The sequence below is a fragment of the Leopardus geoffroyi genome, chromosome B2 (assembly GCF_018350155.1).
Source record: "Leopardus geoffroyi isolate Oge1 chromosome B2, O.geoffroyi_Oge1_pat1.0, whole genome shotgun sequence".
NCBI classification, from domain to species: Eukaryota; Metazoa; Chordata; class Mammalia; order Carnivora; family Felidae; genus Leopardus; species Leopardus geoffroyi.
The window spans coordinates 46,561,081-46,633,169 of NC_059332.1; the positions used below are offsets into that span (position 1 = coordinate 46,561,081).

At 36.0% G+C, this 72,089-nt stretch overlaps 1 non-coding gene across 1 annotated transcript; it reads left to right on the forward strand.

Moving 5' to 3' along the window:
* The first annotated feature begins 31,570 nt into the window (after nt 1-31,570).
* On the forward strand, nt 31,571-31,677 carry LOC123610015. The gene has a single exon (XR_006718053.1). It is a non-coding gene; the product is annotated as a U6 spliceosomal RNA (small nuclear RNA).
* Nucleotides 31,678-72,089: the final 40,412 nt, after the last annotated feature.

Genomic DNA, 72,089 nt, shown 5'->3' on the forward strand with positions numbered 1-72,089 from the left:
ATAACTTCTGATTCTTTCAAAACATAACTACTAATAGACTAGTGTTGATCAGAAGCCTTACTGGTAACATAGTCAACACATATTTTGTATGTTATATGTATTTTATACTATATTCTTTTTTTAAATGTTTGTTTATTTTTGAGAGAAAGAGAGAGAGAGTGTGTGAACAGAGGAGGGGCAGAGAGAGAGGGAGACACAGAATCCGAAGCAGGCTCTGAGCTGTCAGCACAGAGCCTGACACAGGACTCGAACTCATGAACTGTGAGATCGTGACCTGAGCTGAAGTTGGACACCTAACCGACTGAGCCACCCAGGCACCTCTATGCTATATTCTTAAAAAAAAAAAAAATTTTTTCTTAAAGAGTATCTAATGGAAAAAAGACAGTCTCTAACAAATGGTGCTGGGAGAACTGGACAGCAACATGCAGAAGAATGAAACTAGACCACTTTCTTATACCATTCACAAAAATAAACTCAAATGGATGAACGACCTAAATGTGAGACAGGAAACCATCAAAACCCTAGAGGAAAAAGCAGGCAACAACCTCTGTGACCTCAGCCACAGCAATTTCTTACTCAACACATCTCCAAAGGCAAGGGAATTTTAATGTTTATTTATTTTTGAGAGAGAGAAAGACAGAGGATGAACAGGGGAGAGGCATAGAGAGAGGGAGACACAGAATCCGAAGAAGGCTCCAGGCTCTGAGCTGTCATGAGAGAGCCAGACGCGGGGCTCAAACTCATGAATTGGGAGATCATGACCTGAGCCAAAGTCTAATGCTCAAATGACTGAGCCACCCAGGCGCCCCTATACTATATTCTTACAATAAAACAAGTGAACGATAAAGAGAAAACATCAAAAAAATCATAAGAGGACACACATTTACATCACTATACTGTATTTATTTTAAAAAATCTGTGGGACACCTGAGTGTTCAGTCATTTGAGCATCAGACTTCGGCTCAGGTCATGATCTCACAGTTCGTGAGTTCGAGCCCCACATCAGGCTGACAGTGCTGAGCCTACTTCAGATTCTTTGTCTCCCTCTCTTTCTCTGCCCCTCCCCTGCTGTGTACACTCTCTTGCTCTCTCAAAACCAAACAGCAATTTTTTTTTAATTAAAGAATAAAAACATCTGCACATAAGTGGACTGCACCATTCAAACCTGTGTTGTTCAAGGGTCAACTGCGTGCAATTTTGTTTTATTGAACATATTTTTTTCCACTATATATTCTTGCACAAAATTATAATAATTTACAACTCATATTACTAATTGCAGCATTTCTGAGGTTGGAAATTGTACATACATACGCAGAAAGTTACATTAACTACTAGTTAGTGAAGTGTATAGAATCCTATTAGATGTAAGGTAGTCACATGCAGCAGCAGGAGAGGTCACATACCTCAGTGTGCAAGTGAGGACTTGCCTTTGTCCCCAGAGTTGCTAGAAGGACAGCCAACTACTAGTGACTAAACATGCCAGGTAGTGTCTTTTTGGCTCAACAATTCAGTCTTTGACATCCACATTCGTAGTCTGAAATTACATCACCATTATAGCAGAGCCAACATAAAAGTTCATTTGTGTCTCTTTAAGGAAATATTTATAACCAGTTGAATACCATCTAGCTCTTTTGTCTGTGGTCAATAAAGGCCATTTTGAAGGGACTTGATTTCCAACTCTGGTATAATTTTTCAACTCTAATATAAAAATATGCCTTGAAAAAAAACCCTATATTTAATAATGGCATCCAACTTGAATGCTATTTGCAGTGAAACCAAATTTGCTTAATTTCTACCTCCCTACCAAGAAATTCAACCCCTAGCCTGTTTTTGTTTGGACTGTGAACTGTTTTTTTTTTTTTTTTTAATTTTTAAAGGATTGTTAAAAAACAATAAAGAGAAAAAGAAAACAAAAAAGAATATTATGACAAAGATAGGATGAGACCTGCAAAGCCTAAAATATTTGCTACACGGTATTTTACTGAAAAGGTTTCCAGCTCTTCCTCTAGTTCATCATTTAGGGGTACATAATTATTGCATTTATATTTACAGTCTCCTAGTTATGTGTGCATGAAAACGCAAATACATACGAATGTTAGATTCCCTTTTATAGTCACACGTAGGCAAATCTATGGAATCTCAATTGTAGTCAGAACTTATCACGGAGAGTCACACAAGCATGCACAGGGTACAGACCCTCCAATACCAAGTGCAAGGTAGGCTGCTGGCAGATATTTCAGGGAAACGGAGATGAAGTTCCCAGCAATGCTAAAGGCTCACCATTCACTTTCCAGCCATATTTTAACGCTTAATAAACACACAATCGTGTGTTTACTTAATGTTTTTCCTCCCCCAACCCTCATACCACCTCAAATTACCCATAACACCTCCCTCAATGAAAGAAGCATTAGCTTCTGGGTCTTAAGGATGAGACCTCTGCATTTTCTTTGCTTGTTTAGGGCAAGAAATGAAGTGCTGCCTCTTTAATTGGCAGAAGCATGCAGGAGGAGCGTACCTTTAATTTAGTGCTGGGATACCTCACTTGCACCCTGGCTGTTGTCTTATTGGAGACGGCAGCCTGCCTGAGATCCTCTAGCACTGAAATAATATCATCCAGCACGCATTTCTTATCCTGATTTTTCAACACACACAGATGGGAAAAAGTATAATTATAGCCCTTGTGGTTCACCTTCATTTCCAGCACGGCTCGGTGGGTCTGCAGGATCCCCTCAGCCTGGAGCAAAATATTGTTCCCGGGTGGGGAGAGGAGGATCACCCTGCCATACCTCCCAGGGGTGTGTAAGTCCGAATAGAGCTGGCTTTTGGACTGGTCCAGGGGGAAAAGGCTGCTGGCCAGGCTGCGCTCGACCTTGGCCAGGCACTCCAGGTCGCCCTCGGGCTGGAAGCGGTTGAGCGCCCTGAGGCCGAAGGTGACGGTCAGGGCTGTGGGCACGGGTGAGGAAAAAGACGGGGTGCCGGTTGACGCACAAGCCCAGCCTGTGGCGGAACGACTGGAGCCCTCTGCGAAGCACCTGCCACAGTATCATCTACCAAGTCTGGCACAGTAACAGGTGCAGCATCAGACCCCCCGCACTTCTCACGGTCACCTGCCCAACTGATAGCCAACCTCGCAGCGCTATAGTGGTCACCCTAGAGGTCGCCCCCTTTCCCCCAACCCCTCCCCTTTCGCAGGCCCTTCATCGCACACACAGTCTCTTAGGCAAGTGCTTCCCAGGCGCACTCCCCGTGCCCTTTCCACTTTTCAAACACTGCTGCAGGTGTTACAAGACAGCAAATACTGAAAGCAGGTAACTTCTGTCTGCCTACCACCCTTCCCCTTTTCTTTCACTCCTCCTGTGGTCCTCTTCTCTAAGCCTTCCTGGCAGTGTGGCAGCACCCACACCCACTCCACCTGCCCACCCCCAGCCACCTCAGTGGAGGTGACCCCAGAGGAGCCCTTCCACCTATGTGTATTTTCTCTGTGCCCTGAAGAATTATGGTTCCTAACTTGAAGGTCTGTAAAAATGAGATACGTGCCTTTGTGTCCCACTAGATGAGTCAGAGTGAAGGGGTGGTAAAACAAGGAGGAATATTTTCCTTGAGACACATTTTGTTGTTGCTGTCCCCATCCCTTCCTTAAGCAAGAGTAGGGAGGAGGTAGTCAAGGGGAGACAGTGATAGCTCCCTAAACTGGGGTCTATTTAGAGCCAGAAAAGCTGGGAATATGGATTTGAGAAGGCAACTGTACACTGTCCAATATCCTTCCACTCACTAATTTTGGTTTGGGTTGATGAAACAAAGCAGAGAAGGCTATGTTGCCTTTCTACTGCATCAGTGGCCTTGGGCTCTTTGCAACACACCTCTCAAAACCTGCTGCTAAGGCTGCAGAGAAGCAAAGTCTCTGCAGGGCCCCTGGGTTCTTCACGGAGGAGAGAGGGGCCTGCCTTGGCTGGCCGTGCTGGCTATCCACCCTCTGCCGACGCGCAAAAACAAAACAAAAACAAAAAAGTTGCTCAAGCTGAACAGTACCCTACCACGCCACATCAGAGTTTTACCCCTACCCCCACTCCCAACGTGTTTGACTCCCTGGAGGTGGCCAGACAAATGTGTCTGAGATGTTGTGCTACTTTCCTTCTCTGAGCTGAAGTCCAGCGGCAAACTGATGACATTCTGGTTATCTACACTGTGTTTTTTTTTTTTTTCCTCGAGACAGGAGGAAAGACGGTAGTGTAAAGGAGGCTGTTACATTTGACTGACGTGGGAAACAGGAGATGCATTTATTTTATGAGAAAAGAAAACTAAAACTTCCAGAAAGTTCAGTCACTTCAACCTTGGCAGAACTCCTTCTAAAGTACTGGAAGGGGGTGCTCTGGACATTGGTGGATTTAAGTTTTAACTCTTCTGAGGTATCCAGTGGTGTGCTATTCTGTTTAAATATTTGAAATTTCTTACCATAAAAGTTAAAGAAGGGATATATGTGTTTCTACACATATAGAAAAATCTACATATATATATATATGTAGATTCAAAAGTATATAGATGTAAGCAAATATATAACATATATATATACATGCATGTATAAAATATACATATACACACATTTACATACACACACATACACACATAAATTAATTATAATGCAGTCCTTGGAAACTTTCACAAGCTCATGCCACAAGAGGAAGATAAATTGAGAGCCAAATCTAAGATGAGAAATTACTCTGTAATTAGCTCTTTTTAAAGTTTCATACTAACCTCTTTACTTATTTACAAGGTATGACCTGTTATCTGATATAATTTAAATATTGTATCAAGTATCCAAAAAACATTTACATACAAAAGTTCTCAAATGTGACTTTAGATTCTGTCTCCCTGATTTGTTACTTCAATCTGCATGCCCCCAAATCTAATCCAAACATGATTCTTACTCTAAAAGTTTCGCAATATCCATGGTCAGTATTTGAAAAAGAGAAAAATAAAAGAGTCTATGTGTACATTTCGTTGAACCTTTGCAGTGCATTTTGCTAGTCTTGATATTTTCAAAGAAGAAAAGAAAAATCTAGATATCCTCTCTCTTGTCTCAAGAAACAACCAATATATATAATTTTTTTTCTGCACATGCCATATATCAATATGGTATTATAGCATTTATCATACTTCAGTAAGAACAGATTTTTAAAGATTAAACATATTTTTTTTCAAGTATTTGAAACCATTTCCCACTAGTTCTCACCATCTATAAACCTCCTTCCCTGAACTCCCAGGTTGAGCATCATGGACCTTCCCAACTTTCCCATGACACGTGGAGCATAACTTATCTTCTTATACTGATACTTGGTCACATCTGTTTTCTGAACTGGAATGATTCCTGGGTAGTGTCTATAGTGTCTAAATTTGCATTGGGGCTCTTCATACAACACTTAGCAAAATAACTGTAAAGTAAAATAAACTAAATTCTAGGCCTGATCCATTCTGCCACAGAAAAAATACAACTATTAAGGATAACTCAGCCATTGGCTTAGATACCAAGGTTGCACTCTGTGGCTGGTGCAATCTGTCTCTTTTCCTGTTTGCCTTGTGCCCATTCTTTCTTAGTTTCCAAGTACCTCTGGGAGTCTGACTCTTGTCCAGTCCTCTTTGTCAGGTCTCTTCTCCTTACCTTTTCTGCTACTTAAAGACAATCTGCCACTCCTCATTCTGTCCTGCACTTCTGCAATGGATGGAATTTTTATGGTTTTTCTCTTCTTAATTCTTTTTAAGAACAGGTGCCATATAGGTTGCAAGGTCATGCATGAAAACAAAGAAGTAGTTGTAAAAATAAGTGGCTGTGGAAAGTATGCTTCTTTAAGATATTTAACAATTGGTTTATTGTTCACAAGCTTTGTGAAGAAGGCCTTGGAATGGGGAGAAGTAGTCCATATAATCAGTGAGTTTACAATAACGTTAAATTTGGGGGCTGCATCTAATGGTCCACATGGAGAAAGTGAAGGAGTCTAAGTATTAGTGACAGGGTAAGATTTACACAGGGGAAGGGAAGGAAAAATAAGATAAAAACAGAGAAGGAGGCAGACCATAAGACTCTTAATTACAGAGAACAAACTGAGGGTTGCTGGTGGGGTGTGGGGTAGGGGGATGGGCTAAATGGGTGATGGGCACTTGTGAAGATGAGCACCGGGTGTTCTATGTAAGTGATGAAGCACTAAACTCTACTGAACTATTATTACACTATATATTAAACTAACTTGGATTTAAATAAAATTTTAAAAATATTTACATTTTAGAAAGAAAAGGTGTGCTGCAATAAAAGAATTATCTGGAAGATGTCAAACAGGAGATGAGAATGCCAGTGTGGAGGCTCATAGTTAGTTTTAGAAAAAGTTGATGATTCAGGGAATTAGAGGGGAAAAAGAACTGCAAGGACATGTGGGTTATATAAGAGCAACGTGGCCAGGACTTGGAGATGACTACGTGTGAATGCGCTAAAAGTGAACCACAGTCATTCTTTTTTTTTATTCTTTTTTTTATGTTTATTTATTTATTTTTGAGAGAGAGAGATGTGGAGAGAGAGGGAGACAGAGTATCCCTAGCGTGCTCTGCGCTCACAGCGCAGGGCTCGAACCCACAAACCATGAGATCATGACCTGAGACGAAATCAAGAGTCAGAATCTTAACCGACTGAGCCACCCAGGCGCCCCAAACCATGGTACTTCTTGGGTGCTCAACTTGTATACATAAGAATAAAAACATCATTATTAATATTCTAGCTTCAATATCCGTCATAGCAGTAAAACAGGTATTTAAGAGTAGACAACTTTGCAAGCAAACACACATGGTTTAAATACAGATGTTTGTGCTCTGTGTAGCAGTGGCTAAATCATGCGGCTATTCTAATTTTCAGTTTCCTCAGCCTTAAGGACACAATAACAATGTTTACTTCTTATAGCAATGCCAAGGAACAAAATGAGGTACTGTACTTAAAGAATTTAGGACAGTACATGGCAGATGATAAATACTCAAACATGTTATTGTTTTGCTATTGCCTTCTAGATAGATACTTAATAGCTACAATGGGAAAAGGTGCATGTGTAGGCATGTATATACACGTGTGTATGTACATGAAGATGTATATCAATGTATCAAATGTTTTGTAATAATTTGATCAAATTTTTGATAAATAATTCATGAAAGAAAAGATTAAAACAAAGCCTGTCTATATATTCAATAGTTGTATATGGATAGATACAAACAGGTTTGTTAATTACTTTTAAGAATTTTTATGGATTTTGGAGAGGTTTTCAATTCTGAGTAGAGTTTTGAGGACATAAACTAGTGACTAAATTCAAATTTGTGAAATGTTTAGCATTTATCAGATTTTGTGTTCCTGCTTCATACACACTACCCCCATTTAATTCTGACTAAAACACCTATTGCATGGACTTTATCATCTAAATTGTATAGATTTTTAAATGCTTATTTATTTTTGAGAGACAGAGCATGAGTGGGAGAGGGACTGAGTGGGGGGGGCAGAGGATCTGAATCGGGCTCTGCTCTGACAGCAAAGAGCTCAGTGTGGGGCTCGAATTCACAAACCGTGAGATCATGACCTGAGCAGAAGTCAAACACTTAACCAACTGAGCCAAACAGGTGCCCCAGATTTTACAGATTTTTCTACATTTCTTAGAAATTCACTTGCCTATGGTTCCTTAGCCAGGAAAGATTCATAACTTAGTTTGTCTAATGCCCAAGCCAGTCTTTTTACTATATCAGAATGTGTGAATCAGAATAAAGTGATGGGAGTTCTTGTATGCTAGCATATTATTTGTATCCATTAGTATTAAAAATAATTTTTCTCAGGGTGCCTGGGTAGCTCAGTAGGTTAAGCATCCGACTCTTGGTTTCAGCTCAGGTCATGATGCCACGGTTTGTGGGGTGGGTTCGAGCCCCACGTCAGGCTCCACACTGACATCACTGAGGCTGCTTTGGATTCTCTCTTTCCCCACCCTTCTGTCACTCCCCCACTCATGCTCACTTTCTCTCAAAATAAATAAACTTAATTTAAAAAAATACTCAAAAAAGTTTTTCTCTCATATATTCTTGCATTTATTATCCACCTATCTAAGTGTTTCCTGGGTTCTGTCAGTTTAGTCCTTTTGTACAATTGCCAATAAAGTTGCCAACCTGTAATGGGGGCTTTTCTTTAATTGGTAGCATTTATAACTCAACTCTTCAGAAAGTAAACAAGGCAGGAGATGCTACATCAATATGTCTTTGCAATGAAAAACATAGAAAAAATAGCTAAAATAATAGCAATACCATATATATATTTCTTGGAATTGTCAACCGTTTTTTAGCACTTTACATTTATTAATAAATATAAGTCCTGTCACATTCCATTCCACTTAAACTACATCAGAATGTGCGCCCTCTAGTGTTTGTTCAAAGGAAACGATTCAATTAACTATTAATGAGCGCCTGCAACTTTGTAATTATATTACTCAAATTTACAGCAAAATGTGGTTTCCGGGAAAAAAAAGAATGCCCTCCAAATCATTTTTAATTAAAATTTTAATGGCTTTTTAAATTTTTTATCAAAATCAAATCAAATAAGTGCATGAGGGGGTGTCATGAAAAATAATTGCCCTGCTCCACCCATTCCCATCACCATCCTCTCTCCCAAGAATAAACATTCTAAAATGCTTAGACGTTTATTTGTTTAGTTACTACAATGTTGCTAAGAGTTATATTTCTGTATCTATACTCACTAATTTAGACCAAGTCTTTTCAATTATTTTTTTTTTTTTAAGTAGGCTCACAACTCTGGGCTTGAACTCATGACCCTGACATAATGATTATCACTGCTTGGCACTTTGTATGTTCAAAGTTTGAAATGAGCCCTTCGTAGACATTTTTTTACTTTAGTGCACACATGAAGCCTGTGAAGCTCAAAACAAAAGGAAATCCAGGCTCTGGGATATTAAACTACTCATTTAAATGCTAGTTTAAGTGATGGAATCAATATTGGAAAACATTTCATTTTGACTCCAAGTTCTATGTGCTCAATTTCTGAACTCTACAGGAGCTGCACAAAAGCAAAAGGGGGAAAATAAACAGGAATTATTATTGACCCAACCAGAGGAAATGTTTTAACACTTTGTATACCCTCCCATGATTTTTGTCTATGCATAAATGAGGGTAGTCATGGTATAGCCTGTTTTTCATACACAAAATATGTACTGAACAATTTTTCATGTTGGTATTTTCTTTTGCATCTTCATAGGCAATAGCCACATGTTACCTTTCATTATATGGGTGTGTCCTAATGTATCTAACTGTTATCTCCTTTGGGAATATTCTGTTTTCTATTTTCTGTGGTAGTAAAGAATGCTGAGTGAGTTTAATTCTAGCTAGATCCCCAGATATCTATAAATAATTCTCTCATAGAAATTACTGGAAGTGTCACTGCTGCATCACCACATAGGCATGTTATATGTTGCCAGACTGAACTATTATACCACCGTTCCCCTGTACTACCAGGATATTCTAATAATTATTTTTTCACATAACCTAAGACCTGGATGAGAGCCACTAAGCATTCTCATTACTCTTTTATTAAACACACTTCATTGTAGCACTACTGGAGAAAAGTGTGGTTTGGCAGAGAGAGAGAGAGAGAGAGAGAGAGAGAGAGAGAAGGAGGGAGAGAGTGAGCTCACTATGTATCTACTTTCAAGTTTTTGTGGCTATCCTGTGTAACAAAAGACTAAGAATTTTGCATCTAATTTCAACAGTGTGCAGTAGGGTCAAGGGTATGAAAGGAGTATTTGGAATTGCTTTCCCTCTTAGTTTTTATTCTTTTGTAACAAACTGTATTTATAGGAGACTCACTCTCTCTGTCACACAGACTTTCTCTCTCTCTCTCTTTTTAATAAAGTTTACTTATTTATTTTGAGAGAGAGAAAGCGCAAGTTGGGGAGGGGAGGAGAGAGAGAGAATCCCAAGTAGGCTCCACACTGCCAGCAAAGCCTGACATGGGGCTCGAATCCACAAAACTGTGAGATCATGACCTGAGCCAAAACCAAGAGTCAGATGCTTAAACGAGTGAGCCACCCAGGCCCCCCCCCCCCTTTCTTAACCAGAAGTCACGCAGTCCTAGTGCATGAATACCTTTAAATAAGAATTGTTTTTGTTTCATTTCTGTTGTTTGCTGATCTCCCTGCCTTGCTTCCCTCTTTGGGCCTCTCTGATACCATGAGGAGTTGTATCCTTCTATTTGTCCTTCCCTTCTCTTTCTGGCTTTATCTGTTTCAGAACTTCTCTGTGTTAGTCAAGGTCATCAAAAGGACACGACTGCTAGTTGACCTTCAAATTGGACCTGGGCACTCAGAGGCCCCTCACTGCCTCCCCTGTCCTTGGAATATGGGTTCCAATCGACTTTCCTGCTCCCAGAGGCAGGTCCAAGGACATAGCCTTGAGATAGTGAAATGGTGTTGAGAAAGCCTGAATGGTGTATGTGACTGAACCCAGTTAAGACCTCTACATAAACTTTTCCTATTTGGTGGGTGGAGGGATCCACTCCTATTGCTGCCACCAAAGACCAGCTTGGCAAGTAAGTTCCCTTTGCTTATTCAAATTTCTATAGATCAACTTGGCATAGCCTGTGTCTTTCTTGTCTCTCCCTGCCCTATGAATACAGGAGCTGGTTTAAGATTTCAACTGAGAAACTCCCAAGGGTGTTGTTAATCAACACCCTGTGCTCTCACAAGGATAACATAGTTAATCCCATAATGTGCATGGTGCTGTTAAAACAGTAACTACCTTTAAGCAATGGCGATAGGATATGTGAAAGGCCAATTAGTATATGAAAAGGTGCTCAACATAATGTTATTAGGACAAGGCAAATTAAAATGATTTACTACTACATATCTACTAGAATGGCTCAAATCCAACACACTAAGAGCAGCAAATGCAGATGAGGATGTGAAAGAATAGGAATCCTCATTCATGAAAAATGGTACAGCCACACTGGAAGACAGTGCATAATTTCTTACACAGCTAAAGGCAGTCTTATCATATGATCTATCAATCTTATACTCTTGTGTTCCTAGGTATTTACCCAAATTAGTTGAAAACTTGTGTCTACACAAATACCTGAACGCAAATATGTATAGCAAGTTTATTCATAATCGCAAAATTCTGAAGCAACCTAGGTTACTTTAACAAGTGATGGACAAACTGTGACACACTCGTGCAATGGAATATTATTCAATGACAAAAAGAAATACACTATCTAGCCATGAAAAGACATGTAGGAACCTAAACTGCATATTGCTAAGTAAGAAAAGTCAATCTGAAAAGGCTTTATTCTGTATGGTTACAGAATAGGACATTCTGGAAAAAGCATAACTACAGAGACTATAAAAGGATCCGTGGTTGTCAGGGGCTATGGGCCCCTGTCAGGGGCTAGAAGAAAGTGATGAATATGTGAACAGAGGGCATTTTAGGACGGTGAAACAAGTCTATACAATTTTGAATACATTATGTTATGCATTTGTCAAAACCTGTAGAAATGCACAACACAGAGTGAGCCCTAATGTAAACTGTGGACTTTAGTTAATAATAATGTATCAACAGTAGTTCATCATTTACAAAAAAATATATCATACCAAAGAAAGATATTAATAACAGGAGAAACCATGAGGCAGAGAGGGAGTATATAGGAATTCTCTTTAGTTTCTGCTCAATTTTGTATAAACCTAACTGCTCAGAGAAATAAAACCTAATACTTAAAAAATTTGAGGAATTTTATGATGTTGGTAATGATGGTGTTATCTCACATTTAACAAGTTTCTGTATTATGGGGTATGAAATTTAAATGTATATATTATTATTTTTATTTTTATTTTTATTTTTATTTTTATTTTTATTATCATTCCATTAGCCATTATTATACTGAAATTCATATAGGATTTAAAACTTATATATAGCCATAAACTAGTAGTTGGAAAAGGCTGGTCTTATATCTATTGTTATCCAAGCTCCATATACATTTAATCCTACAAAACCCACCTCACTTGTTGGTAGTTTTTTGGTTTTGTTTGTTTTTTTTGTGTTTGTTTACTTGAGCTAAAGTTAACACCCCTATCTTTAATGCCTTACTCTTTAATTCTTTAATAATGAAAAGATATGCTAGACTATAAAGCACCTAAGAGGAATCTAAATTTTAACTCTTGTACTCTACATCTGGGCATCCATCAAAATAAAACCCTCAGGCTAAAAGCTAACTTTAATATGAGCTTATCTCTACAATTCTTGCTTTCTTTTTGCCTTTGTCCTTTATAGATTTCTTACTATTATAGCTATTCATACAGACACATATACACACACACACAGCTATAATACTGTCCTACACAGCGTGGGCTGCTACAAAAAAAAAAAAAAAAAAAACATTATAGTCTGGGTAGATTAAACAATATACATTTATTTCTCACAGTTCTTGAAGCTGGGAAGTCCAAGACTTATTAGTGAGAGCCATCTTCTTAGCTTGCAGATGACTGCCTTCTTTCTGTGCCCTCATATGGCAGAGAGGGATGAGAGAGTGAGCAAGCTAGCTCTGATCTCTCTTTTTCTCCTTATAAGGACACTAATTCCATCACCAGGCCCCACCCTAAGGACCCCATTTAAATGTAATTACCTCCTAAAGTCCCCGCGTCCAAATATTATCACATTCATGTTTAGTGCTTCAACATGAGGATTTGGGGAAGCGGGGCACAAACATTTAGTCCATAACGAATCGTATTTTATATCTAATGCTTGCACTGGAAGTATCTTTCATGGTATCTCCTATAACACTGTGAAAGGTGAAATGAAATGGGGTCACTTATGTACAAATGTTTTAAAACTGAGCCGGGAAGCTGTTAAGGAAATGGGCCTAATGCACCTTCCTACTAGACGGAACCATGAACTTTTGAACTGTGCCACACCGCAAATATTTTAAGGACTCATCCTGAACACTGACAATTTGTTACATTAAGATACTTTGCTATTGACCGCCTTAGTAACCAGCAATATTCAGCCATGATTAATTTTCTGCCGCTAACAACAATCAAATTCTTTGTAAACAACAAAAGTAGGCATTCCCTCTTGTGTTCAAAAACCTTTGGCTTTTGCTCCCTGAGGAGGTGGGGGGCACTATTTGGGTTGCTTCCCAAACCTGTGTCCCTTGAATTGTAATTCTGAGACCCTAAATAAATGTTTTTGTTTTTATTTTAGCTCATCTTCTTTTCTCAATTGACAACATCTTGCTGGAAACACAAGTGCACTGTCAATTTTATATTAAATTCTCCAAATTAAATATGTAGTGGATTTTTAATTTCTTACTTTAAAATGGATGGAATGTTGTTTCTAGTCTATAGCTTCCATTGAGCAAGCTTATTTCTTCAAAATGCATAAAATATGAAGATACTTTTTATGAGTAGCTGACCCACAAATGTTACTTTAATACTTGCAATAATACTTCCATTCTTCTTGTTCCATAGGATTTAGCATGTTTTTCTGTATTTTAAATGAGTTCAGACACTAAAAAAATATAGACCAAATTGTATTAAAACTGACCATATACCCTTTATCCAGATTCCCACATATCAACATTCTGCTACACTTGTTTTGTCATTCTGTATGTGTGTGATCATATTCAGATGTATACATGTAGATATACAGAGATAAAGATGTAAATGTAGGTAAAGATATATTTGAGGTGTTTCAGTAAGAGGCAGACAAAATGCTCCTTACTTCCAAATATTTCACTGTGTATTTTCTTTTTTTTTTTTTATTTATTTTTTATTTTTTTTATTATTTTTTTTTTAAATTTTTTTTTCAACCTTTATTTATTTTTGGGACAGAGAGAGACAGAGCATAAACGGGGGAGGGGCAGAGAGAGAGGGAGACACAGAATCGGAAACAGGCTCCAGGCTCTGAGCCGTCAGCCCAGAGCCTGACGCGGGGCTCGAACTCACGGACTGCGAGATCGTGACCTGGCTGAAGTCGGGCGCTTAACCGACTGCGCCACCCAGGTGCCCCAATTCACTGTGTATTTTCTAAAAATGAGGGTATTCTCTGTAAACACATGACACTTAACAAAATCAGGAAATTTATATTGATGTAATACTATTATCTACTCTACACACTGTTGAAATTTCATTGATTTTCCCAGTAAGGCCCTTTCATTGGTTTGGGATTAAATTCTGGATATCATGTCTTATTTAGTAGTCATGTTTCATTATTCTCCTTTAATCTGGAACTGTCCCCTAAATCTTTATCTTTTTTTAATTTAAATAGTTTTGAAGATTACTGAGCTGTATTTTATAGACCATTCCTCAATTTGGACTTCCTCACCATAAAACATTGGGGGAAAATTACATCATTATTTCAAATCTCAAAACTGTATACTGAGTAGGCATTATAAATCATAAAACTTTGAAGAAACTTTTTTATTACCATTATCCCTAGAGAGTGTCCCATGTTAATTCCCAGTCAAGCCAATCCCTAAGCACGGGAGGCAACAGCTTCTGATCTTTTCCCACAACAGATGATTTTTCCTATAATAGAATTTCTCTTTTAAGTAAAGTTTTTATCCTATCTGTACATTCTTCCATGAGAACTAGAAAAATGTTTAAATGTTCATGTGCATGTGTTATCAATTTCTGGTTTTTAATATAAGGGTTGAATATACTTTCCATCTACTCTAATCCCCCTCTTGGTTCACAATATTTTCTTTTTCTTAGGGTCAGCCCTGAACACAGGTAAAGCTCAGCATGACACTGACTACAGCTATCCCCAGGCAAAGCACTTTTATGACATGCTTCATTACATAAAAAATAGTTTCTGAAACTAGTATAAAAGTTTTCAACCTTACGGGGCGCCTGGGTGGCACAGTCGGTTAAGCGTCCGGCTTCAGCCAGGTCACGATCTCGCAGTCCGTGAGTTTGAGCCCCGCGTCGGGCTCTGGGCTGATGGCTCAGAGCCTGGAGCCTGTTTCCGATTCTGTGTCTCCCTCTCTCTCTGCCCCTCCCCCGTTCATGCTCTGTCTCTCTCTGTCCCAAAAATAAATAAACGTTGAAAAAAAAAATTTAAAAAAAAAAGTTTTCAACCTTGAATCTTAAATTATCTTACAAACATTAATTCTTTCAGAACTGATGCAAGACACATACTATTGAATCACAGATTTATGGGGTCTTGGAGATGAATGGGACTTCAGAAGATATCTAGCCCAATTTCCAGATTTTAAAGATAACTAACACTGAGAGCAAGTCAGGTGAAATAACCTGCCCAAATCAACCCTTACCATCTTGGCTCAAAGACAGTAAAGCAAAAATACCAATCCATAGAAAATACTTCTGATTTAACTATAAATTAATTTTGTGTGCCACTTTCCAGTTTTAATGGTGAATCCACATGCATTATGTGGAAGTGGGACTGAGGAATGGGGCGGATGTCATAGGGGAAAACTGGTTTGTGATGTGATGCGTCAGGTATAGGCATCCTTTAGGGCAGTTCAAATTTAAGAGTTGCTGTATCTGAAGAAATTAACAGTTAAGTCCATGTTCTTCCTTATAAAGCTTGGTGATAAGGAATTTCCTCAGACATGTCTGTTTATCAAATCTGACTCTCTCCTGTCATTTTCAAATTACTATCTGAACATCCTCCTTTCTTTCTTCTTCTTCCTTCCCTTACCCACACATGTAAGTCGCCCAACATTTATAACATTTATGAAAGAAGAAATAAAGGAAAAATGATGAAGAATATGGAAAGGAACTATTAAAAAAACAGTTTTGACAGGAGCACCTGGGTGGCTCAGTGGATTAAGCTTCTGACTTTGGCTCAGGTCATGGTTTCATGGTTCGTGGGTTTGAGACCCTCGTGCGGCTCTGTGCTCACAGCCTGGAGTCTGCTTTGGGTTTTGTGTCGCTATCGCTCCCTACCCCTCCCCCGCTTGGACTCTGTCTCTCTCTCAAAAACAAACAAACAAACAGACAGACAGACATTTAAAAAAAAAAACAGTTGTGACAGTGGTTAAGACACGATAGAAACTTTTGTATCTCTTGAGAGTAACAAGCATAAATATTCCTGAAAAGATAATCTTTATTGAACTTTTATTTCAAGTTAGTGATGTGTAGGTACTGTGGTCAAGGCACTTGCAAGTTTTAAGGAAAAACAATCTTAGTAATGAGCAGAGAGTGCTGAGTGCCTGAATCATGGTGGTAGTGGGTGGTGGTGGGAAACTGATTAATGTTGAAGATATTTGGAACAGTACCCAAAGCAAGTGTTTATCCAAAGACCACAATGGATTTCTCTAAAATCAAGTAATAGTAGGCTAAATAGAATACCACAAGAGTCATTGCAAAAATATTAAAATTGTAGAGAATAATACAATGGTTTCTCTTTTCTGGAATTCTGGTAGTGTCTTTCTATACCTCTATGTGTGTCTTTATTCCAAAAGATCTAATTAACATGGGAAAGGCTACAAAAATGAAGAACAGTGATTAATAAGGTAGGGATACGAAGGGTTACAATAATATAATAAATTACATGTATGAAGAACCAAGGGTAATAGTTTAAGTAACTCATAAATAGAATACCTTCTTCTGGAAATCCTATCACATAAGAGATAGCATTGTTTTAGAGTGATAAATCCAGGCACTGGTGATACAGGTGAGAAAATTTAGCTCAACAGAGGTTGAGTGACTTGCTCAAGATCACAAGGGAAAATATTCCATCTCAAATTTCTCATTTCTTCACAAAAACCCTGAAGTATTATAGGACCCTCATATCCAGCTATTCTAATAGACTTATCCACCTGCAAGGCAATAATCTCCAAAAACATGCCCACATCTAACTCATTATGTTCCCAGCCTTTAACCTGCTTCTTCTGCAATCTCAATGAAGATTAAAGAAGACCATTTTCCCCTGTCTAAGAGAAAACACTACCAGTTATGTTGGGCCCTGATTTCTCATGTACGCTATTAATTATGGTAGCCTAGAATTTGAAGTCAGAAAAAAAAAATGACAGAATTTAAGTTTCCATGTTCTCTGCAAGGATAAGCACTGGATACATATCTATTTCAGATGCTTAAGATGGAATGCTCAAATCAAATGCATATCCACAAAACTATATTTTATGGATGGTATAAAGTTTTTCACTTATTTTATACTATGTAACTAGAGCACTTAGTATACAAAATGGTGTAGAATTTCCTCAGGATCATAATTAATTGGCATTTTATAACTGGCAGAGTTTGTTTAAACAATTCTCCAAAATATATCGTAAATTCATTCTTTAAAAACAGGCAGAGAGGCGACTGCGTGGCTCAGTTGGTTAAGTGTCTGACTTCAGCTCAGGTCATGATCTCATGGCTCGTTGGTTTGAGCCCCATATCGGGCTTTGTACTGACAGCTCAGAGCCAGAAGCCTGCTTCACATTCTGTGTTTCCCTCTCTCTCTGCTCCTCCCCCACTCACACTCAGTCTGTCCCTCTAAAAAATGAATATTAAAAAATTTTTTAAAAAAACAGGCAGAAAATTTTTCTTGAATAATATTAAAAAACAACTAATTCCATAGTTTTAATAAAGTGAAATAAAAAATTTAAAAACTTTCTTTTCTTGAACACATATATGTAAAGGACTGAATATCTACCTTTTTATAAGTTAGAAGAATTAACATTTGAATTATTAATATGTGGCAAGTTGCCAAAAGAGGAGATAGATATTCACATTTAAAAGATGATAAAAGGGGCGCCTGGGTGGCGCAGTCGGTTGGGCGTCCGACTTCAGCCAGGTCACGATCTCGCGGTCAGTGAGTTCGAGCCCCGCGTCAGGCTCTGGGCTGATGGTTCAGAGCCTGGAGCCTGTTTCCAATTCTGTGTCTCCCTCTCTCTCTGCCCCCTCCCCCGTTCATGCTCTGTCTCTCTCTGTCCCAAAAATAAATAAACGTAAAAAAAAAAAAAAAAAAAAGAAAGAAAATAAAAGATGATAAAAATGAAGTTCAGAGGGGGGTGCCTCAATAGCTCAGTAGGCAGCCTTACTGAGTAGTTATGCGTTCCACTCTGGCTCAGGTCATGATCTCCAGGTCCATTGGTTCAAGTCCCGAGTCAGTTTCTGTGCTGGCAGCTTGGAACCCGGAGCCTGAGGCGGATTCCATGCTGCCCTCTCTCTCTCTGCCCCTTCCCTGCTCATTCTCTCTCTCTCTCTCTCTCTCTCTCTCTCTCCCCAAAATAAATAAACTAAAACAAAATTTAAAACAAATGAAAGTCACAGAATTCAAGTTATATGGAAACACTTGAGGTCGGGAATAAATCAAATCTATATGATTATAAAACTCATGCTCTTTCTGCTATACTTAATAATTCACCAGTTAAAAAGCCATTAATGAGGTAAAATTAATCTGATGCTCTTCAGAACATGTGGATCTTTGAATCATTCGGTTTAGCAAGCATTTATTGACTCCCTCCAATGGACCAGGTGCTGTTTAAGATAAAAAATGTAATCAGTTCAGTTTGTGCCCTCTAGGAGCTCACACTGCGGCAAGAAAAATGGACTCATGATAGGAATCGACTATAACAGTGAACAGAGGTTGAAAGTATAGTGTCAAAGGAAGGAAAAGAAGACCAAAAGTTAATTGAGAATTAATTAATTAAGATTGAAATCTTCCCTGATGCGATATTTAACAGCCCAAATTTCTGTAAATCCTTAAATAGGAGTAGTCATTCTGAATAAACCCTGAGGCAGGAAGAAGGCAAAGGCGCCTTTAGTGCACATTCCTGAGCACAGAGAAATGAAGAGAAAGCCCATCACACTGAGTGCCTGACAAGAAGCTGAGGTTCTGAACGGCATCCATCGGAAGAGAGAAGCCAGGTACACAGGACTTCCCTGACTGGAATGGCCTGAATCCATTTGGGGGGGTGAACCATTTATAATTTTCCCTCTAGTCAATATTTCACAACATTATGGGCAAGTACAGAGAGAATATCCAAAAAACAGAAATTAAAATAAGTGATGTTTTAGATCAAAGAAACCACTAAAATAGGAACAAGCTAAATTGATAGAGGGAGGTAAATGGAAATCTCTCAACTGTGAAATTGCCATCCTTTATCCAAAATATAGTAGCCTTTAGAACTGTAAATTGCCACCTAGTACTGACTGAAGGAATAATTGTCTTAACAAAAAAACAGTCACTCTGTTCTTCACTAACCTTGGTTCTATCCAAATAACGCCTGAATAGCTATGAGGCCAGAGGAGGCTTTTAAATTCTACAAATAAAACATATCATATAAGCTATATGCTATATGTGATAAGCAATATGTTATATATTATGTAATATATATATGTGATATATATATTATTATATAATATTATAATATTATGCAATATAAGCTATATGTGAACATTGGGAGTTAAACTAAAGACTCTGTGGCAAAAATGGTCAGTAAGGTTGCTTTAGAATGGTAGAATATGTTTATAGTCCCATTGCAGTTGGTAGATATATATTTTTTTCATAAAAAGATACTTTAATGTAATTTTTTCCTCCCCGATTAAAAAACATTTTCAGCTCTTTTTAGTCCTCAATTAACTTGGAGGACAAAGACTCCTTCTCCTTCACTTGAGAGGATGCTTCCTTCCTGGCAATAATGAGATGAACATAGCTAGAGTATAGGGAATTCTTACTATGCACGCTTATGAGGACTTTGCATGCCCTGCGTTCCCAGGAATATTGTACCAATTCACACAAGCCTAGTCCAAAGAGGAAGAGCTTTCAGGTCCAATGGGTGTTTCGTGGGCATTCGGTCAGAAATCTCTCAGTGAACATGTTCTGTGCGTGCATAACACATTACTACAGTGGCTGAAACTCCTAACAACATTGCCAATCAACCACGGCTTTTCTCAAAGATGTCTCAAATCAGCTCTTTTTCTTCCTTTCCAAACCATGGTAGCAGGGTACCAATTTCTGGTACCTTTTACACATGATGACAGAAAAATGCCATTTATAGGAGAGACCTGTTAGAGGAGTAGGGAGAGAATAGGACTGAAGATGGGAAGAACTAAATTAGTCCCATCTCCACCATGTGCTCCGATCTTTGGTGCAAAGAACCCCCCTTCACTGTGACAGATGCATTTTGCTATTGGATACAGAGGTTAGGGAACCAAGTACAATAAAAGAAGCATCAATTTCAAGTCATCAATTTCAAGACGTGCCGTCATGGGACTGCTACAGGTGTTATCACAAATGAGGTTTGTTACTGTGTGCAAATCCCTTTGCTTCTGTAGAATTCACCCTCTGTGTCACCATAAAGTGAAGACAAAGAGAATTCCAAGGTACTGTTTACTTACAAAACGACATTTATCTATTCTTGAGGATATATAAGGATCAGAGAGTCGATGCCTCTAAATTCTATAGATTTGTAATGAAAAATTCTTAACAGATTGAATTTAAGAGGGAAAAAACCCACATATGTTTGAGTTACACTAATATTGCACTATTATGGTTATAGTTAAAGTATTTTTCAAAAGTATAATTACGAATTGTATAAATATTGATAATATACAAGTATATTTCCTAGAGATTACTTCAATAATGGTTTTTCTAAATGTTAAAGAAACACCAAAATGGAAGCTAAGGCTAGAATATACCCTTAGGATCATACATACACCCATAGCCACATAACCAAAACTTGAAACTATCCTGACTTCCCTGAAATGCTAACTCTGAGAATAATCCCAGATGATATTTTTGGAGATTCACAGGGATTTTCTATGTACCAGTCATGTCAACCGAAACTTCTACTTCTTCCTCTTTTTGTTCCTTCCCAGTCTTTGTGCTTTTTATTTTTCTTGCTTTAATCCACTGGCTAAGAACTCCAGTAAAATATTAAATACAAGTAATTGGAGTGTACATCACTGAATATTTCCAAACATAGGGGGAAACCATTATTCTTTCACCATTATATATTACCTGTAGATTTTTCATAGATATTGCTGAATAAGCAATTCCCCATCACACATAATTAGCTGATTTTTTTTTTTTTATCATGAATTGGTGCCAATTCTTCTAAATCACCCACTCAAAATGTACCTTTATTTCCTTTTTATTAAGAAGCTGAATAACAGAAATTGATATTCAAATATTAAATCAACATCCAATTACATTGCTAGGATAAAACCCAGTTGGCCAATATATATTACATTTAGATAATGCTATTTTGAATTATTAATATTTAATTAATAATATTTCTGTGCATGAGGAATATTTGTCTTAACTTTTCTTTTCTTAAAATGTCATATTTTAGTATCAGAGTTGGGCTGGATGCAAAAGATGAAGTGATGAATTTTCTCTTTTCAATTTTTTCAAAAATAATGTGTGGAAGTTTTGTGTTTTTTCTTATTTAAATGTTGACATCCTTCTAAGAAACTGATTCTTTAATCGTTATGAAATGCCTCTCATAATCTTTGATAATGCACCTTAAATTTTATTTTGTTAGATATTAAAAAGACTATATTAGTTTCATTGTATTTATACCTCAAGGTATATCTTTTGCTGTCTACTTTCAATCTCCCTGAGCACTTAAAAGTGCATCTCTTGTAGATAACAAAGTTGGATTTTTCTCTTTTTCAATGTGAGAATGTCTACCTTTAATTAGCTTGTTTAAGCCACTTATATTTAATGTAATCATTGATATGGTTGAGTTTAAATTCACCATTGTACTAATATTTTTCTATTATTGTAGCTGTTTGCTGTGTCATTTCCTCCCTAATTTCCAATATTTGGGGCTTGAATTTTTTTTTTTAATTTTTTTTTCAACGTTTATTTATTTTTTTGGGGGGACAGAGAGAGACAGAGCATGAACGGGGGAGGGGCAGAGAGAGAGGGAGACACAGAATCGGAAACAGGCTCCAGGCTCTGAGCCATCAGCCCAGAGCCCGATGCGGGGCTCGAACTCCCGGACCGCAAGATCGTGACCTGGCTGAAGTCGGACGCTTAACCGACTGCGCCACCCAGGCGCCCCAGCTTGAATTTTTTTTTAATATTTCATTTAAATTATTGGATTTTTAGCTCTTCCTCTTTATATTATTTTTAAGTGGTTTCTCTAGGAATTGCAATACACATCTTTAGCATCTCCTACTCTATATAGAATTAATATCATACCAATGAAGTTTTGGGGTGATGGTGGGGAGGTCTGGAGCCGACAACCAAGAAAGAATTCTTGAAGATGTCTTTGGTGCAAAAAGGTGATTTTATTAAAGCATGGGGACAGGACCCATGGGCAGGAAGAACTGCAGTGGGATTGTGACAGGTAACTCATTACATACCCTCAGGTTGGGAGGGTGTTAAGAGTAAATCTTTAAGGTATTTTGGAAGCAAGGTTTCCAGGACCTTGAGGGCTAGCTGTTGCTAGGGAAATGCCACTTATTACCGTTTAATAAAACCTCAGCCATGAGATCCTTCAGGTGTATATCAGGAGGCCATAAGCTTGGAGTATGATTGCCAGCCTATATCTTGGGGCAGTTGAGATAAAGGAAGTAGACTTACAGTATCCTTGAGGTTGAGATAATGTTAAGTCAGGGTTCTCTTTTGCCCCTAGCAAAGTGTCATCATCAAAGTAACTGAGCTCCTAGAGGGAGGTCACTCTGACGGTTTCAAGGACTTGTCAATGGACTGTAGGCAGTAAGGAAATTTAATTTTTCATTTGCCTTAATTTCCCACATTACCATAGCAAGCACTTAAACCCCTTTCCTTTGTTCTTGGGTAGTCAGGAATGTCTGAGGAATATCACACATATTCCACCTGGGATGGGGCAGGTGGGTGCCAGACTGTATTTTGCCCTCAGCTTGCTCCAAGCTGTCTCATCAATGCCACTTCATTTAAAATGCATTAAGTTTACAATAGCATAATGACATTTACCCTTTCATCCTTTGTAAAGATGTTATCATAGATTTCCTTTTATATGCATTATAAACTACCCAATAATCTTTGCTTGTTTGCACTATACAGTTATTTTATAAAGAAACAAAATAAAGAAAAATAGTCATGTGCTTATAAAATACTTAATATTTCTTTTTTTAATGTTTAGTGTATCTGATGCTCTTTATTTCATTTTATAGATTTGAGTTTTCAAATAGAATTATTTTCTTCAGCTTCAGAAATTTCTTGTAATATTTCATTTAGAGAAAATCTGCTATCAACACATTCTTACAGCTTTTATTTTGTTTAAACAAAATATTTCACCCACCTTTTGAAGGATAGTTTCAGCAGATATATAACTCTAGGTTGATTTTTTTTTCATCTTCTGAAATATTTTCTTCCATTTTTATCTGGTTCTTCTTTTTTCCAGATAAGAAATTAACTATCATGTATGTCTTTTTTTTTCCTCTAGTTCATAATATGTCTTTACTTCTCTTGTTGCTTTCAACATTTCCTCTTTATTTGTGGTTTTCATCAGCTTGACTGTGATGTACCCAAGTGATTTTTTCTACATATTAATTTTTGAGTTGTTCTGAACTTCATGGATATGTATATTAATATTTTCACCAAAGCTTCAAAGTTTTAAACTGCTATTATTCTCCAGTACATATACATTACCAATATATACCATATCTATTAGTATTTCTTCTTCTAATGTTTTGCATTTATGATGCTCTTCATTTCATTTTTCAAGTAGTATTATTTTTTCAGCTTCAGGAACCTCAATATTCCATTTAGAGTAAGCCTGCTGTCAACAGGAGATAGATATAGACATAGACACAGACATAGATATAGATATGTAATTTTTTTTTGGCCTATCCTTCTGGGACTCCAGTTGCACCATTACAGCACAGATTATTGAGACCATTCATTGTTTTTTTTTCCCGATTCTCAGAAAACTTCTATTGATTTCTTTTTAAGTTTGCTAACCTTTTTTTTCCTCTGTAATTTCTAATATGTTTACTATGCCGACCCAGGACAATTTTCATGTCCAATATTGTACATTTTAGCTGCAGAATTTCCATTTGGTTCTTTCTTCTTTGCGTTTTGCAATTATCTGCTGAAATTCCCCCCCATACTTTCTCATTATATCTGCCTTTCTTCTTGGTGATCTATAGCCCTTAACGTATTCATAGTCTGTTTTACAGTCCTTGTTTGTTAGTTCCAATAACTTGGTCATTTCATGGTCAGTTTCAACTGACCAGGTTGTACTTAATGTTACTTAATTTTGGAGTCCTATCTTCTAGGTTGTTTTTTTCCCGCATATGTCTGGTGATTTTTATTGCATATTGGAAATTGTGAATATACAGGGTAAGAAATTTGGATAATGTTATCTTTCTTCATGTGTGTTATATTTATTTCTGGTTGTTTGTTAAACCACTGGTGTATGCTTTTAATCTTATTAAGCCCAATTTTATTCTCTGTTAGGGAACATCTATTCATCTCTGTTTTAAGCTTTGGGCATGTATCTTACTCTGTAGCATAATCGTTACTTTCAAATTGTGAACTTACAGGGCTTTCTGCTGATGGCAGAAATACACAGCACAGTGTCTCTACTGGAGGTAGTTGACACTGCAGTTTCCTAGTACTGCATGTCTTTTCACATGATGGGCATGAACCAGATACTCTGCGAGGGTTTCCAAATCTTGTCCTGCACACCTAAAACTCAGCCCTGAGTTTGCCCTGCAAATTTTAATTTCTCGACATCACTAAAACATCAGAAATTCTTACTACTCATTATAAATGTATAGGAAAATGGAAAAATAGTAAAAGTAGCATTTATTTAGTATGTAATTTAAAACACTAGAAATATTGACAATAAAAGGGTTTTTTTATTCCCTTTAAATTTAGCAGAAGTTGTGAGCATTTTCTCTATGCCTTAATGAATTATCATTGGCATACTCCTTTCTAAGTTGGTCCAATGGACTGAATGTTTATGTCACCCAAAATGTATGTTGAAATACTACTCCCACTGTTATTGGGTTCCAAAGTGGGGCCTTTAGGGGATAATTAAGTCATGGTAATGAGGACCTATAATCTTGAATAGGATTAATGCTTTTATAAGACGAGGCCAAAGAGTCATGGGAGGATACAAGAAGTCACCCACTTGCAACCCAAAAAAGGGTACACACCATGCTATCACCCTGATCTTGGACTTCCAGCCTCCAGAACTATTAGAAATTAATTTCTGTTGATTACAAACCACCCAAGTATTTATATGAAAGCCCAAGCTAAGACAGTTGGAATCAGCTTCTAATGTTTTATATTTTATACTTTTAATGTTGTAAACTATCTGTCAGAATTCCTTTAGTTATGAAGGTTTGGGCCAGTACCAATTTCCCCATAAAATATTTAGCCTTACACCACGACCACTTTCCTCATTTTTCTCAATAAATTCAGCTTTACCAAACTCCTCCATATGTCTACTGTCTATCAAAGGAAAACTACATTAACATTCCCTCTGTTGGTTATTTCTTCTGTAACTCCATGGGTGTGCAATTTGAGTTTCACTTCCAGCATTACCACTTTTTGTTTCTTTTCAGCACTCTTTCTTTGTTGGGCAACCTGTCTTTCAATTTACATTTTTGGAAAGTGCCATATGGGTTTATCACTGGGGGCCAAGGAGGAAATGTAATTTTATGTTTTGCTGTCTGTACATAAACTGAATAACAGATATGCAAGGACCAGTCACTGACAGATTTTAGGGGGAAAAAACACAAAAACAAAAACAAACAAAGAAAAACACAAGCCATACGTTATTCACATAGTTGTGTGTGTATTGAAGATTTAGCAGCAATGTTTGTACTTTGTGTAATTCTTCACAGTTAATACATAGTAGTAACTGAAACATAAACCATGTTTTTGGAGACTGGTGTTATTGAACTAATTTCAGCGATAACTGGAATTTTTGCATAGCAAAACTGTGAGAAATGAGGACTGTCTCTACTAAATTCTGTGTTTGTAAAAAGATACAGTTCCTGCCTTCAGAAGGGAAGAAGCAAAAATTAAGTAAAACAAGAACAAAAACAAACACCCAACTAATTACACATTGTAGCAAGTTCTCTGAAGGAAAAATTAAAGGAGGCAGAAAGAGCCTATGGTACTGGGAAATTATGTATTCAAAGATGGGATCAGGAAAAAGTTTGCTGATGAAGGGTTATCTGAGTTGGTATCTAAAAGATGAATGTTAATTAATGTACCAAACAGAATATATGCATATGGATAAGCAAAGAGCATAGAACAGTAAGTATGATTTTGAAAATGAAGAAAAAAAAAGGAAGAACCTATTTTACTTGATTTCAAGACATAAAGTTATAGTAACCAACACAGTCTGGTATTAGAGTAAAGACAAATACATAGATCAAAGGAATAGAAGAGTCTAGAAATACACACATATAATCAACTGATTGTTAATAAAAGTACCAAGGCAATTCAATGGGATAAATTATAATCTTGTTTCAAAAAGATACTGGTTCCAAAGAAATAAGCTTAAACCTTACCTGACACTATATATAATAATTAATTAAACATGGATCACACAACATTCCCATACAACAATGTAACAGCTATGCCTATGAAATTTCTAGAAGAAACTAGAAACTAGGTAAAACTCTAAGTAACTATTTTCTTGCCCAAAATTCTTAAGTACTAACTAAAGGAAAATAAATCAATAAATTGGACTTCATCAAAATGAGAACTTTGTTCCTTATATTTTTATTTAAAATTTTTTTACGTTTATTTCTGACAGAGAGGGGAGAGAGATAGATAGATAGAGAAAGAGAGAGAGAGAGAGAGAGAGAGAGAGAGAGAGAGAAAACACAACTGGGGAAGGGGCAGAGAGAGAGGGAGACACAGAATCCGAAGCAGGCTCCAGGCTCTGAGCTGTTAGCACTGAGCCTGACATAGGGCTCGAACCCACAAACTATGAGATCATTACCTGGGCCTAAGTAGGATGCTTAATCAACTGTGACACCCAGGAACCTCCAAAATTGTGTTCTTTAAAGGACACTAATATAACTGTAACAACAAAATTATATTTTATATAATAGAAAAGCAGGCTACAGACTGGTAGCAAATATTTACAAAACATGTATCTCTCAAAAGAAGTCTATCTAGAGTATATAGATAACTTGAACAACTCAAATTTAAGAAAAATAGAACCAATTTTTAAAATGTAGGTGAAAGACTTGAAAGAATATTCCACTAAAAAAGATATGGGCGGAAAACAATCACATGAAAAGACTTTTCAATATCACCACTAGAGAAACACAAATTGAAACCACAATAAGATACTAAATCACACACAGAATAATATTTGAGGTTAAAAAGACTAAGTATATTAAGTATTGGTGAGGATGTGAAGCCAATAGAAATTTCACTTTTGGCTGTTTGGAATGTATCATACAATTACTTTGGAAAGCACTTTTGTAGTACCTTAAAAAGTGAAATATAAGGCTACCCTATGACCTATGCATTCTGCTTCTAGGTATTATTTACCCAGATAAATGTATATTCAGAGAGAATTTTACATAGTGTTCATTGCAGCTATACTTATAATAGCCCCAAACTGGAAGCATCTCAAATATCCGTCAACAGGTAAATGGATAAAAAAGCTACACAAAGTGATATAGCTACGCAAAGGAATATTACTCATCAATACAAAGGAATACTTTATTGTTAGTGTAACATAGATAATCTCAAAATAATTAGGCTAAATAAGTAAAGCCAGACAGAAGAGTATACGCCTTATGGTTCCATATATATGGAATTCTAGAAAGCCCCAACAAATTTATTGTGACAGAAAGCAGCTCAGCAGTTGCCTAGAGCAAGGAGTGTAGATAAGGAGGGGAATAAGACAAGGAGTACAAGGGGCAGAAGGAAATTTTGTATGGTTTGTTCATTATCAGGTTTTTTTTTCTGTAATTTTGGGGATTACACATATGTCAACACTTATTAAATTTTACATGTTATATGGGCAGCTTATATTCTATAAGTATGTGCAGTTTATTCTATGTCAATTATCTCATATTAAAGTTATCTATAAGTAAGGAAAGAAAGAACATTTTCTGTTTGTATTTTTTAGTTTCCTTACAAAGAATGGACTGAAAGGGGGAAGGAATGGAAGGAATGGGAGAGGTTAGAAAGCTTCTGAACCTTGGGAATGTGGCAGAAGTTATTGATTGCAAAGGCATATACAGAATTGAGAGATATTTAAGAGGTAAAATATATAGCCCTCAATGCCAGATTGGATATAAGGAGGTGAGGGAAAAGAAGAGAGAAGACGGAAGCAGGACTCCTGGGTTTTTGTCTTGTTCAACTATTAATGGAGATTCCTTTACATGCTATAGGGAAACTTGGAGCAGAACCAGGTTTATAGGAAGAAACCATTCAGTTCAACTTTAGCAACGCTGAGTTTGAGGGGTTTTATAAACTTTACAATTCCAAGGGAATACAATTTTGGACCTCATGAGAGTGGTTTGGAGGTAAAATTTTGGGAGTCATGAAACAGCTGATGGTAAACGAAGCTTTAAAAATATTAAGGAGGGGCTCCTGGGTGGTTCAGTCAGTTAAGTGTCAACTCAGCTCCTGTCATGACTTGCAGTTTGTAAGTTCGAGCCTTGCACTGAGCTGTCAGCACAGAGCCTGCCTTGGATTCTGTGTCTCCCTCTCTCTCTGCCCCTCCCCCACTTGTGCTCTGTCTCTTTCTCTCTCTCAAAAATAAACAAACATTAAAAAAATAATTTAAAAAAATGTTAAGGAGCAAAAAGTAAATGGAGAAATATTTTTTTGAAAAGACAAGAAACCTCGGAAAGAGACTTGGCAAAACCTTATCTATGAAAATGAATGGACAAGGAGACTAAAAGGAATCTCTAGGGTATTACAGGGACCATAATTCACATTTGTGCTCAATTAATAATGACACTTCCCATATCTCTTTGTTGCAGTCCACCACCACTCCCTACAAGTTGTAGAGAGCTAATGATATCATCTTTCCTCAAAAGTAGAATTAGTGACTGTTGATGAATAATTTCAGAGTCTCCTTACAACCAAAGGGTTACCATTAACTACAATTTCAAATTAGATATAGAGCCCTTTTAGATAAAGTCTTTAGACCATCTGTTATATTAGAAATCTATATATACAAATACATTTCCTGGGAAAATTCACTTTTCAACACAATTATTTACATCTGCATTGAATAAATCAAAAACTATATTAACTTTAGAGAAGCATTTTGAGAAGGAGAAAAGAGAAGAAACCACCATGAAAAAGTAAAATAAAAAGGAGTGAAATCAGGATGATTCACATTGCCTTATACCTAGATGTGCACCTAATAATCTGACTCTTCAAAGACTCTGTAAAAGGTGTCATATAGATGTAGATACCTAATAATGAATGACTCATAATTAACAGCAGTTCTAAATATCACCACTACCAAAGAGGATCCAAGACAAAAATTCCACAATTTGTTTACAGGAAGCAAAAACTTGCATACATGCTTCACTACGGTGAGCATTTCTCACAATCACTTTTATTTTTGGAGAGATCTAAAATCTAGAAGAGAAACTAATATGTATTGATCCTTCACTAATATTCCAAATGCTCCAAATGGTTTACTTGTATTGATCCATTTAGTATTCACCAGAGTCCATTGTACTTTTTTTGGTTAAGACAATGGGATACACAAGGTTGAAAAATCAAGCCCAAGATTATACACCTAGGTAAAGAAGACTAGATTTTTTTAATGTTTGTTTATTTCTGAGAGAGAGTGAGCAAGCATGAGCACAGGAGGGGTAGAGAGGGAGGGAGACACAGAATCTGAAGCAGGCTCCAGGCTCTGAGCTGTCAGCACAGAGCCCGACACGGGGCTTGAACTCACAGACTGCAAGATCATGACCTGAGCCGAAGTCAGATGCTTAACCAGCTGAGCCACCCAGGTGCCCTGAAGGAGACTAGATGAAACCTAAGCAGTCTGGCTCCAGAGCTTTCCCACTTTGCTGCTCTACCATGCAGTTTCTTATTACACAAAATGTCTCACTCCTACCGAATCATTGGTCATAGCTCAGCCCTCTGGAGCAGAACAACACAAGTGTGTTCTCCCTCAGGGCTTTTCAGATGTTTGATTCTGACTCTCAGTTATTCTCTTCATTTTCTCCTTTTCAGAATTGATAGCTCCAGGTCCTTCATACTTATTTATACATCCTGGATTCCAGATCACCATTGAAATGCAACCTGTTGTATTCAAACAATGTGCCTTGAATCTAAATCAAGCCTCCATATTTGGCTACCCTCTCCAAAATAGTGAAGAACGATTAGTTTTATTGATCTAGTGAATGTCCTTTTATTAAAGCAATCTCAAAATCACATGTGGGTTTTGACAAGTTCTGCCTCAATATTTGCTCCAGTAGAATTTGTGGTCGTTAAAATCTCCTGGCCACATTAATGTGGACACTGAAGGCAGACCACCACAGTCATCTGAGAAGCTGTTTGTATTTTAATCTAAATGCAAGCCTTAATTTTTATACCTGGTAAATCCCATCACATTATCATTTACCCAGTATTTGAAAACACTATCTTTTAAAAGGATACTAGTGTTCCTTTCCACTTTATTTCAATTCTATATTTGAATATTATTCTTTTTACATCTCCATTCATGTAAGTGACACTATTATTAGAGAGGACAAAGTCAAATGGCATTTTCATAGACCCATTGCAATTATCAATATCTTCTCCTAGTATCTTTCTTGTAGTATATATTTAAATACGGGGAATATTCAATTTTACATAATAAAGTCTTTAATATGAATTTTTGTTGATTAAGGAGTTCTGTGGCCACAGTTTGCAAGGAAATCAGCATTTTTTAAAACATCTGAAATCTTACAGTAATATGGATATATTATTAATAAACGACTATATCTGGTGGAAATTTTCTTTATATAATTTCGAAATGTATTAGTTTGTATTATCACCTAACAACTCGTGTGTTTATGTTTCGGTTTTCCACTTTTAAAGTGAAACTCAGAAACATTGCGTCAAACTAACTACTTGGCATAAGGGCATGTTTTACAATTGCATTTAAGCTTTTCTTAAAAAGATTACATCAGATGCCTTTGAATGAAGAGAGTTAAGGGTATAAATGATTCCAGGTTTCTCTTGGATTCTGGTTTCCATCACTAAGTCTCACCTTGTTTATTTATATTTATTTATTTATAACTAGCCAATTGATTATATAGTTGTCCTCTCTAAGAACTTTTTGTAACACTGTTCCAGAGCCTTCTCCAGTTTGAATAAATGTTCTTGGTGCTACGCAGCCTTTTCTCATCAGTATGCAAACTCAATGACCAACTATGACAGAGAAAACTCAAAAGACATAAAAGATGGGAAATATTAAATGACAGAGGTGGATTTTCCTGTACTAACAGGGAATCAAATGACTGTCTAGGTACCTGCTTGTGCTTTTCTTCTAGGAAATTTACTAGCAGTTAAGATAAGCAACTAAATTTATCCAAAGACATACCTAAAAGACATATACGTTAAGATCACCTGTCTTTAAAGATCATATACAGTGCTCACTTTGGCATCGCATACACTAAAATTGGAGCGATCCAGAGAAGGTTGGCCTGGCTCCTGTGCAAGGATGACACACACATGTGTGAAACATTCCATATTTTTATCTGTATCTTAGGAGTTCGAGAAGAAGCAGAGAGAGAGAAAGGGGCAAAAGGTTTACTTGAACAAATTATAGCTGAGAACTTCCCTAATCTGGGGAAGGAAGAAGACATCCAAATCCAGGAGGCACAGAGAACTCCCTTCAGATTCAACAAGAATAGGTCTTCACCATGGCATATCATAATGAAACTGGAACAATACAAAGATAAAGAGAGAATTCTGAAAGCAGCTAGGGAAAAATGGGCCTTCACCTACAAGTGTAGACACATAAGGGTAGTAGCAGACCTGTCCACTGAAACTTGGCAGGCCAGAAGGGTGTGGCAAGAAATATTCAATGTGATGAATAGAAAAAATATGCAGCCAAGAATCTTTTATCCAGAAAAGTTGTCATTCAGAATAGAAGGAGAGATAAAGTTCTTCCCAAACAAACAAAAACTGAAGGAATTCATCACCACTAAACCAGCCCTGCAAGAGATCCTAAGGGGGATCCTGTGAGTGAAATGTTGCAAGGACCACAAAGTACCAGAGATACCACTACAAGCAAGAAACATACAGATATCACAATCACTCTAAATCCATGTCTTTCAATAATAACTCTGAATGTAAATGGACTAAATGCTCCAATTAAAAGACACAGGGTATCAGAATGAATAAAAAACAAGATCCATCTATAAGTTGTCTATAAGAGACTCATTTTAGACCTGAGGAACCTTCAGATTGAAAGTGAGGGGATGGAGAACCATCTATCATGCTACTGGAAGTCAAAAGAAAGCTGGAGTAGCCATACTTATATCACACAAACTAGATTTTAAACTAAAGGCTATAACAAAAGATGAAGAAGGGCATTATATCATAATTACAGGGGTCTATCTATCAAGAAGAGCTAACAATTATAAATGTTGATGCCCTGGACTTGGTACATCCATATATATAAATAAATTAATCACAAACATAAGCAATCTTATTGGTAAGAATACAGTAATTGCAGGGGACGTTAATACTCCACTTATAACAAAGGACAGATCATCTAGGCAGAAAATCCATAAAGAAATAATGGCCTTGAATGATACTCTGGACCAGATGGACTTGAAAGATATATTCAGAACTTTTCACCCAAAAGCAGCAGAATACACATTCCTCTTGAGTATACATAGAACATTCTCCAAGATAGACCACATACTGGGGCACAAAACAGCCCTCAATAAATATAAAATAATTTAAATCATACCATGCATATTTTCATATCACAACGCTATGAAACTTGAAATCAACCACAAGAAAAAATTTGGAAAGCCTCCGGATGCATGGAGGTTAAAGAACATACTACTAGGGAATGAATTAATGGGTCAACCAGGCAATTAAAGAATAAATTAAAAATCTATGGAAGAAAATGAAAAGGAAAACATGACAGTCCAAACCCCTTGGACTGCAACAAAGGCAGCCCTAAGGGGAAGATACATTGCAATCCAGGCCTATCTCAAGAAACAAGAAAAATCTCACACACAAAACCTAACCGCACAACTAATAAAACTAGAAGGAGAACAGAAAAGAAATCCCAAAACCAGCAGAAGAAAATAAATAATAAAGATTAGAGATGAAATAAACAATATAAAATAAAAAAAAAAACAGTAAAACAGATAAATGAATCTAAGAGCTAGTTTTAAAAAAAAAATAAACAAAATTTATAAACTCCTAGCCATACTTTTCAAAAAGAAAAGAGAGAGAATCCAAATAGATAAAATGAAGAATTAAAGAGGCGAGATCACAACCAACACCACAGAAATACGAACAAGTATTAGAGAATACTATGAAAATTATTTGTCAACAAACTGGACAACCTGGAAGAAATGGACAAATTCCTAGAAACCCACATACTACCAAAACTCAAATGGGAAAAAATAAAAAATTTGAACAGACCTATAACCAGTGAATAAATTGAATCAGTTATCAAAAATCTCTCAACAAGTAAGAGTCCTGGGCCAGATGGCTTCCCAGGGGAATTCTACCAAAAATTTAAAGCAGACTTAGTACCTATTCTTCTCAAGCTGTTCCAAAAAATAGAAACGAAAGGAAAGCCTCTGGACTCATTCTATGAAGCCAGCGTTACCTTGATTCCCTAACCACACAGACACCCCACTAAAAAGGAGAATTACAGGCCAATATCCCCGATGAACATGAATGCAAAAATTCTCAACAAGATACTAGCAAATCATATGCAACAGTATACTAAAAGAATTATTCACCATGGTCAAGTAGGATTCATTCCTAGGCTGCAGGGCTACTTCAATATTCACAAATCAATCAATGTGATACCTCCCATTAGTAGAAGAAAAGATAAGAACCATAAGATCCTGCCAATAAATGCAGAAAAAGCATTTGACAAAATGTAGCATCCTTTCTTAATAAAAACCCTCAAGAAAGTCAGGATAGAAGGAATACACCTTAACATCATAAAAGCCTTATATGAAAAGCCCACAGCTAATGTCAAATGGGGAAAAAGAGAGCTTTTCCCCTGCAATCAGGAACATGACATGAAGGTCCACTCTCACCATTGTGAAGAACATAGTGAAGGAAGTCCTAGCCTCAGCAATCAGGCAACAAGATGAAATAAAATGCATCCAAATTGGCAAAGAAGAAGTCATACTTTCACTTTTTGCAGATGACATGATATTCCACATGGAAAACATGAAGGACTCCACCAAAAAGATGCTAGAACTGATACATAAATTCAGGAAAGTCTCAGGATATAAAATCAATGTAGAGAAGCTGGTTGCATTTCTATACACCAATAATGAAGCAACAGAAAGAGAAATCAAGAAATAGATCCCATTTAGAATTGCACCCAGAACCATAAAATACCTGGGAATAAATCTAACCAAAGATGTGAAAGATCTGTATGCTGAAAACTATAGGAAGTTTATGAAGGAAATTGAAGAAGACACAAAGAAATGGAAAAACACCCCATGCTCATGGAATCGAAGAACAAATATTGTTAAAATCTCAATACTACCCAAAGCAATACACACATTCAATGCAATCCCAATCAAAATTGCACCGGCATTCTTATCAAAGCTAGAACAATCCTAAAATTTATCTGGAAACAGAAGAGACCCCAAATAGCCAAAGTAACATTGAAAAAGAAAACCAAAGCAGGAAGCATCACAATCCCAGACTTTAGCCTCTACTATAAAGTTGTAATCATCAAGACAGCATGGTATTGGCACAAAACAGACACATAGGCCAGTGGAATAGAATAGAGAACCCAGAATTGGAGCCACAAATGTATGCCCAACTAATCTTTGACAAGCAGGAAAGAATATCCAATGGAAAAGAGACAGTCTCTTTAGTAAAGGGTCCTGGGAGAACTGGACAGAAACATGCAGAAGAATGTAACTGGACTACTTTCTTACACCATACACAAAAATAAACTCAAAATGGATGAAAGACCTAAATGTGAGACAGGAAACCACCAAACTATCCCCCAGAGGAGAAAACAGGCAACAACCTCTTTGATCTCATCGCAGCAACTTCTTGACAGGTATACAAAGGCAAGGGAAATAAAAACAAGAATGAACTATTGGGACCTCATCAAGATTAAAAGCTTCTGCACTGCAGAGGAAATGATCAATAAAACTAAAAGGCAACTGACAGAATGAGAGAAGATATTTACAGATGACATATCAGACAAAGGGTTAGTATCCAAAATCTATAAAGAACTTACCAAACTCAAAACCCCAAAAACAAATAATCCAGTGAAGAAATAGGCAGAAGACGTGAATAGACACTTTTCCAAAGAGGACATCCAGATGACCAACAGACACATGAAAAGATGCTTAACTTCACTCATCACCAGGGAAATACAAATCAAAACCACATTGAGATACCATCTCACACATGTCAGAATGGCTAACATTAACAACTCAGGTAACAACAAATGTTGCAAGGATGTGGAGAACAGGGAACCTTATTGTACTGTTGGTGGGGATGCAAATTAGTGCAGCCACTCTGAAAAACAGTGTGGAGGTTCCTCAAAAAATTAAAAATAGAACTACCCTATGACCCAGCCATAGCACTACTAGGGATTTATCCAAAGGATACAGGAGTGCTAATGCATAGGGGCATTTGTATCCCAATGTTTATAGCAGCACTTTCAACAATAGCCAAATTATGGAAAGAGCCTAAATGTCCATCAACTGATGAATGGGTAAAGAAGATGTGATTTATATACACAATGGAATACTACTTGGCAATGAGAAAGAATGAAGTCCTGCCATTTGCAACAATGTAGATGGAAGTGGAGGGTATTATGCTAAGTGAAATAAGTCAGTCAGGGAAAGACAGACATATGCTTTCACTCATATATGGAACTTGAGAAACTTAACAGAAGATCATGGGAGAAGGGGAAAAAATAGTTTCAAACAGAGAGGGAGGCAAACCCAGGAGACTCTTAAATACAGAGAACAAACTCAGGGTTGTTGGCGGGCAGTGGGGGAGAGGGGAAAATGGGTGATGGACATTGAGGAGGGCATTTGTTGCAATGAGCACGGGGTGTTGTATGGAAGTGATGAATCACGGGAATCTATCCCCGAAACCAAGAGCACACTATATATACTGTATGTTGGCTAACTTGGCAATAAATTTTATATATATAAGAAATAAATTATAATATATAAAAATATATAATATATATTTAGTATATATATATATAAGTCCCATGATTCATCACTTACATATATATAATATTTATATAAATCAATAAATTTTATATAGATAGATAGATGGATAGATATATAAGAAAAGCTTTTAAGCATTTGGGAAACTATCATATCAAGCTCCCGGTGATAAATACAATCTTTCCAAAATTCTAATTTTTGCCTGAAAGCTCAAATTTTACAACTGGCAACAAATACCATCAGTTATTTTTTCTTGAAGTAAAGTTCATCCATTTGTAACAAAAGAGCAGCCAAAGACTCAATTCTGAGTAACCATAGCATTTCTGTCAGTTTTACTTTGTTTTATATTTTAAAACATTTTTTAAGTTTATTTTTTTTTTTTTTTGAGAGAGAGGTAGAAAGACCAAGTGCAAGCAGGGGAGGGGCAGAGAGAGACAGAGAGAGAGAGAGAGAGAGAGAGAGAGAGAGAGAGAGAGAATCTGAAGCAGGCTCCAGGCTCTGAACTATTAACACAGAGCCCAATGCAGGGCTTGAACCCACAAACTGTGAGATCATGACCTGAGCCGAAGTTGGAGCTTTAGCCAACTGAGCCACCCAGGCGCCCCTGTCAGTTTTACTTTTAAATAAAAATGATATTCTGTGATATTCTGTGTGAAATATATATATTTCCTCTTTGATTCCTTCATTGACCCTTTGGTAGTTAGTAACATATGATTTAGCCTACACGTGTTTGTATTTCTTCTAGTTTTTTTCCTATAATCAATTTCTGATTTCATTGCATTATTGTCATAAAATATGCTTGATGTGATTTAAATCTTCTTAAATATATTGAGAATTGTTTCGTGGTTAACATGTAGTCTCTTCTAGAGAATATTCCATGTTCACTTGAAAAGTAAAGAGCATATATATTGATCTTATCTTCAGCATATGAAAAATAAAATATATGGCATTTTGAGAAAAAGCTAAATGCTACAAGAAATACCATTCCACCATTAATCTATAATCAATCTTGAGGTCTATTAATCAATAGATACACAAGGAGACCTAAGATGAGAAATGAAAAGTTTCTCGTTAACTAACTTGGTAACTTAGGGCTCTTGAGATTCACTTTTTTTCTTTTATATTTGTTTGGGTGTTTGAATTTCTAGCATGTAGATGAAGCTAATAATTTTTATTGTAACATACATATTCCTTTTTGTCTATTATTGGTAGGGCTCTAAGTTTAATGAGGAGATAAAAATAGAAGGTTTTGATAGGATCAGTCTGATAAAAAGCAGTAAAAAATAAGGCCAAGAATAAGGTCCTAAAGTTTAGAAAATTATATTAATTTTAAGTCTATATAAGATGTGCATGTGTATTTCTCTTAGAGAATGCTCAGATCTCTAGAACACAAACTGTAGATTCTCCCTTAAAACAATGTATAAAAAACACAAGACTGGTGCACAGCACAAGTTTATACAGGTGGTTTTAATCCCATTTATCCAATGGATCATTTACCTTCTAATAATTTCCAAACATAATTTATATTGCCCTCTTTACAATTTTGCAGCAAAATTCATGGAAAATCTAGTCTGCTAGATTAAGACCAATAAAAGTCTAACTGTTGTATGAAATTGAAATAAAAATCATTTTCCTAAATAAAATAAGCCAGAAGAGGAAGACAATCTCATAGGCTAAAGAAATTCACAAAACTAACAAAATGTCTGTGGGAGGATCCTTTGAGAACCCCTGGCTTATAGGGTTACTATGTGAGTCTCCATGTAATACATGAATGATTTTTAGTTTTATTTGTAAGGCAGGGAAACATACTTTGAAGCCAGTCTTAAGCAGAATTCCTACATGAGAAAGAGTTAAACGGCAGAGTTCCTCCCTAATGGGAATAAAGGTCTAATCCACCTTTTTGCTCCTTCATTGTGCACAGCTGTATACCCTCCCAATCAATGTTATCGAACAGCATTGATATGCCAACTGGCGATGGTCTGCAAAACGTTGATCACTGTCTGACATGATGCACAGAATTTAAGAGTAATCATTTAGAAATTGTATAGCAATTGAAGAAAGTAACTTTATGCCTGTTAAATCTATTAATAACAAAGTGGGAATTGAATTTTGTGTCTTTTCATTTTTTTCTAATTTGTTTTTATTGTATTTTACAAATGCATTGGCCAATGACTGATGGGGAAAAATAGTTTGCCCCTCACCCCCACATAATTGAGACACATCCTCCTGGACAACAGCTGTGGCTGCATTTCAGAAAGAACTTCTAGATAGCTGGGAAGATGTAAAACTGTTGCTCTAGTGGTTTATGCAATTCAAATTTTCTTTATGTCAATGGGGAAACAGATACAATATGTCTCTATGGATGTAGTTCCATTACCGCTAAAAATAAGTCCTAAAAAAAAAGTACAGAGGCAAAAGACAACCTGTATTTTCCCCATCTCTTTTATATTTGTTGAGGGCTGAAGATTCTCTTTCTCACATGTATCTAGAATTGGCCTTTCCCATCCCCATTTGATGTCTTACTCAGATCTCTGCTCACCAACAAGTTACCATATTCCATAATTAGTCTTCAATACTTACTATCTATGTAATTGGTTGTATATTCAAAACTGGTAAATAGGTGATTATAAGAAATCAGTAAATATCAAGTTACAAATGACAATGTGTTTACATTTCTATGAGCACTTTCCTTTTTAAAAAAAGAAATCTCAGCATTCTACAGTAGTGTATCTTTATTGGGACAACTTAGTAGGGTCTATAAACAACTAGGAATATGATATTAAGTGCCCTTAAATGACACCATCCTTAAATTCCCCCCATAGGCCTCTTTCCTTTCTCCCTACATTTATGTTTAAATCTGTTTCTTTTTCTCTTTCTGCAAAAAGCATACCACCAGTAGTATTAGCAGAGTACTGCAAGGGATGTTCTCATTTTCTTTTCAAATGTAAGTGAGGGCATTAGGAAAGGTGTGCTATGTATATTACAAAGGGAAATTCCAGGATGGTAGTTACTAACAAACTGGTATTTGTAGACTATAACACAAATCTTACATTATGTTGGAATGTCCCTGGGAAGCCAATAACATTTTAGAGTTTGTGGACTCTGAAGAAGTGTGTGGTGTGTGTGTGTGTGTGTGTGTGAGAGAGAGAGAGAGAGAGAGAGAGAGAGAGAGAGAGAGAGAGAGAGAAGGAAGAAGGAGGGAGGAGGGAGGGAGAGGGAGAGAGAAACAAAATGCCAACTCCCAACATTTCACAGCTTTAGGGGATGTTTGGGCCTTTGGGACCCATATATTACATTACATTCATTAAATCCCAGAGGTTAAGAATTCCTTTTCTACACTACCAAAAGGAGGACAACGGCCTTGAGGAGATAATGCTATGGAAAAAGAAATTGTCATCTATTCAGAATACTTTTAAAATCAATAAACTGTAGATAAGTTGTCATTAATAACATACGCAAAAGACCCACAACCCTCCACAAAGTTTTGTTGCTGAAGAAATTAGGCTATGATAAAAACAACTTTATAAATTGGTACCATTTAGCAGCAGTGATGGTAGGATGGATATAGGTGAATCCGTGTAAGAAAAGATGTGGTTTAGGAACATAGACTTTATGCTTGTAAATTACACCCCCCCCTTTTTTTTCAATAAAAATAGGGACACCATGAAGAAATCCTTGTGCACTGATTAGCATGTCAATGACTGGATATAACATCCCACTTTAATAAGCTTTATTGAGAGTGACACAAATAGAGCTCTGGATAAAATGACATGCTGTATCTTCTAAGCTAGAGATTGAAAAGGAAGAACAAAGGATGGTATAATATAGAATGCTCACAACTTTATTTCTCTGTTTAAAAAGTGTATTATAGTATGGCTTCTGTGAATCCAGTAACCCACTGTTATATATTTTCATTCTATAAAATGCCCCATTGCTTCTGTAAGATCCAGTAAATGATAACAAAATTAAATCACTTCAGATTCCATAGGCCTAGAAGTCTCACACGGAAAAAGTTGCAAACATCTGCTGAAAGGTTAAGTCCCCTTTAAAGACTTACCTGTATATTCAGATATTTCAGAAAGAGATTTGAGAACTCTGTAATGTTGATTATTGTGTATGTGTGTCTGTGTCTGTGTGTGTGTGTGTGTGTGTGTGTGTGTGTGTGTATTTAATATTGGATATTGATATATCAAGCTTAACAGGGTTAGCAGTATGCCAAAAATGGCGCCTAAAGTGAAGGGAACATATTGAGGTAGTGTCCAGGGGGAAAATAATGCATCTCTTCCCTATAGACTTTTCCACAGAAGATTCTATTATTTCCTGATATACTTTAGCTTGATCTCCATTATTTCATCAAAACAAGATGTAAATCATCCAATATTGACATCTGTAATTTAAATTGTTACCTGAAGGACAATTATACAAAATTCTAAAGTCCTTCTTCACTGTTATACCTAAAATCCATGCAAAAAATAAACCTTAACAAAATAATATAGGCTATTCAGGTAAGTAGCAAGTATTTCGTAGGAGTGCACCCTTCATAACTACCAATTTTTAATTTTCTCATAATAAACCTTAATTCTTTAAATTCTTCCCTTTTAACCTTATACTATTAAGGGTTCACCTTTATTTCCTTGTATCAAATATGTTTCAGTCTCATTAAAAATTATGATCATCTATTTTTGATCTCTGCATACTGAATTTCTCAAAAGCTTAGTTCTGCCCTACTATCCTTTTTTTATATTCACTTTTTAAAATCTTTTCCAGTTGTATCTGTTACCATATCAATGTCAGTAATTCTATCATGAATATCTCCTGTAAAGATCATTCAGTGAAGCCCAGATTTATACATCTAACCCCACTGGATGGTTTTATTTCACTAGAAAATATATTAACATCAGTATGTGGCAAAGTGAAACTCTGGTAATACTTCCAAAACTTGCTCACCCTTAGCCTCCTCAGTCTCAATGTCACCCTGTCTTTCCAGTGGATTGACCTGTTTCACTTTTATTCTCTTATACCTCCATCTAACCCAACAGGAAATGCTGTTGAAATACCTTAAAAATAGACCCAGAATCATTTCCTACTCTTTACCACTTTTACCATGAACCTTCTAGAGAGTGTCAACAATATCACTTACTTTAGTAACTTTAACAGTTTCCTACATAATCTCTCTGATTTGTTTTTTAACTTTCTTTAATCTATTCCTCATAGAAGAGCCACTGTGTAGATTGTATTTTAACATAAAAGTTGTTTTTTAACATACAAGTTGTATTTTAACATACAAGTCTTTCAACTTAAGGAAAAGGAGTGTTTTACCTAATCCATAGAAACAAACAAAGTCAACCAATATGGGGAGAGAGGAATATGCTCCAAAAGAAAGAACAAGAAAATAGCTCAGAAAAAGAACTAAATGAAACAGAGATGAGCAATATGCCTGAAAAATAATTTAAAGTAATGATCATAAAGATACTTGCTGGGCTGGAGAAAAGAATTCAAGAACTCAGTGAGACATTTAGTAAAGAGTTAGAAAATATTATAAAGAACCATCAGAGTTGAAGATTACAATAACTAAAACAAAAACACACTAGAGAAAATCAACAGGAGATTAGAGGATGCAGAAGAAGATATCAGTGATCTGGAAGACAGGGTAATGGAAAGCATACAAGCTAAACAACAAAAAGGGAAAAGAATTTAAAAATTGAGGATAGATTAAAAGATCTCTAGACAACATCAAGTGGACAAACATTTGTATCATAGGGTGCCCCAGAAGAAGAGAGGTGTAGAAAACTTACTTGAAGAAATAATTGAAAACTCGCCTAACCTAGGGAGGGAAATAGACATCCAAATCCAAGAATCACAGAGACTTCCAAACAAGATGAACCAAGAAGATCCACACCATGGCACATAATAATAAAAATGTCAAAGGTTAAAAAAAAAAGTCAAAGGTTAAATACAAAGAATCCTAAAAGCAGCAAGAGAGAAAAAAAAGTTACCTGCAAGAGAAACATAAGGTTACCAGCTGATTTTCCAGCAGAAATTTTGCAAGCCAGAAGGGGGTGGCATGATATATTCAAAGTTCTGAAAGACGAAAAAACCTACAACCAAGGATATTCTACCTACCAAGGTTATCATTCAGATTTGAAGGAGAGATAGAGAGTTCTCCAAACAAACAAAAGACAAAGGAGTTTATCACTACTAAACCATTCTTACAAGAAATTTTGAAGGGACTTCTTTAAGTACAAAAGAAATGGCCATATACATAAGAAAAAATATGAATAACATTTTTAAAAATATAACAACATATACATAAAACATGGAAAAGGGAGTAAGAATGGAAGAGTAGGAAAATAATAAAATAATTTCTATTTTTTTAAGAATGTGTTTGAACATAAGTGATCATCAAATGAATATGGACTCTATTTACTTATGGTATTATATATGAATGTCATGGTAACCACAAATCCAAAACCTACCTAGAGGCAAAAAAAAAAGAGCGTACACGTGCCAAACAAAAACTATTGATACTCATTGATTGCAAAGAAAGAGAGCAAGAGAAGAAGAAACAAAGAACTCCAAAAACAACCAGAAAACAAATGTAAAAAATCAAGGTAAGTACATACCTATCAAATATTATTCTAAATATAAGTGGTATAGATGCTCTAAGCAAAAGACACAGAGTGGTGAAATGAATAAATAAACAAAATCTATCTATGTACTATCTATGAGAGACTCACTTCAGACCTAAAGACAAATACTGACTTAAAGTGAAAACATGGAAAAACATTTGCCATGTAAATAAATGGAAGTGGCAAAAAAATATAGCCAGAGTAGCAATACTTACATCACACAGAAGACTTTAAAACAAAGACACTAACAGGGAGCCTGGGTGGCTCGGTTGGTTAAGCCTCCAACTTCAGCTCAAATCAGGATCTCACAGTTCATGAGTTCAAGCCCTGCATCAGGCTCTGTGCCGACAGTTCAGAGCCTGAAGCCTGCTTCGGATTCTGTGTCTCCCTCTCTCTCTGTCCCTCCCCTGCTCATGCTCTGTTTTTCTTTGTCTCAAAAATAAACACATATCTTAAAAATTAAAAAACAAAATCTAAGACACTAACAAGAGACAAAGAAGGATGTTACATATTGACGAAGAGATCAATCTAACAACAGGATATGATAATTGTAAATGTGAACCCAACACTAGATCACCTAAATACATAAAAAATATATTAACAGATATAAAGAGAGAAACTGATGATAATATAATATAATATAGTAGGTGACTCTAACACTCCACTTATCAATGGATAGATCATTCAGACAGAAAATCCATAAGGAAACATGTCTTTGAATGACACATTAAACCAGATAGGATATTCCATACAAAAACATCAGCATACACATTGTTTTCCAGTGTACATGGAAAATTCTCCAGAAGAGATCACATATTAGGCCATAAAATAAGCCTCAATACATTTAAGAAGACAGAAATCATACCATGCATCTTTTCTGACCACAACAGTATAAAACTACAAATAAATCACAAGAAAAAAAAACTGGAAAAAAACAAACAGATGGAAAGCAAACCACATGATACTAAACAACCAATGGGTCAATGAAGCAATGAAAAAAAAAATCCAAAAATACCTGGAGATAAATGAAAATGAAAAAAATGTGGTCACAAATTCCTGGGGCACAGTGAAAGCAGTTCTAAGAAGAAAGTGTATAGCAATACAGGCCTACCACAAGAAATAAGAAAAGACACATAAACAATCTAACCTTATCTAAAAGAACTAGAAAAATAATAAAAAAAAAAAGCCTAAAGCTAGTAGAAGAAAATATATAATAAAGATCAGAGGAGAAATAAATGATGTAGAGAATTAAAAAAATGAAAGGAAAAAATCAATTAATCTAAGAGCTGGCTCTTTGAAAAGATAAACAAAATTGACAAACCCTTAGCCACACTCATCAAGAGAAAAAAAAAAAAAACAAAGACCAAAATAAACAAAATCAGAAATGACAAAGGAAAAGTAACAACTGACACCACAGAATTACAAAGGATTATAAGAGAATACTATGAAAAATTATATGCCAACAAAATGGACAACTTAGGAATTATGGATACATTCTTAGAAACATACAGTCTTCCAACACCGAACAAGGAAGAAATAGAAAATCTCAGCAGACCGATTACAAGTAATGAAAGTGAATCAGTAATTAAAAACAACCAAAAATAAAAATCCAAGGTCAGGTGGATTCACAATTCAATTCTACTAGACATTTAAAGAGGAGTTAATATTTTTTCTCTTCAAATCATTCCAAAAAAATAAATGAATAAAAGTTTCCAAAAGCATTCTATGAGGCCAGCATTGCACCAAAGATACCACAAAAAATAATACCACAGGACAATATCCTTGATAAACGTAGATGAAGAAATCCAAAATATTAGCAAATCATGTACCCAGAAACCCATAGCATTTCCATACACGAACAATAAAGTCCAGAAAGAGAAATTTAAAAAACAACACCATTTATAACTGTACCAAAAAGAATAACTAGGAATAAACTTAACCAAAGAGGTGAAAGACTTGTACTCTGAAAACTATAAAACACTCAAAAAAGGGATTGAAGATGACACAAACATATGGAAAGATATGCCATGCTCCTGGATTCAAAGAATTTATTATCAAAATGTCCATATTACCCAAAGAAATCTATAGATTCAATGCAATCCCTATCAAAATACCAGTAGTATTTTTCACAAAACTAGAACAAGGAATACTAAAGTCTATACAGAATCACAGAAGACCCCAAATAGCCACAGCAATCCTGAGAAAGAAGAACAAATCTGGAGTTATTATAATCCCAGATATCAAGATAAACTACAAATCTGTAGTGATCAATAGAGTATGTACTGGTACAAAAACAGACACATAGATCAACAGAACAAGACAGAGGCCTCAGAAATAAACCCACATTTATATGGTCAATTAATCCCTGACAAAAGAAATAAGAATATGCAATGGAAAAACATAGTTTTTTTTTTTTTAAATAAATGGTGTTAAGAAAACGGGATAGCTGTATGTAAAAGAATGAAACTATTTTAACACCATACACAAAAATAAGCTCAAAATGGACTAAAGATCCACATAAATCCTAGAAGACAACACAGGTAGTAAGTTTTCTGACATTAGCCAAAGCAACATTCTTCCAGGTATGGCTCTAAAAACAATGGAAACAAAAGCAAAACAAAAACAAACAAACAAATGAAAAACCCACAAAAAACAAAACAAAACAGAAAAACTATTGAGATTACATCAAAATAAAAGGCTTTTGCACAGCAAAGGAAGCCATCAAGAAAACAGGAAAATAATATACTGAATGAGTGAAGATAGTTGTAAATGATATATCTGATAACGGGTTAATATTCAAAATATATAATGAGCTCCTACAACATAACACCAAAAAAAAAAACCTGCTTAAAAAAATGGGCAGAGAACCTAAATAGAAATTTTTCCCAAAGGAGACATACAGATATCCAGCAGATACATGAAAAGATACTCCTCACTGATCATCAGGGAAATGAAAATCAAAACCACACTGAGATATGAGATATCACCTTACACCTGTTAGAATGGCTAAAACCAAGAAGACAAAAAACAACAAAAGTTGGTGAGGATGTGTAGAAAAATAAATCATGCACTGCTGGTGAGAATTCAAGCTGGAGCAGCCACTGTGGAAAAGAGTATGGAGATTCCTCAAAAATCTAAAGTAGAAAAATCAATATAATCTGATAATTCTATTGAAAATTTCTATTCTATACTATTGGGTATTTGCCCAGGGAAAACAAAAACACTAACTCAAAAAGACACATGCACCCCTCTGTTTATTGTAGCATTATTTACAATAACCAAGAAATGGAAACAACCTAAGTGTCCCTCAATAGATGAATGGACAGGGAAAATGTGGTATATATAAACAATGGAATATCATGCAGCCATAAACAAGGATGAGATCATGGAATTTAAGACAACATGGATGGACCAGAGAGTATTATGGTAAGTGAAATAAGTCAGACTGAAAAAGACAAATACCATATGATCCCTTGCGAATGGAATATAAAAATAAAACAAAAAACAAAAAGCAGGATCAGAACTATAAATACAGAGAACAAACTGATGGTTGCCAGTGGGGAGAGGTTTGGGGGTTGTACAAAATGGGTGAAAGGGAGAAAGAGATATAGGCCTTCAGTTATGGAATGAGTAAGCATAGGAATAAAATGCACAGTGTAAGAAATACAGTCAGTGAGAGGAGCCAAAATGGCGGAACAGCCTGGAATTTTTTTGTGTGTCTTGTGTCTGTAAAATACAGCCAGACCAATGCTAAACCATCCTGCACACCTAGAAAGCTGATCTGAGGATTAACGCAACAATCTGCACAATGCGAAACCAAAGAATTCAGCAGGTATGCAGTATGGAGAGGTGAACTTGGGGAGAGAGAAGCTGCAGAGGGCAGGGAGCCACTTTTCCTTGTGGAGAGAGGATGGAGATGTGGGAGGAGGATACAGGAAAAGCACCCCTCCCCAAAAGCAGCTGGAGAGAGTGGAAAATTGGAAAAAGCCACAGAGACTGAAAAAAAAAGGGAGGAAGGAGAAAGGAGAGGGTTTAAATTCCATTAAGACTGTAAACGGTGGAGCGCAGAGTCAGAAACTCTGCAGATGGATAACTGGCAGTGCTCTGGTGGGAAGGGTGAATCCCCAGGAGCAGAGTGAGGTCTGGGAGCTTCTTGGGCCACAGGGGGAAAAGTGGTTCCACTGATGGAAGGACATTTGGTAGAGGCTCTAAGGTCACCTGGACCCAGCAGACCCCCAGAGAATGGCCACATTCGCTGGTGCTGGAGCAAGGGGGTAAAGCCTGGTGCCAGATGTGTGTTGTGATTTTCCATAATCCCTGAGGCGCTGCTGCTACACTGTCTCGCAAACTTTTTCTGGGGAGGGCTGGCACCTGGCCACAGTCTCTGGGCATTGGCAGCAGCACAGTCCTGTGAACATTCCTGAGTGCAGCTGGCACCCAGCCATTGCTTGGTGAGACCCTCTTTCAGAGGGTCAGAATGGGTCAAAGCAGCAGTCCCTCAGAAGTGAGGGGTCGGGAAACACAGCCACATCTGATATAAAACACACGAGGGAGGAGTTGCCTAGCAATCTGACAGCTTAGTCACAGACAGTGTAAAAGCGGGGAATGGATGGAAGCTGGAGACAAAGGACAGGTGCATGACTGCTGATCAGGGACAACAGAGTTCAATACTAGAGACTGGGTAGCTGGGTGATGCCATTTTCACCACTCCCGCACATGCGCATAGGCACCTACAAGCACCACAACAATCCACCCTAATAGGCTAGCAGTGCCATTTAGTGGAGAATGGAGACATTACACTAAGCCCCGCCCAACTGGGCCAACCTACACTCTTCAAGAACACAAGTCTCACCACCTGCTTTGTTTATAGACTATAAAACGCTTCATAGTTTGAGTTCTAAGGGAAAACGAAGTAATTTCAGTCATATTTCAGTCTGTTAGCCAGTCCATCTATTCAATTTTATTTCTTTCTTTTTCTTTTCTTTCTCTCTTTAATTTATTTTCTTTTTCTTGAATACAAAAAGAGAAAAAATTCATTTTTATTTTCAGTTTTTATTAAAAATATTTTTTATTTTTTTCTACTATATTTTTTACTTTGGTGTATATTTTTCAAATTCTATTTCACTTCCATCATTTCATTTTAGTCTATTTCAGTGTATTCATTTTTCAAATTTTCAAACAATTTCCTTTTTTCCCCACCTTTTTTCTCTATCAAGCCACTTTCAACACCCAGACAAAAATACACCTAGGATCTAGCATCACTTATTCCATTTGTGTGTGTGTGTGTGTGTGTGTGTGTGTGTGTGTGTGTGCGTGTGTGTTTCTTTTTAATTTTTTAATTTTAATATTTTTTAATTTTAATTTTTTTAACTTTAATTTTTTCTACCTCATTAATTCCTTTTCTCCCTTCAAAATGACGAAACAAAGGAATTCACCCCAAAAGAAAGACAAGGAAGAAACGACAGCCAGGGACTTAAACAACACAGATACAAGCAAGATGTCTCAACCAGAATTTAGAATCACAATAATAAGAATATTAGCTGGAGTCAAAAATAGATTAGATTCCCTTTCTGTGGAGATAAAAGAAGTAAAAAATAGAATGAAATTAAAAATTCTATAACTGAGCTGCAATCTCAAATGGATGCTGCGGCAGCAAGGATGGATGAGGCAGAACAGAGAATCAATGATATAGAGGACAAACTTATGGAGAATAATGAAGCAGAAAAAAAGAGGGAGATTAAGGATTAAGAGTGTGATTTAAGAATTAGAGAAATTAGTGACTCATTAAAAAGGAACGACATCAGAATCATAGGGGTTGCAGAAGAGGAAGAGAGAGAAATAAGGGTAGAAGGGTTATGTGGAAAACTTTCCTAACCTGTGGAAAGACACATATCAAAATCCAGGGAGCACAGAGGACTCCCATTAAATTCAACCAAAACCAACCATCAACAAGGCATATCATATTTCAATTCACTAAATACTCAGGCAAGGAGATATCATGAAAGCAGCAAGGGAAAACAGTCCCTAACCTACAAGGGAAGAGAGATCAGGTTTGCAGCAGACCTATCCACAGAAACTTGTCAGGCCAGAGAGGAGTGGCAGGATATATCCAATGTGCTGAATCAGAAAAATATGCAGCCAAGAATTCTTTATCCAGCAAAGCTGTCCTTTAAAATAGAAGGAGAGATAAAAAGTTTCCAAGACAAACAAAAATTAAAGGAGTTTGTGACCACTAAACCAGTCCTGCAAGAAATTTTAAGGGGGACGCTCTGAGGGGAGAAAAGGTGAATGAATGAATGAATGAATGAATAAATCCCAAAAGCAACAAAGATTAGAAAGGACCAGAGAACATCATGAGAAACTCCAACTCTACAAGCAACATAATGGCAATAAATTCATATCTTTCAGTACTCACTCTAAATGTCAGTGGACTAAATGCTCCAATCAAAAGACATAGGGAAACAGAATGGATAAGAAAACAAGATCCAATCTATATGTTCTTTACAAGAGACCCACATTAGACCTAAAGACACCTTCAGATTGAAAGTAAGGGGATAGTGAACCAGCTATCAAGCTAATGGTCAACAAAAGAAAGCCAGAGTAGCCATACTTATATCAGACAATCTAGACTTTAAAATAGAGACTGTATCACGAGATGAAGAAGGGCATCAATTCATAATTAAGGGGTCTATCCACCAAGAAGACATAACAGTTGTAAACATTTATGTGCCAAATGTGAGAGTACCCAAATATATAAGTCAATTACACAAACATAAAGAAACTCATTGATAGTAATACCATAATAGTAGAAGACTTCAAAATCCCACTCACAGCAATGGACAGATCATCTAATCAAAAAACCAACAAGGAAACAATAGCTTGGAATGACACACTGGACCAGATGGACTTAACAGATATATTCAGAACATTTCATACTAAAGTAGTAGGATACCCATTCTTCTCCAGTGCACATGGAACATTCTCCAGAATACACCACATACTGGGACACAAATCAGCCATCAGCAAGTACAAAAATATTGAGATCATACCATGCATATTTTCAGACCACAATGCTATGAAACTCAAAATCAACCACAAGAAAAAAATTGGAAAAGTAACAAATACTTGGAGACTAAAGAACATCCTACTAAAGAATGAACGGGCCAACCAAGAAGTTAAACAGGAAATGAAAAAGTATATGGAAGCCAATGAAAATGGTAACACCACAGACCAAAACTTCTGGGATGCAACACAGGTGGTCATAAGAGGAAAGTACATAGCAATCCAGGCCTTCCTAAAGAAGGAAGAAAGATCTCAGATACACAACCTAACCTTATACCTTAAAGAGCTGGAAAATGAACAGCAAATAAAACCCAAAACAAGCAGAAGACAGGAAATAATAAAGATTAGAGCAGAAATTAATGCTATTGAAACCAAAAAAACAGTAGAACAGATCAATGAAACCAGAAGCTGGTTCTTTGAAAGAATTAACAAAATTGATAAACCCCAAGCCAGTTTGATCAAAAAGAAAAAGGAGAGGACCCAAACAAATAAAAACAAGAATGAAAGGGAGAGATCACAACCAACACAACAGAAACAAAAGCAATAAGAGAATGTTATGAGCAATTATACACCAATAAAATGGGCAATCTGGAAGAAATGGACAAATTCCTAGAAACATATAAACTACCAAAACTGAAACAGGAAGAAATAGAAAATTTGAACAGACCCATAACCAGTAACGAAACTGAATTAGTAATCAAAAATTTCCCAAAAAACAAGGGTCCAGAGCGAGATGGCTTTTCAGGAGGAATTCTACCAAACATTTAAGGAAGAGTTAAGACCTATTCCCTTGAAACTCTTCCAAAAAATAGAAATGGAAGGAAAACGTCCCTACTCTTTCTATGAAGCCACCATTATCTTGATTCCAAAACCAGACAAAGACCCCACTAAAAAGGAGAACTATAGACCAATTTCCCTGATGAACATGGATACAATAATTTAAAAAATTATTCACCATGACCAAGTGGGATTTATACCTAGGATGCAGGGCTGGTTCAATATCTGCAAAACAATTAACGTGATTCATCACATCAATAAAAGAAAGTACAAGAACCATATGATCCTCTCAATAGATGCAGAAAAAGCATTTGACAAAATACAGCATCCTTTCTTGATAAAAACCCTCAAGAAAGTAGGGATAGAAGGATCACACCTGCAGATCATAAAAGCCATATATGAACAACCCAATGCTAATATCATCCTCAATGAGGAAAAACTGAGAGCTTTCCCCCTCAGGTCAGGAACATGACAGGGATGTCCACTCTTGCCACTGTTATTCAACACAGTATTGGAAGTCTTAGCCTCTGCAATCAGACAACACAAAGAAATAAAAGGCATTCAAATCGGCCAAGAGGAGGTCAAACTTTCACTCTTTGCAGATGACATGATACTCTATATGTAAAAACAAAAGATTTCACCAAAACCTGCTAGAACTGGCCCATAAATTCAGCAAAGTTGTAGGATATAAAATCAATACACAGAAATTAGTTGCATTCCTATTCACCAATAATGAAGCAACAGAAAGAGAAATCAAGGAATCAATCCCATTTACAATTGCACCAAAACCCATAAAATAACTAGTAATAAATCTAACCAAAGAGGTTATAAATCTATACACTGAAAACTATAGAAAGCTTAAGAAAGAAATTTAAGCTTAAGAAGAAGACACAAAAAATGTAAAAAGATTCCATGCTCCTGGATAGGATGAACAAATATTGTTAAAATGTCAATACGACACAAAGGAATCTACATATTCAATGCAATACCTATCAAAATAACACCATCATTCTTCACAGAGCTAGAACACACAATCCTAAAATTTGTATGGAACCAGAAAAGACCCTGAATAGCCAAAGCAATCTTGGGGGAAAAAAGCAGGGGGCATCACAATCCTGGACTTCAAGGATTACAAAGTTGTAATCATCAGGACAGTATGGTACTCACCCAAGAAGAGACACTCAGATCAATGGAACAGAATAGAGAACCCAGAAATGGATCCACAAACATATGGCCAACTCATCTTTGACAAAGCAGGAAAGAATATCCAGTGGAATAAAGACAGTCTCTTCAGCAAGTGGTGCTGGGAAAACTGGACAGCGACATGCAGAAGAATGAACCTGGACCACTTTCTTACACCATACATAAAAAATAAACTCAAAATGGATGAAAGACCTAAATGCAAGACAGGAAGCCAGCAAAATCCTGGAGGAGAAAGCAGGCAAAAACGTCTTTGATCCAGGCTGCGGCAACTTCTTACTCAACACGTCTCTGGAGGCAAGGGAAACAAGCAAAAATGAACTACTGGGACCTCATCAAAATAAAAAACTTCTGCACAGCTAAGGAAACAATCATCAAAACTAAAAGACAACAGACAGAATGGGAGAGGATATTTGCAAATGGCATATCAGATAAAGGGTTAGTATCCAAAATCTATAAAGAATTTATCAAACTCAACACCCAAAACACAAATAATCCAATGAAGAAATGGGCAAAAGACATGAAAGACACCTCTCCAAAGAAGACATCCAGATGGCCAACTGACACATGAAAAAATGCTCAACGTCACTCATTATCTGGGAAATACAAATCAAAACCACAATGAGATACCACCTCACACCTGTCAGCATGGCTAACATTAACAACTCAGGCAACAACAGATGTTGGCGAGGATGGGAAGAAAGAGTATCTCTTTTGCATTGTTGGTGGCAATGCAAGCTGGTGCAGCCACTCTGGAAAACAATCTGGAGGTTCCTCAAAAAATTAAAAATAAAACTATCCCATGACCCAGCAATTGCACTACTAGGCATTTGTCCAAGGGATACATGTGTGCTGTTTTGAAGGGACACATGCACCCCAATGTTTATAGCACCACTATCAACAATAGCCAAAGTATGGAAAGAGCCCAAATGTCCATCAATGGATGAATGGATCAAGAAGATGTGGTATCTATGCACACACACACACACACACACACACACACACACACAATGGAGTATTACTCGGCAAGCAAAAAGAATGACATCTTGCCATTTGCAACTACATGGATGGAACTGGAGGGTATTATGCTAAGTGAAATTAGTCAGAGAAAGACAAAAATCATATGACTTCACTCATATGAGGACTTTAAGAGACAAAGCAGATGAACATAAGGGACGGGAAACAAAAATAATATAAATACAGGGAGGGGGACAAAACAGAAGAGACTCATAAATATGGAGAACATACTGAGGGTTACTGGAGAGGTTGTGGGAGGGGGGATGGGCTAAATGGGTAAGGGGCACTAAGGAATCTACTCCTGAAATCATTGTTGCACTATATGCTAACTAATTTGGATGTAAATTTAAAAAAAAAAGAAAAAGAAAAAGTTTATCAACACAAACCCTGAGATACTTTCAGGTGTTTTAAATCAAACAGTTTTATTTTTTAATAGTTATGTGTTTATTTCAATATTTATTATACCTGCCAAATATGTATTTTTGCATATGATGTTGTTGAGGGCAAACTAAAGAATATATATTGGGAAAACATTAAGTTAATTTAAGGAAAAATACAAAATAATACTATAATAAAATATGATGGCTGTAAGCAAAACTCTTATATTTAAAAAATAGACATACTGGGCATCAAAACACTTTTTTTGGTTTTTATATTAAAACTAGACCCAAGAAAACTTGGTCTAAGAGAAGTTTTTAACAAGTAAAAAAAGAAAAGGAAACACAGTCAGTGATATTGTAATAGCAATATAATAGGACAGATGGTAACTATACCTGTGGTGAACATAGCGTAATGTATAAACTTGTCAAATCAGTAAGTTGTACACCTAAAACTAATGTAACGTTTTATGTCAACTATGCTCAAATTAAAAAAAAAAAAAATACAATTTGTGCCTCTAGATAGTCACCATGCATGCCAAATCATCTTCCACTTGTCCTTTTTCATCATTCTTTAGTACTTTACCTTTTCAAACTTACTACCAAATACACTTATTTTTGGGTTTATCCCTTACTGTCTTTCCACGTATGAACTGATATACAATCTGTCTGAGGACAGGGATTTTCTTCTGTTGCATGTGTCACAAGCATTTAAACAGATGCTGCATATGAGATACTAAGTAAGTATTTTCTACTCGTAACTTCCTTATATAGCTTATTATGTTTTAAAGGAAGGCATTATTTTTTTTTCTGTTAAATACCTGAGAAAGGAAATCAGACATTATGGGAAGGATAGCAGCAACAGTGTATGAGAACTGAACAGTAAAAATAAATGATGTCACAGTCAGACTTCTTAATAGACCAGTTAAATGGCTCCATATTTGCCTTAGTCAATTTACTGATACCTCATGAAACATTTATAGCACACACTTCAATTCCATGTTCTGAAATGGGGGTGTCTGTCATACCAAGGACTCCGCCAAAATTTGCAAGACGTACTCAGACTACCAAATAAATCTGATCCATTTCATCTGAGGCGATTTCATGTGGAAACTTTGCATAAAAACGTATTTTATACATGAGCAAATGTAATTGTTAAAAGTAGAACAAATGTATTTCCTTTCTTTAAATATGAAGAACTCAAAAAACAAAGAAATTTTACTCTTCCACCTCAGTCCAAACAATCAGAACCTAGTGATGTGTGGTTCAATCCTTTCTGCCATTAAATGCATTAGAGATTGAGAATACCAATTCAGGTAAGAAAATTTTTGACTTTGGTATTTTGACACCTATTATAGCCTAAGTACCTAACAGTTGGCTTTTTTTTATTGTAATATAAGTGCTTGACATTAAGCTTTTGATTCCTGAGGCATCCATTTCAAAGGCACTCATCTTGAATAAACCCATCGTCTGCTATTCAACTAGATAAACAGCCATGCCATCCCAACCCTGAAATACTCCTCATTTTAGAGAGCTCTGGTCCATAGACCTGTCAGTTTGACCACTTGCCTTTCCCTTCCCACACATTATTTCTTGCTCTTATGTTTTAAATTTACCAACAAAGAATGAACCCATGAGACCTGAGGTGCCCCATCATTGACCACAAAAGGCAGAACCCCAGATTCACACTCTCTAACACAGACCTTGCTGTTTTGTCCTGGTCATGGCATGTACCCTCCAGGACGTGTGAGTCATGATGCTTGTTTTTTCAAAATGCTCCGATGGTTGTTGCTGAGGTGTATCTTGAAATCACAGTAAGAACCACTAGGGCAAGTCCAGCCACAAGATTGGTTTTCAAAGGTGATGTGACTGTAGGGGTTCACCATAAGTATTATGGGCCCAGGTGACTGACCCAGGCATTTCTAGCAGATAGCCTAACTACAGAAAGGCTGAGATGATTCAAACACTTATTTTCTTCTAAAGGTGAACTGTATTTTATGCTTTACTTTTTTTTTAATCCAAGTTTTTCAGGTATTAGTCTTTCACAGAGATATTAAAGAAATGTTTGCTATTGCTGACACAATCTTGTTTTGAGAATATTAAGCATTGGAGAGTGAATAAAATAAATGAACTTCAATATTTTACACCTTATTGACCATAAAATGTAGCTTATTGTTGAGGTAAAATGCCTCATTTTAATTATGAATAGTGTGAGCAAAATAAATGTTATTTTTAATACATTCATTATTAAGTATATCAAAATTAATATAAATTCAAGCCTCAAGATCCATTATCTCTCACTAAATAAACACCAACATTTAATTTTACACTGAAGATAGCTTCCTGTTGATGAAATAGATTTAATCATAAAGTAATATTTAAGCCATGAAATTACCAAAAACTAAGTAGTGAGTTGCTCGTTTTGGTCCCCAAATCATTTTACTTTTAACTCATCCTAATCATATAGTATATATCCAGTCCAAGAAACTGTCTTTTGCTTCTTAGAAACAGATCCTCTTTGAAGGATTCCTAAGAATTAAGAGTTTAGTTCTGTTGGTTTTATATGTGCCACAAGAGTGTCAAAATAAATTTATGCTTTATAGCTTGATGAACCAAACTGCTCTGAGAAACTTTTGCATCTTTAGTCACAGAGGAATTAGACATAAGCTGTTATTCAAATCTCATTTAGAAAATACGTATCTCTTCTAAAATAACTCCTTCAAACTTGTGGTACACCTTTCTGCATCCTTATAAGTAAGACACAAAAGTGCATCCAGGCTCTGTCCTCCAGGAACTTACTTTCCAAAATAAGAGGATGAAACAAAGTAAGCAGTCACACTTTAGCAGACATGACAAATCACATAGATTCTCTATTGGTATCTTGGATATGCTTTATATTCTTTCAGGATAAATAAGTAAAAAAAAACCAAAAACAACAGAAGAAATATTCACTTATTTCTGCTTACTGAAGGAATGTATCAGGTATATAGCAGATTCACACAGATGTGTAGTTTGCAATTTTTATGATGTGTATCCCTGAGAAATTCTTCTAAAGAGATCACTCAGTGACTATGCAGACCAAAAGTATTTTATAACATTAATAATATATTCTGACAATGTTTTTTTTTTCCATCATTAGGTAATTTCTAATAAGGACAACATGGAAATACACAATGTTTCTGGCTGTGAATACTTTGAGTATCTAAGAGTAGACCACAAATTCAAAAACTTGAGAGGAGAGGAGATCCTGATCAAGAGAGCAGAATAGGAGGACCCCGTGCTCCCCTCCTCCCATGGACACAACAAGGCTTCAACTCTGTAGAGATCAACTCTGAGATCTATCTGGAGACTAGTAGAACAGCTATCCCACAGCTAAAGACATAAAGGAAAAGCTACATCGAGAAGGTTAGGAGGGGCAGAAACATGGTCTGGTTGAGACCCACGCACCCAGCAGAGTGACTCCCAAGCTAGGGAGATATCACAGGGATTGGGGTCCTCTCCGAAGAGTAAGAGGTTCAAGCCATACACTGGGCATGCCCCACCCTGGAAATGCTCACTGGGAAGACAAGCCAATCAGGTCTGGCTTTGAAAATCAGTGAGACTTTACTGTAGAGGAACTTTGTATATTGCATGTCAACTACACTTTAATTAAAACAAATAAAAAACTTGAGAGGAAATTGCTATGGGTTCCTGAAGGAAAAGATTCTGTCTATTTGATTCAACTTAAAGATGAAGACTATAGACTTAGTTTTTCTAATATGGAACATGCATACATAATGCAGTTTAAGCATGTTGAGATTTTCCTCCCCTTATCCCCAGAGATCCAATTTTCCCAATATTTTTCCAAAGAACAGAAATGAGAAGGGTATTTTAGGCATAGTTGGACACAAATGACAGGATATGGAGTCAATAAAATAGGGATAAATTTGATTTTAATTTAGGAAGATAAAGCCAGTGAGTTGGGGGGACAATGACAGAACAAGAGAGTCTGTAAAGGATGAGACAAATCACCAGAGACTTTTATATGGAGGTGAGAATATAGATGCAGAGCTGAAATCCAAGAACCAGAGTCATTCTAATACTGCTCCATCATTTAGATAACTATAAAATCATAACAAAATAAGACCAAAATGCCAGTGTCATTCACTCTCTCATTGGGAAAACAAGCTATTTAGAATCTAAAATATGAAAAAATTAAGGCCATTTACAGGACTTCCAATTCTGTAGATACTATTTCTTAAAGCCGAACTATAGATATTAGACTTTCATGCAAAATAATTTTATTCCAGGTTACATAAAAAGGCAAATAGTTTGTCTATCACAAATCTTATTATGGTGACTTGCCCCATGCTGTCAACTCTTCTTGGTTGCCAACCAAAGAGAAGACTTATGGTAGACACTATAATGCTCATCAAACATTCCATCTGCTTTCCCATATTTCTCATCTCCCCATTAGGTGGGGGCAAAAAAAATTAGTTCTGATTAATGGGCTGTGGGTAGAAGTGTTGTGTGTTATTTCCATTGCAAAGCACATATGAACTAGAATGCCACTCTTGATCTATTTCTTCTCCTGCCAAATCAACCACTGATATTCCAGATGCTGGGTTGTTCATCAGACTGGATCCCTTAGTGATTGTACTACCATAGAGTACAACATGCAACCATCATGGTACATATACACAAACACATGTACACATTAACCTTTATCTGACATATAGTATGTGCAGGCAACACATGTCCTATTAAGCCACTGAGATCTGAGGTTGTTTGCTACTGAGATCTGAGATCTGAGGTTGTTTGTTTTGCTATCTTGTTACTGTAAAATATCTTTCTAAACCGTATTAGTGTTAAACTAGAAGCCACTATATATTGATGGCTCAATATACTCAGGAGATGTTTTTTTTTTTTTTTTTCAGGCACATTCCAGAAGTAAATTTTAACTAGATTGTTTCACAATCTTTGGGCTGTGTTCGGCTGATGAGATAAATGGTAATATCAGTGAATACTATGAAATTATTGTTTATTTTACTATTAAATGAATTTCTTCAGAAGGAATTTTTAGTGACTGGCACAGGATGACATGTTACCCAGCATTCCCAGGGATGATAGTTGTGGAGGAAACATAATTGGTAGAGGAAGCAGTTCAAATCTAATTAAGAGAAAAGCATTTTACTATGTTGATATTTCTACACCATATTTGGGAGTTGAATTGACTTGCTCCAATGTAGAAACCATATTTAAAGCTGCAAATTCAAATACAGTTACTGAGCTATTCAACTGATGACAATCTACTGTCATTTCTGACACTTACCTCCTTTTACTGATGACTTTGATATTTGGTTCAGTCTCTTCTTATCACAAGTGCTGTCATCATCCTGAGACATGGTTCCAACCATCTATTCTTTCAGCGTGTTTATACCCTCAGCTTCCCCAACCAACACCTTTGTTCTGTTTCAGCCACAAGTAAATTGGCACCACCTAGAATGTTAAATTCAAACAGCAATCATTCTTGACACAATGTATTTTCTTTCTTCTTGTTATTTCCATGCATATATTCTTTTACATTAGTGACTCATCAGTCACTACTTTCTCATTACATATAAGCACTACTTTACCTATCACTTTCTTCTTATCTCATTAGAGCTTCAAAAACCCCCACAAAACTTTACGTAGTTTCTTTCCAATATCTTTATTTCCTTTACATCAGAAAACAAAATAAAATGAAACAAAACAGGCCCATCCATGGAATAATAAAATCATCTGGTTTATTTCCTCCTACACCTGGGATGTGAGATGTTTCAAAAGAAAATAACAAAACAAACAGGTAGAGATGTGTATAAGATTCATGGTCTGTAAAAGTGTCTGTGTATTTAATGAAACCCGGAATATTTTCAGTGAGTTTCAAGTAATTTCTTTCGCTGTTTCTACTAGTGATTATTTTAAATAGCTTTTGTTCTCCTGAAAAGAAAATCGCCACTCTTCTCAGCAATTTCCCACTCTCCTTCATATATGTGCAATTGGACTTAAACGCCTTCAAAGTTTTTCATTATAGAGCTTTTTTCCAACAATAGATTGTTTCAAAAAAGCACAGATATCTAAACTCTTGCTCAGAGGCACTGATAAGACCTAATTATAACTCGAATATCTCATTTCAGGCAGTTTGATTGACAGTTTCCTCTTTGTATTTCAGTAGCAAGATAAAACAAATTAAGTATAATTTTCATGCAAAGATATTTCCTGTAAGAATTTTCAAAAGTTCTGTATGTTCTTGGGGCGCCTGGGTGGCGCAGTCGGTTAAGCGTCCGACTTCAGCCAGGTCACGATCTCGCGGCCCGTGAGTTCGAGCCCCGCGTCAGGCTCTGGGCTGATGGCTCAGAGCCTGGAGCCTGTTTCCGATTCTGTGTCTCCCTCTCTCTCTGCCCCTCCCCCGTTCATGCTCTGTCTCTCTCTGTCCCAAAAATAAATAAACGTTGAAAAAAAAAAAAAAATTAAAAAAAAAAAAAAAAAAAGTTCTGTATGTTCTTTATTTCAGTGTGTGAAATATTTGATGGTGGTGATATATTTCTCACTGTGTCTAGCTAAATAAGCACAGATTTTTCTTTTTTATAAAACAGAAGAAAATGTAACGATAGATGAGTATAAGATTTTGGAACTATAAAGGGAAATTTTTATTGTTTCCTAGAACACTAGCCAGGTAAACTATTTGCACTGGGGAGATAGTACAGTCTTTGGAGGCAGATAATTTGAATCGGAATCCTGGTTCCAGTTAAATATATTTGGGCCTAGTTTGCTTTAGCTGCCTGAGTTTCAGTAGTCCTCTTTGTAAAAAGTATCTAATGACACTTTTTTCATCAGATTGTCCTTAAAGACTAAACAGATTTATATGTGCAAATCACATAGTTGGCGCCCCATATATGAAGGGTTTTTGGTTTTTAAACGCAGGTAAAGGTTGAAGTAACAAAGTTGAAGTGAAATGATGAGAACATATTATCTTGGACAAAGATCTCAGTTGCAAATCTGACTACCTGAAACATACACTTTCAAGAAAATTTAGGCAAGTCCAACAACCTGCTTACTAACATTCTCATCTTCTATCAGCTGATAAGAAGTCTATGGTTACAGTCCCAATTTTAACCCTAAGATAGTATTTGACACTAGTTAAAAACAGATGGACAAGGGCTAATATAGCATTATTCTGTGTGTGTTCAGATTGTAGCAATAATATTTACTAGGGAAAATTTATACATTGTGGCAAAACATAAGGATCAATATTTAAATTACATACAAACCCTCTACCTAGTAATAACCACAGCTAACATTTGCTTAACATTTGCTTTACATTTTAATGGGATTTAAAAATATATTTAGTGGTATTCATCTAAAGACTAGTAACATCTACATGATATTTCACTATTTGAATATACCACAATTTACCAAAATACTGTAGGTGGGCATTCCAGGTATTTTTTTGTTTGTTTGTGACACTAATAAATAATAAAACAATGAAGTAATTTTCATTGATCTCTGACAATTTAGGTACCAAACCATTGTGTCAAAAAGTTTGAATATTTTTGCACCTTTTGTTGTGCATTGCTAAACCGCACTCTCTTATAAGTGAAGTAAAGAACCGGAGGGCAAGATTTCATTCAGTGAAAGGAAGGAAGGCAATAGAACAGGGATCTTAAAACCTTAAAGAATAAGTTGAAATGTGGTGGATCAAAAACCTAGGTTTTTCCTAGTCCTATGAAATATTCCAGACTGCTTAGGGGTAGCCTGCTTTGTGCAAGGACTGAATAATAAGCCATGTCTCAGTCAAGCAAGTGTATTTAGTGGATTCTGTTCATTACTTGTCTTCTATTGAAAAACTGTCCATTTTTCTAGACACAAATATACATCCTCTTCCTATTAATATTATGTGATAAAAGTAAACTATGCTTAATGGTTCTTTCTCATGGTCTGTTTAATAAAAGCCACCAAGCTTTTATCAAAAGAGCATATACAATAGAAAACAAGTGACCAGTGCACTCATCCTGGTACTAAAGAGGATAAAATGTCTTATTTTGTTCTTGCTGGTCAGAGTTTGTGGATGATCAAATATCAATTCCTCTGGGAAACTTTGGCTTATTTTCTAGGAAAAGCTCCTTTCCTCTCTACACTTAGAGCATGATTTGTATACTACGATTACTACTTTTACCGTGCATTCTGTGTTTCCTTTGTTTCTACCTCAAATAAATATTAACTTAGAGTGAACAATTATTGAGACCTTCTTGCCAGCCAGAGGATAATCCTTCTATGCATGAGTTTTTTGTTCCCATCTCAGCATCCAGTTCTGTGCTCAGCACATACATAAAAAATGCTCAGAATTACTTGAATAAATAAAGGGATAATGCAATAAAACAAAGATACATCTTTCAAGTGCAGAGTGTTATTGAAATAAGTAATGGGCCATGCAAAGTGGACTCATTGCATCAATTACTCTGAATCACAGTTATTCTTTATCTCAAAGGGTCTCCGGTTCGTGTGTGTCCCATCATGGGGCAGAATCCTAGTGTACTCTACAAATAGCATCCTTGATGGATGAGATTGGGATACATTATTAAATTTGGAAAATTCTAAGCATACTGAATATAAAGATCACTGAATTTGAAAAATTCCTAAAGGTCTGACTTTCTTTGAAGAACTGTTGTCTTCCAGTGAGTGTTGACAATGTTTAGCCTGATACATAAATATCAAGAGAGAGTATCTTCATCCAGCCTGTTTGTAGAGGATGTCACCCTCTGCCTTGATAGGAAGTCTATATATGAAAGAATTACATCTAATGGTGCCTGTTGCTACAGCAGATCAGACTGTATGCTACTAGAGGTAATCACTGTTTGGGTTGTATGCAAGTTACCAATATTAATTCTATTTTTGATGTTATTCGCCAATTGTGCAAACCTGTGTAGTTTTTATTGCATGGAGCTATTGGCTTGCAAAGTAGAAAAGTAGGAATAAATATACCAGATAATTTATATTTCACAATGCTTAGGAGATGGAATAATGGGATATACAGTTAATAAACAAATGTTCTAATCATTATACACACATATGTGTGTGCATATATATATATATGTATATGTATTTGTATTTTACAAATGTATGTATGTATGTATATGTGTATATGTATATATATTTTATGTATATGTATATATATTTTACTTTAGTTATCTAACCTAATTGGAACTCAGACTCATCACTAAGATGAAGGTTTGTCGGAGCATTTCTTTCATTTCTAAAATGCTATTTTTGTGTATAGAAATGGTAGGCATTGTCCAGATCTAGCCCTGAACTCTAATAACAGCATTTCTATTATCAAAGAGAACATTGGAACTGACAAGAATAAATGCTGGAGAAGCCAATTCCTATGAATGTTATCTATTCCATTATGAAAAACAGAAGACCCTGGTTTGTTTTGGAAGCACAACAAACTACCTTGACTAGGAAATTATCTCTACTAAAATCTGTCCCTTTTGAACTATTATTCTCTGTTTAATTTTATCTGAGTTTCATTTTTCCAGATTTTCTGTAGCTGGTAATAAGTAAATGTCCACAAATGTTCAAGGCTCTTTTGTTCTCTTATCAGCACTGTATATTTCCCAAAATAAAACAATGGAGAGGCCAAAATCCAGATCCTTATAACCTTGCTTCCTACATAGGCACTAAACATGCATTCAACATTAGATTGCAGCTGGATACACTTTGTTTGGTTAACACTGATTTAAAGTTTTTGGTTATGAATACTAACAGGCAGACAAGAGGTCTGTTTCTCTGTTCCCCCACTAATTCTTTCACCGCACCTTGTATTTTACTCCTCTTTACTATTTGTATGGTTTCTGAAAGTATTTACCACTGGGTCCCCTGACTTGGGGATTAGCTGTGCTTATTTGTTTACTTGTTTGAATTAGATTTGCTTGTTTTTCGTTACTTTTAATTATCTTGACTGCAATTTTCTGCCACCTTAGAGGGTAATAAAATGTCTGGCCTGAGATTTAAGCAACTGGATATAGGGATCCCAGCGATTTCTGTTTATGGTGTCACACACCGAAGTGTGGGGTAGAGTGTGTAAAAAAACTGATGCAGAGTTGTCTATTTGGAAAATGACCCGCAGTGTAGAGAAAATATGAAACCATTATCTGCCTTCCTAATATAAACATTAAAAGACAGAAAACCTAAAGTCATTTAAACTCAATGTAGACTGGTGGGGGTTTCCAGCTATGCACATGAGTCACCGTGCAAAGTGTTGATCTAATAAAGAAAAAATATCCACTGATTTGGTAAAATTTCAAACGTTAACAGCACATCATGTATAATCCATGTAGTTCTTTCTTTCTTATCACCACCAAGCATGTAAGGTCAGAAAAATGGAGAATAGATAAGCATGTCAATGAAGCACTACATCTTTTCTTGCTGTTTATCCTCAAGAGAATTATAATTCACCACATAATGAATACATTCTGAATCAGGGAAAGTGGAGGGAAAACAAGTGTAAGCTGTTTTCTTTAATAAAGGAGATAATCTGTATATTACCATATTTCAAACATGTCCTAAGACACACAGTATTAACTTCAGATCACTTGGAAAGCAATATGATTATCTGGATTTTCTTGAGTTAGATGACCTTTTTTTCCATGGTATTTAGAAGGGATTGCGTTTCACCAAATGGTAGCTGACTCCCACGCAAGAAACCTTGCAAACAATAGCAAGTATAGCTCAAGGGAGCCACCTGCTGCTGGAGGGATATCCAGGGCAGAGAAAACTCCGTGGTACAACATTAGCATCCATTTAACACTGGTATGGCTGTGTTGAAACTATAGTCAGTAAAACAAGAAATAACCAGTGAGGTTTTAAACTCTTTGAGCTTCACCTGCCTCATTACATTTTCTGAGGGACTTATCAAAAGCATTAATTATTAAGAAATGCGTGAAATCGCCCTAAATTGTATATTTCAGTTCTAGACTCTTCCCTTTCATATTATCATAGAAACTTCCTGTGGCTGCCATTCCAAAAAAATAAATAAACAAAAGAAAAAGAAAATACAAAACAGAGAATGTAACCTATACCTTAAAACAAAGGCTTTGAAGGTTTAGCCAATGGCGGTGACAGGCTAAACTTGGAATGAGGATCCATCCTGGGATTATCAATTTTATCTGTGTGGCCAATGGCTCCAATTTGGAGAGTGTTCTAGATTGCAAATACATTATCTCGTGTTGCTTTCACAACAATCATTTAGTTCTCTTATATTTGAAAAATCTGAAGCACACAAAGTTGAATTAATTTATTGAAAGTCATATTGCTACTTAGGGCCAGTGTATGACTAGGATCCATGATTCTTGATGCTTTCTCCATTGTGTGTTAGTACATCACTGTGCCCACCATATTCTTCTCAGTTAACTATCCATTAACCACTTCTGACCTGTAGGATTATGGGTGAAGTGATGTTGAGAAATGCCAAGAGGGAGGGAGCCTCAAGCATCACTGAGTCAAAGATCCTAGATGTGAGGCACACAAAGCTGAATTCAGATCTCAGATTTACTTTCTAACATGCTGACGATGAGAATTTCATCAAGGGTTTTAAACTTTGTGAACTTGGGTTTCCTAAAATGTAGAGGAAAAAAATGACATGTACCTATACAATTATTTTAAATATTCTATAAATGCATCTTAAAATGCTTTGGTCAAGTGACTGGCACATATTAGTAGTAGTAAATAACTATAATGTCAGATTTTTAAAAATAAGAAGCACAAAAAGTACACTCGCTACTGATATTTGATAGGCAAATATTAATATTATGCAATTATTTATACTATATATTTCTCCCTGCTTAGAAACACAGACTCTCTGGGTCAGAATGCACAATAAAGTTTAATTCAAACATCATTATTACAGCTGTGGGGCTTAGGGTTTTTTCCTTGTGATTTAACATTTTCCCCTATAGGACCCATATTGCTTTTCAGCAGTAATTTTTCATTTCTTTATTCCACAAATGAAGTAGTGAACAAAACAAAACAAAATCCTATTTTACCAGCACACAGTACTCACTCTAACAGTAACTACACATTAACTCCATTTCCTTAAATATCTTGAAACATAAGCCACCAGTGACACAAGAACCTATTAGGTGTGTATTGAAAATACTAATCACATCAATATTGTTACTGTTATACCATTATCTAACACTGTTATCTAATATTACAGATATAATTTCAAATTTTATGTGGAAATATGTGTGAGATTAAGATTTTATTCATTAATCTTCAGAAACAAAACTAATATATAAGGAAATATATAATAATATATAGGGAAAAATTGTTCCAATGACTTTGAGATAACATTTTTTAAAATCATTTGCTAAAGGTTTATGAAATATTTAACACTTCATGTAGTAATATTCTTTAACCCTTGACTAATTTTTCTTGCTTTAATAGGTGTTTCTAACAATATGTACATAAATACAGAATCACCTTTTTTTTGTTTGTTTGGTCTCGTTGAAAATTATTCCTTCTAATTCAATTTACATTTCAGCCTTCACCATTGAATGGTGTGAAAACTATTATTAAATGTTAGGTAATTATAACTAGGAGGTTAGTAAAAAAAATCCTATGGGAGCAAATATATTTAAAATAAAAGGCCTACAACTGGTTTGCAATTAAAATGAAATCGGATGAAAACGATTTACAAACCATGCATTACATAAATAAAAACATTCTAAAGTGCATTTCTATTAATACAGCCCCATCCTTTAAGTATACTAAAGACATTATACCCAATGTCACAAATGGTGCAATTAGGAGAATAGGCACTGGGAGAGAAGATGGCTGACCTTCCTATGAGTTTTTAATTGTTATTAGCTACCACTTATTATTATATATTTTAAGGTGGAAGTGGTGGTGATGGTGGTATGGATAGTGGTAGCTGTGGTGTCTGCTCAACTCATTGTGGAAAAAAAATGAGAGAGTTGCAGAATAATTTGCTTAAGTACATTTCAATCATAAGAGGAAAACAACCCCCTCTTAAAAGTATGGACTTGGAGTAACCTGACTTCATAATGTTAATGAGAAGTGCCAAAGGTGTCTGGTGGTGCAGACAGAATCACCTGGAAGCATATGATCTTCAGGTCCCTCTTTTTGACTTTAAATCACTGATGGAACATTGACAACATCAAAACTGTCAGCTATCAATCTACAATTTTCTGCCTTCCAGAGATGACAAGGAACTAGACCAGAGAGCTCTTCCTGCTGAAATAATAAACCATCCTCTCCATTATTAAGCTGACTGATTTGATTTGGTTTGATAAGACAAGGAGAACACAAGCGGAGGAGAGGGGAGAGGGAGAGAGAATCTTAAGCAGGCTCCATGCTCAGTGCTGAGCCCAACACAGAGCTTGATCCTATGACCTTGGGATCGCAACCTGAGCAGAAATCAAGAGATGGACACTCAGCTGACTGAGCCACCAAGGCACCCCTAGGCAGATTTTTAAAAGTAGGAAAAGTGACAATTAAGTACAAAGACTAAAGTGTCAATCACAATTATTGGATAAATACTTTTTTGAAAAGTTTGGAAAGGTACTTATAAAGTAGAGAACATGATGGAATTAGTTTAAGTCAAATCCTCTGCTTCTGGAGCCTGAGCCCCATTGTCATGTCTCTTTGGACAAGATGAGGAAAGATAAATTGTGTAGAAAATATGATAGTCACCGTCTTTCCAACCTTATGAATTTGTAAATATATAGCAAATCCTATGAGAAAATTGATTATATATTACAGTTTTATATGAAGAGGTACTGATCTCATTCCCTCTCTCAATTTCATTATAAGCATAATAAGTACTTCCCTGTATCTTTGCATAGCACTGATGTTAGGTTCATAGAAATTGAAAATAACATTAAAAAGTCTAGTCTTAGCCACACATTTTTAATGGTACACTTCTCTTACGACACTTAATAAGTTTATATATCTATCCCTTTCTCAAACTGTTCAGTAAGAAGAAACCATCAGCTAAAGCACTCAAGGGAATATTGTAAAAGACACAGTTTCTACTTGATACCATTGTTTTGTTCTTATCTTAGTTTTTGCTTTGTTTGCTCCCATAAATCTCACTGTGCACAATATACACACTTTAACTATTTCAGGTAACCCAATGTTGCCTAATTTTCCCCATTTTTTTCTTGGCTACAGAAAACCAATAATACATATATATATATATATATATATATATATATATATATATATAATCTGAAATATAATTTCAGATTGCAACATAGAACAAGTTAATCATAAGTTAATGTCTATTCTTTTCAAAGTATTCCAAAAATCATGGAAATGGAAGAAAAACTTCCAAATTCATTGTATGAGACCAGCATTACTCCGATACAAAAACCAGATAAACGTCTCCACCAAAAAAAGGGAACTATAGGCCAATATCCCTGATGAATATGGATGCAAAAATTCTCAATAAAATACTCGCAAACAAAATCCAACAGTACATTAAAAGAATCATTCACCACTATCAAGTGGGATTTATTCCTGGGCTGCAAGGGTGGGGCAATACTTTCAAATCAGTCAATGGTGAGCCATATGACCCTTTCAATAAATCCATCTAACTTGATTTTTTTAATGCAACTTCTAAATAATGCAGACCAAATATACTGTGAATTATGTTTTGATTGTTTCTAGCAGATTCTTTTAACAGTTAAATTGTTCTTTCTAACTGAAATTTCCAGCTGAAAAACTTGAGATCTTACAGTAGTGTTTTGGAGGGAGAGGTTTAAGATTGGAGTACACATTTATGATATGTGGATATACACTTTCATTCCATTGTCTCCTATGTCACCAATGACATTTTATTTGTGAGGAGTAAAGTAGAAAGCTAAGGAAAAAAGAAAGCATGTTCAAAAAAAAACTTTATAAGATGTTGCAACAAAATAAATATTATCTAGGATAGCACCCATAAAAAAAGAAGTCAATAAATCCTCTGAAATGCCATCAGAAGGTGAAAATGATAAAAGAGGAAGAGCATAGAGAAAGACAAATACCATATAATTTCACCCATATGTGGAATTTAAGAAAAAAAAATGAGCAAAGGGAAAAAAAGAAAGAGAGAAAGAGGCAAACCAAAAAATAGACTTATAACTATAGAGAACAAATTGATGGTTCCCAAAGGGAAGGGAGGGGGGAGATGGGCTAAGTAGGTGATGGAGATTAAGGAGTGCACTTGTGATGAGCACCAGGTGTGGTATGGAAGTGTTGAATCACTATATTGTACACCTGAAACTAATATTACACTGTATGTTAACTGGAATTTAAATAAAAACTTAAAAAATAGAAGAACTTAGCAGATTGAGAGAAGAAAACATGTAACAACTTTACAAAAGTAGCATATATGGTGATCATAAGAAACACGCTTTTTATTTTTTAAAATTAATTTTAATTTGTTGAATAAAGCATTTTACATGATTCAAAAGTAAACATTATGTAAAAAGGCACATACAGAGAAGTCTTGTCTTAAATACTACCACTTCTTGTCTCTAACCACCAACTGCCTTCATGTGACCATTTTTCAATAACTTGAAAATATTTTTTTGCAAATTTTGTGTACCATTTAATTCATCCTTTTCAAGGGTGCAATTCGAGTTCTTAGAAAATTTACTAAGATGTGCAACCAGGGCTATAATCCGTTTGAGAAGATTCCATCATCCCAACAAAATTCCTCATGCACATTTCAGTTAATCTAACCACTAATCTATCTCAAGCTACCACTAATCTACTTTTTGTCCCTATACCTTTGCCTTTTCTGAATATTTTATATAAATGGAATCATACAATATGCAATCTCTTAAGTCTCACTACTCTAAACACATTTATGAGGTTTATTCATGTTGTAGTATGCACCTGTAGTCCCTTCCTTTTATTGCTGTATAGTATTAAATTGTGGGCATAATATCCCATTCTGTCTATGCATGCACCAGGTGATGGACACTTAGACTGTGACCAATTTGGGGCCATTTTGAATACTTCTATGAATATCCACATACAAGTTTTTGTGTGGATAAGTGTTTTTATTTCTCTTGGATAGATACTTAAGAGGGGAAATGCTGTGTCATCCAGTGAATTTATGTTTAACATTTTGAGGGACTGCCAAAATGTTTTGTAAAGTGACTACAGCCTCTTAAATTCCCACCTACAAAGTATCAGGATTTGCATTTCTCCTTATCCTTCCCAACATTTGTTATGTCACTTGTCCTTTAAATTATGATTATATTCATTCTAGTGGGTATGGAATTGTGGCTCATTGTGATTTTAATTTGCATTTCCCTAATGATTAATGATACTGAAAAAAAACTTTTCATGTGATTAATGTCCATTTGCATATCTTCTCTGGTGGAAAGTTACTAGGATCTTTTGCTTATTTGTTAATTGGGCTGTTTCTTGATGAAACATACATTTTATTTGTGTACTTTAGATATAAGTTCTTCATAGAGTTTTGCAAATATTTTCTCTCAATCTGTTGCCTATCTTTTCATTTTCTTAATGGTGTTTTTTAAAGCTTAATATTTCTGAATTTTCCTTTTTTTAAATTTTTTTTTTATTTTTTTAAAATGTTTATTTATTTTTGAGACAGAGAGAGAACATGAACGGGGGAGGGTCAGAGAGAGAGGGAGACACAGAATCCGAAGCAGGCTCCAGGCTCTGAGCTGTCAGCACAGAGCCCGACGCGGGGCTCGGACTCACCAACCATGAGATCATGACCTGAGCTGAAGTCAGACGCTTTACCGACTGAGCCACCCAGGCGCCCCAATATTTCTGAATTTTCATGAGGTCACATTTATCAATTTTCTTTTCTTTTCTGAACATTGCTTTTGTGTCCTATCTAAGGAATATTTGTCTCACCCAAGGTCTCAAAGATTTTCTCCTATAGTTTTCTTGAAAAACTGTTTTTGTTTTAACTCTTACACTAGCTGACCCTTTTTATTAGTTTTTTGCCCTTCAAATGAGTGTGTGCACATGCACATACTTGCATACACATGCACGTGCACAGGGTCTGTAAACTTGTATAAATATATATATATATATATATATATATATATATTACTAATTTCTCACTGTATTCACTATTAACTTATGTTACAAGTGAAGGTAACAAAACCATAGTAGTATTAGCAGTCCCTGTGAATTTGTTCCCAGTAGAGGTCAGAGATATTTTTATATCACGTTACAGTTGTTGCATTTAACTCATAACATTTGTACATTTTAATACTCAAAATTAAAATGGTTATTGCTACACCTTAATTAATATGCTAATAAAGTAAATCTAACATTTTAATATTTTAAAAATATTTTAAATTATATTTTAATATATTTGGTTTCCTTTGTAATACTAATATTTTACATTATGAATAAATTTATACTATTTTCCTAAAATGAGGTCCATGGATCCAATTGTGAAAGGGGCCTTAGCAAGAACAAAAGTCTAAGATCTTCTATAAAGGTGTCTTTTAAAGATATTTTCTGCTATTTCCTATTGTTGAAATGTCTCATTTTCCTGTATGATCAGTAACAATGATATATAGAAGGGAGTGAAAGATTTTGGCAGAAAAATTGAAATTTTTAGTCAAGACTGCTAGCCTTTGTTGGTGTAGTAAAGTTCAACTTCTTTCATTCAAATACTGTTTGAATGTAGGAGGGAGTTGGTGTGTGTTCTGACCTTATGGGTTTTTGTTTCTTTGCTTGTTTGTTTCTGCAGAATAATGTCTTCTTCTTCTTTCATATACTTATCTTAAAGTCTGAACAGGCACCTCCTCTTTTCCAGCTGCCTTTTTTCTCTCCTTAAGGGAAACATTCGTGAGGCTGCTACCTCTGACCCTGTACATTTCCAAGCCCCCTTTTTGTTCCTTAGCAGCCAATGCTTTGATCTACCAAGCACCAGACCTTTGGAGAGATTTTGTGTTAACTATTCCTAGGCTGAATCTTCATCTGTACTTTTAGTGGTGCAATTTCTGTTGAATCTTTGTGACAGTTTGGGTTTTTCTAGATTCATATAATTAAACTTTTATTTTTTTGTTTTGTCTTCTAGTGAATTTGCATGCACAGGTTATGGGTTATTTTATTTGCTGTCATAGTTGATGTGTATGGACATTTCCTTCCTCCTATCCTTCTCCTCTCACCTTTGTGCCTCTCCTCCCACTCTTTCCCCTTTTTTTTTTCTTTTGATAATATGTGAAGAGATTTGGATTTAGGTGGTTGTCATCACCTTTGGGATATAAGAACATTCAATTTAAGAATATGTTCTTAATTATATTACTACTTCTGAATATAGTGCCTAACATATAGGGGTTGTTTAATAAATGTTAACCAGATAAATTCATCTAAAGAATTCTGTAACTGGGGTGCCTGGGTGGCTCAGTCAGTTAAGCTTCCAACTCTTGATTTCGGCTCAGGTCATGATCTCACAATTTGTGAGTTAGAGCCCCATGTGGGGCTCTGAGCTGACAGCACAGAGCATGCTTGGGATTCTCTCTTTCCCTCTCTCTCTGACCCTCCCCAGCTAATGTTCTCCTTATTTCTCTCAAAATAAATAAAATCTTTAAAAAGGAAGAACTCTGCAGCTATCATCCCAATCAATAAGAAACTTCAATGACTCATCT